Genomic DNA, 72,089 nt, shown 5'->3' on the forward strand with positions numbered 1-72,089 from the left:
TGCCCAGAGGCTATACTCTCGGGATTTCTCCAGTGTCTGTAAGGTCAGCAAGTCTGGACTCTCTTTTTGAGTTAGAATTTTGTTCTACATTTTTCTCCAGCTCTGTCTGGGACCCTCTATTGTGATCCCTGTCAGAGCAGTCAGTGGTGGTAGCTGGGCACCCTCTAGTTAGACTAGACTCAGTCTGGTGAAGGCTGTGGTAGTTGTGGTCCATTAGTCCTTTGGACTAATCTTTCCCTTTCATCTTCAGTTTTCTTCATTCTCCATTGCTCCCGACAGGGTGAGACCAGTGGAGTATCTTAGGTGGCCGATCACAGACTTTTAAGACCCCAGATGCTACTCACCAAAGTAGAATGTAGAACATTTTCTTTAAAAACTATGTTATGCCAATTGAGCTAGATGTTCCCCATAACCATGGAAAATGACCCTAATTCTTCACCCCATGATGTATCCATGCCCTTTGCAATGTTACTTTGCAGCTCCTCCCTTTGAGTGGTAAAGTTTATAGCCCACCTCTTGAATCTGGGCTGGCCTTTGACCAAAAGAGTACAACTGAAGTAATCATATGCCAGTTTCATGCCTAGGCCTCAAGGGGCCTTGCATGCTTCTACTCTCTTTCTTTCTTTCTTTTGAGCAGACATTTTATTTCCAAAAGAAGAAATTATTCGCAGGGAAAATGGGAAGTGGCAAAAGGTGAATGGATTAGTTCTTAAGTCTAGTGGCTTTCCTGGGGTGTATAAAGTGTGCCGAGTCACTGGGCCCCCACCTCTTTGCTTCTGCTCTCTTTCTTTGACGTCTGCTACCACCATAAGGATAAGACAGGACTTGCCTACTAGAGGATGAGAGACCATGTGGAGAAGAGCTGAGTCATGCCAGATGAGGATATGCTAGACTAGCCAGCCCCCAACTAACTTGCACACTGTCATCAAAGACAAACAAGCAAGTCCAATGGAGAGCAGATGACCCTAGCCCAAATCAGTAGAGCTGCTGAGCTGACTCATAAACTCATGGGAAGGAATAAACGATTGTTGTTAGAAGATGTTAAATTTTGGAACGATTTGTTATGCAGCAGTAACTTACTAATACAGAAGACCTGGAGATATAAGAGAGCAGGGTATATTCAATAAACTGTAAGTGATTTAAGATGAGTGGAGAATGGAGTATGAATGGAGAAAGAATGAAAGGTAAGGATGGAGAGCTAAGCAAGCACTGGATCCTTCAGGGCTTTATAAGCTTTAGACAGATTACTGTTTATGGATGTTAACGGCTAGAAGGAACATAGTGCTGGAAGCAGAGAGGCCAGTAAAATCACTTTTGTAGTGATCCAGGCCAGACTTGATATTATTCTGAACTAGAATAGTGATGGTGAGGTTGGGTAGAAATGAAAAGATTAGAAACCTATTTGGGAGGCTGAATGAGTAGGACTTGGTGCTTTATTAGAAGTGAGAGATAAAGGAGAGGAAACATCTAGGGCTAATATCTGATGTCTGTTTTTGGCAAATGAAAGGTTGGGAGAATCATTTTCTGAAACAAAAACTCAGGAGAAGAATGAGGTTTGGATGGGGTGGAGAAGATGCTAAGCACAGTTTTGAATTTCTTAATTTTGAGACTTTAATGAGATACCTAGTGAGTGATGCCCAGAAAGAGCTGGTTATATAGATCTGAAGGTTGGGAGAATAACATGAGCTGTAAATAGAGTTCTAGCAATTGTCAGCCTACAGTTGATACTTAAAGTCACTTAAACATTTATTGAGTACCTGAGAGGTGCCGAGTACTATATGCCAGAGATATGGAGGGAGCAATACAGACTAGGCTGTATAATAGAGTGGAGAAGATACAGCATTGATCAACTAAACACACAAATATAAACATATCATCTTAAGTACTGTGAAAGAAAAATTAATAAACCCTAAGACCACATAACAAAGAGAGTTTATCTAGTCTGGGACACAAGGAAGAATTTCCTGGAAAAGGGGTGCTTAAGTAGAGATCTGGTGGCACAGTAGTTCAGAGCCTGGCTGCTAACCAAAAGGTCGGCAGTTCAAATCCACCAGCCACTCCTTGGAAACCCTGTGGGGCAGTTCTAATCTGTCCTATAAAGTCGCTATGAGTCGGAATCGACTCCACGGCATTGGGTTTGGGTATTTTTGGGTTTTGGTAAGCTGAGATCAGAATTATGAGGGGGTTTCCAGGGCAATAGGGAGTTATTGGAGGAGGAAAAGAGAAAGTTCCGGGAAGAGGAACAGGAGCAGTATGCTTAGTTTAGTGATCTTTAAAGTCAGAATAAGGAGCCCTGGTGGCAGAGTGGTTAAGGGGTCAACTCTAACAAAAAGGTTGGTGGTTTGAACCCACCAGACACTCCTCAGGAGAAAGATGTGGCAGTCTGCTAGGAAACCCTATGGGGGCAGTTCTACTCTGTCCTATAGAGCCACTAGGAGCCTGAATTGACTCGACGGCAACGGGAAGTCAGAATGGTGGGATCACAGGGAGGGAAGGAAAACTGGTACAAGACATTTATAGGGTAGTGTTGGTGGATATGGAGAGAAATGAACAGATTTGGAAGATATTTGGGAAACAAAATTGAAAAGACAACAGGCTGGATTAGGGAAAGGGCAATGGAGGAGAAATTAGTGAGAATAATTTTGGATTATTTTTTGTTTGTGTTACTGAATAGATTACGGTGACATTCACTGAAATGAGCAACACTGGAGGGCTATATTTAGAGAGAAAAATGCAAGAGATCAGTTTTGGAAATGCTGATTTGGAGAGGCCTTTAAAATATACAACTGGTAAAGTTGAGGGGGAAATTGGATATACAGGTTTGATGCTTAGAAGAGAGACCTGACTGGATATTTAATAAACTTGTGAATCAACAGGATATAAATGGTAGTTGAAGTAGGGAGCCAAAACCAAACCCACTGCCATTAAGTCAATTCTGATCCATAGAGACCCCCATAGGGCAGAGTAGAACTGCCCCATAGGGGTTCCAAGGCTGTAAATCTTTACAAAAGCAGACTGCCACATCTTTCTCCCACGGAGTGGCTGGTGGGTTCCAACCACTGACCTTTTGGTTAGCAGCCAGGCACTAGGGCTACTCAGAGTAGAGAAAGTTTGAGAGAAAAAAAAAAAGAATGCTTAGAACCAAGCCTCTAACAATCTCATATTAAAAGGGCAAATATTGAAAGACAAGCCCACAAAGTAGCAGAGATGGAGCAGTCAGAGAGGTAGGAGGGAAAGTATGTCCAAGAACCCAAGGCTATTTCAAGAGGAACAAGGACTCCATAGGCTTTTAAAAAAAGCTTTACGCCACAGAAAAATCAGTAGAAAATGACATATGGGAAAAGAGAGAGAACCTGAGAAAGTGGATGAGATCACCTAAGAAAATATATAAAAGGAGACGAGAAGAAGACCTAGGAGACAATGTTTGGGAATATTGTCATGTAAGGGATCAGAGAGGATGAATGCACCGAGAAGGATCTGGACAGTGATAGGAGAAAGGGAAGAACGTGGTTCCATGGAAGCCATGGAAAGAGAGTGTTTAAATAAGGAAAGGGAAATCCATTGGCTCAAATGTACTGAGAGTCATAGAGGATAAGGATTGAGAAATGCCCATTGGCTTGAGCCAATGGTCATGATGGCCTGGGATATCACTGGTTCCCTGGAGCAGTGGGATGGAATTACAGTGAGGTAAAGTATTTTTTTTTTTAAGTAAGAGTGGCAGGTAAGAACACGGAGGCAGTGTAGACAGCAGTTTCACAAAGAGCTTTGGTGAAGGGGCTAGTGATACAGCGATATCTGGATAAAGACAGAGGCCAAGTAGAGCCTTGAGGGTTTTGCTTTCATGTTTGTAAGTAAGTTGAAAAAGACTTGAACACAATTAAATGCTGATGAGAAGGAAGAGACTGAATACATGGAGAGTATAAAAAAAGAGTGAGGTCTCTGATAATGGAGAAGAGAGGGAGAAAATGGTGGGAGTAGCCTAAGGAGGGACAACACATGGCTCTTCTGTGACAACAGAAAACAGGAGGAAATGGTGATAGAAGCAGGGATGTTTGTATGTTGATGGCAGAACTTTGAGGGAATTACAATATGGTGGACTTTTACTGTCTTTGTTATATGGGAAGCAAGGTTGCCTTCTAAGAGAGAAAGGTGAATCAGGGATAGATAAACAGGAAGATTCAACTGTCATAGTAATATTTTATTTCCTAAGTGGGTAGTAAATATGCTGGTGAATTTGATTCTTTATGCCTTTTCGTACATCTGAAATATTTTACAAAAAAGCAAAATGATGGGAAATATGGTAGAATCAGAAATGTGGGAATCATTGAGAAGATTTGTAATGACTGATGTAAGAGAATGTGCTGATGTGGGTAACATATGTTATAGAGCAGGTGGCATTCCTGTTGAATTTAGAGACCGTGAATTTACAATGGATGGCTAGTTGTTCACCAAATCACTTCCCTTTTCTTCTTTGGGAGGCAGCTCAGCTACATTTTCCAGCCTATGGTGCAACTGAATGATTTAGGCTGGACCAAAAGAATGTGGCCAGAAGGGATATAAGATCTTGTCATGACCTTGCCTCCATAATCCTCAAGGATGTGGCCTTTCCTCGTCTTTCTGCATTAGATGGTTGAATAGGGAGGGCTCCAAAGACTTAGAGAAAGATGGAGCCACAACATGGCAGGAACCTGGGTTCCTGAGTCAACAGTTGGAGAGGAGGCACCCAAGAGAGCCATCTGACTGAGAATATCCATGTTGCTCTCTCATGTGAGTGAGACATTAATTTTTATTATGTTAAGCTGCTAAAATTTGAGAGTGGTTTGTCACAACAGTTACTCTATCCTCACACTCATCTTCTCAATTGTGTGATTTTTTTTCTAATAGTGTTGAACATTCATGTGCAGATGTTGAGACAGTTAAATTACATCCTCTTACTAGATAGTTGAATAGGATGGCCCAAAGGGCCTAAGAATTAAAGGAGCAATGAATAAATGATTACATTTGTGAACAATTACATTCATTGAATAATGAGTACATAACTAATTAGGATTCCCATTTGTAGGCAGAGGACCTGAGAGACTTCACAAGCATGGTTGGTATTTCACGAACATAAAACTGATTTCTGTGCTCAGGAAGGCATTAAGGAAAGTGCCTACCGCCTGTCTCAACCAGATTCACAGAAGAAAATCTTGGAGCTCATCCTACCACAATCCCTGAGGAACCTGAACCTACACAACCATAAAATCTGCCTGCAGAGAATTCGGAAGGAAAGGGCCCCCTCCTCCAGCTGTGCCTACGGCACTTTGTGTGGGAAAGCTGTCCTTCTACCTGCTGGAAGGAGCAGCTGGTCCACACTCAAAGCACTTGAGTTTACTGGTCTTGGACTCACCTCAACAGACAAAGCACTCTCAGCTATTGGTTGCCATGAACACACAGAATGAGGGTGAGAGAACAAATGGCAAAGAAAACCTGATGTGTAGAAGAGGTCTGCAACTGTACACCCCCTCCTGTGCCAGGACTTGCCCTCCCCAGTAAAATCCTCTTTGTAGGCCATGAGATGCCTAGTCCCCAGGCCCTCACACTCCAGGACTCCAACAGTCACGTAAGGAAGGTGAGCTTCCCCTGCTCTTGACAGGGTGTGGTCACACTCAGGGCCTGAAATGAGGCGTTCACAAATTGATGGAAGCAATACAAACACCTAAGACCTACCTAGCTCCCTGCTGCAGCAGCCTTCCTTTCTTACCCTCCTTATTCTTGCCCAATGGGCCTTCATTTGAGCTTCAGAAGCCATCTGGTAAAGGATAGGTAATATGGAGAAAGAGGCTGTGATTGGAGGAAACTGAAAAGTTCATAAAATGGTGGACATAGTCCAAGCCTTGGAGCTCAACAGACTTGAGTTCAAACCCCTATTTCACCACTTACTAGTTACGTAGTCTCGGGCAGGCCACACGATTTATCTAAAATGGGGACAAAAATGCCCACCTCCTAGCATCATTTCCTAGCATCATTTTAAGCATACTCAATGACTTATGTGAAAGCCCCTTAAGCATACCCCATTACCCGTTGCTGTCAAGTTGATTCCGACTTATAGTGACCCTATAGGACAGAGTAGAACTGCCCTATAGAGTTTCCAAGGAGCATCTGGTGGATTCAAACTGCCAAGTCTTTGGTTAGCAGCCGTAACATTTAACCACTACTAATAAATGGTGATTTTTTTTTTTAAGTCTCTTGGATTAGCTTCTGGTAGCATACTTATGTTTTCTGAATGGGAAAGGAGGAGGATATGATTGCGATTCAAGGTTGTCCTAAGGGAATTCCCACCTGTGCTAGCCTGAAAGGGGTGTAGCTCCCACAAAGTTCCATCCATCCTCCATCTCACCACCATCCCCCATCCCTCAGGGTCTTTTCACATGCTTTCCTTCTGCTTGAGAAAATTCTCCAAGACTAGTGCATGGCTCATTCTTGCATTTCATAGAGGCCTTTGATTCCAACCGGTCTCTCTACAATAGCATTCTCCAGCTGCTACCCTTTATCCTCTGACCCTGCTTTAATTTGCCTTATGGAAATTGTCACAGCCTGAATAAGAGATCCATCAGGGCAGAGAGCTCTTGTTTGTTCCCCCACAGTATCCCCAGGCACACCGTAGATGCACAAAAAATATTTGTTAAATGAATGAATGGAAATTAAAAATATGCCTTACTAACTTTTTTTTTTTTATTAACCTGGATCAAAGGAGAATGAAGAACACCGAGGTCAAACGATAACTATGAGCCCAAAAGACAGAAAGGGCCACATGAACCAGAGACTTATATCATCCTGAGACCAGAAGAACTAGATGGTGCCCGGCCACAACCGATGACTGCCCTGACAGGGAGCACAGCAGAGAACCCCTGAGGGAGCGGGAGATCAGTGGGATGCAGACCCCAAATTCTCATAAAAAGACCAGACTTAATGGTCTGACTGAGACTAGAGGAATCCCGGCGGTCATGGTCCCCAAACCTTCTGTTGGCCCAGGACAGGAACCATTCCCGAAGACAACTCATCAGACATGGAAGGGACTGGACAATGGGTAGGAGAGAGATGCTGATGAAGAGTGAGCTACTTGTATCAGGTGGACACTTGAGACTGTGTTGGCATCTCCTGTCTGGAGAGGAGATAGAAGGGTAGAGAGGGTTAGAAACTGGCAAAATTGTCACGAAAGGAGAGACTGGAAGGGCTGACTCATTAGGGGGAGAGTGGGTGGGAGTGTGGAGTAAGGTGTATATAAGCTTATATGTGACAGACTGACTTGATTTGTAAACGTTCACTTAAAGCTCAATACAAATTTTAAAAAAAGAAGAAGAAGAAAAAAAAAAGGTATACCTTACTAAGCAAGGGAAACCCTGGTGGTGTAGTGATTAAGAGCTATGGCTGCTAACCAAAAGGTCAGCAGTTTGAATATACCAGGCGCTCTTTGGAAACCCTATGGGGCAGTTCTACTCTGTCCTATAGGGTCACTATGAGTTAGAATTGACTTGATGGCAACAGGTTTGGTTTTCGGTTTTTTTATGAAGCAAATCATTTTTTTCATCCACTCTATTCATCTATTAAAAGCATCAAAAAAGCATCTATTATCAATATAATTTTCTCAAAGTAGAGGACTTGCATAAAAGTTATGCATAATTTTTCTCATAGTAGGCCATAATCAAGCCTTCCACTCACAAAAATGTTTTGATCTTCTGTAACAGAGGTTCCTCGCTGGATTATATTTCAGCCCTTGATACACAGGAGTGTGGGATTAGAATGTGCCCCCCGCCACACACACAGTTATTTGCTTATATCTGCTGCATATTTGCACACACACACACAGTTATTTGCTTATATCTGCTGCGTATTTACTTGGGGACTGGGAAGTGTCTTTGATGGATGGAGATATATTTAACCTTACTCACAACTTGAGTTCAGATAGCCATAGACAAGTTCAATACACCAGAAAGGCCCACAGAAAAAGGCTAGATTTCAGGGAGGACCAACCAGGCCCTGGGGTGTGAATTTATGATGACGGAGATGAACTCTGGAACAATCAGCCAGACTCAGCAGCATGGCCCAAGGGTGGGAGAAGAGTGTCTTAGTTCCCTAGTGCCGCTGTAATAAAAATACGGCAAGTAGGTGGCTTTTGTAAACAGAAATTTATTTTCTCACACTTCAGGATTAGACATCCGAATTCAGGACACCAGTTCTAGAGGAAGCCTCTCTCTGACCGCTGTGGGGGAAAATCCTTTCTTCTCGGTGTTCTTTGGAGATTGTCGTGTAGTATCTATCTTACTCCCATTCGTGCTTGCTTGCTTTGTGCCTAATCTGTTCTTTTTATATCTCAGAAATGATTGGTTTATGACACACTTCACACTAATATGGTCTCATTAACATAACAAAGAAAACCCTATTCCCAAATGGGATTACATCCACATACACGCAGGTTTTGGGGGGACACAATTCAATCCATCACAGAGAGAATAGTTTTTTTTAGCTGTTTTGGGAAACATCCACTCTTGCGGCATAATGAACACAGAAAGGCAGAAGGGCGTCAGTGTGGGTGGGAGCTGTTGGTTCTCACTTTCGTTTCCCAACAGTCTTGCTGTGGGATAGCCCCAAACTGAGCATTCTCCTTTTCACCCAGAAGGAGTCTGTTTAGATGCTGACATCAAGTGATCCAAGCAGTTGCAACTCTGTCACATAGGAGCAGCAATGACACACCTATCAGGGCCAGAATCAGTCATGGAAAGTTCCAGAGGGGTAGCAAATCTTCAATTCAGCAACACTGAGCAGCCTTCCTCAGAGACTTAGGGCCCACACCTTTGGAAACCCACTTGGCTGACAGTCACAGCAAGCCACAACCAAGCCTGATAAACAGGCACCTGCAAGGTCACTCTGAGGACCCCAAAATGCCTGGGGAGGGGAAATTTGCAAGGCACCACCATTCTGGTATGCGCAGATGGAAGCCGGGGGCTAAGACGACTCTAGTATTAATAGTAATATTAATAGAACCATATTTGTACTCAAGGAGCCCTGGTGGCACAATGGTTAAGTGCTGGGCTGCTAACTGAAAGGTTGGCAGTTCAAACCCACCTAACGCCTCCCCAAGAGAAAGACCTAGGGATCTGCTCCCATAAAGATCACAGCCTAGAAAACCCTATAGGGCAGTTCTACTCTGTCACACAGGTCACCATGAATCAGAATTGACTCAATGACACCTAACAGCACCAAAAACAACATATTTGTACTCAACCTTAATAAAGCCATTTTTGCACTCACAAGCTGGTAGAGATAGGAATGGTCAGGGGTACTCACAGCCACAAACAAGGCTAAACTCTTCTGATCTTCAGAAAGGAGCGCATGATTTCCACCTCCTCTTGCACCCACAGCAATGATCCAGGAGGTTCAAATTTCATTTGGAAGAGGTCTTACAGCATGTATGCCTCTCGCTGACTTTAAGAAAAAAAAATTCCAGCACCTTCTAATGAGTGTCTAGAAGAGAGAGGCGGCTTGGACTTCTGAGGCAAACACAGACATTTAATTCTCTATTAAATGCAGTTCAGTCTTACTAAATTGAATACAATTTGAAGGAAAGCTCAATAAAATGAGAATCTTATTTAAGTTAATGAATAACACTTATTACTCATTGCCAGCTATACGGCTCTCAGATGATGAGCTGTTTTGTAGATTAGACACATTTAACGAGGCTGTGCTGCGGCAAAATTAGAAAAAGCATGAGATGCAGTCTATTATTATAATGCAATAAATATATTGTTATAAGATCTATTTTATTAAGGAAAAGCATTGGCAGGAGAGAAACTCTATTGCATCCCTACTACAAAAGCAGAGCAAAGTAACTGGAGTTCTAAGTCAGGAGCTGGCAAACTTCTGCTGTAAAGGGACGGATAGTATTCTAGAATTTGCAGGCTATGTAATCTCTGTCACAACTACTCCACTGTCAATACAGCGTGAAAGCAGCCGTATGTATGTAATATATAAATGACTGAGCCTGGTTGTGTTCCAAGAAAACATTATTCATGGATACTAAAATCTGAGTTATATAATTTTCATGTGTTACAAAATATTATTGTTCTTTTTTTTCCCCCAACCACTTAAAAATATAAAACCCATTCTTAGCTTGTGGACTGTACAAAGACGGGACGAGCCGGATTTCCCCTGTGGACCATAGTTTGCAGGCCTGTTCTAAGTGGTTGACTTTTAAGGGCCTTTGTGGGTGACCTCTAAGGAAGATTTGCCGGCTCTTTTGCAGCCACCCACTGTTGGTGGCACTCTCTCTTTTTCTTTTTTTGGTGAAAACATATACGACAACACTTTCACCAATTCAACAATTTCTCCATGTATAATTCAGTGACGTTGTTTACTCTCTTTGTGTTGTGCATCCCTTCTCACCATCCCTTTCCAAATTAGTCCACCACCATTGACATGAACTCACTGCCCCATAAGCAAAAAATTCCCATTCCCCCTCCCTCCACCAGCAACCATTAATAATCTTTGATTTCTATATATTTGCTTATTTCATGTAAGTGAACTCATATCATATTTGTCCTTTTGCTGGTGCTCTATTCTTATCAGTCTATCTGCCCTCTGGTAACGCTAGTTCCAAGGTCTGGTATGAAAAGAACAGAAGGATCCCTGTTTGCCTTCTAAACTTCCTCTCCTCTGTCTTTCACCTTCTACCCTCAAAGCTCTTGGCTTTACTTTACTTACAGACCTGATCACACCTTCCTACAACCCTGTTACTTCCCCAACGTCTTTATCAGATTCTTTCTATTGTGCATTAAGGTCAAATCAATGGTATTGCCTGACAAAGCCATTTTGAGCTAGAGTGAGAGAAATTACACTTTGCTTTGGGAGAGCCAATCAATTCACAGTGAGGAAGTTTATCTGAGAAGAACACCATTTCTAGTTCTTTGTTTCCCATCACTCTGTGCTTTGGGCTCTTCTTGTGTAAGCCAATATGGATTAGGCAGCTTACTCGTGCCTTATCGGGCAAAGAGGACTTTCATGTTCATTTTCCGAGAGAAACTTAGATGTGAAATCTCCAAGATGAATTGCTTTTCCTAAATACTCCAATGGCCTTGCCTTGCAAGAAGGAAGGTGTGTGTGTATTTGTATGTTTGTCTGTATAGGGTGTGTATGTGTGTGACACAGTATCCAACCAAGAAAAGACTCTCTGCTGTGGCATTCATGAAAGCCTTGAGCTTCTCCTCAGGCTGAACTCTGAGCTTGACCTCCCTGGTTTCCTAATTGCTTGTTTATAATTCCTGGGAATATGTCTTCCTGATTTATTCTTCACACTAAACGGATTGAGTGTCTACTATGTGACAGGCCCAGTTCTGAGAACTTGGTGTCCCTCAGTGAACAAAACAAAAATCTCTGCCCTCAGGGTGCTTACATTCTAGCGGAGGAAGACAAACAGTAAATGATAAATATAGTAAGTAAGTCAATTATGTATAAAATCAAAACAAACAAACCTGCTGCCATCAAGTCAATTCTGACTCATAGCGACCCTATAGGACAGAGTAGAACTATCCCATAGAGTTTCCAAGAAGCACCTGGTAGATTTGAACTGCTGACCTTTATGGTTAGCAGCCATAACTCTTAACCACTACGCCACCAGGGTTCCCAATTATATACGTGCTGTGGAAAAAATAAAGCAAGGTAGTTTTTTTAGTTTTTAGGGTGATCAGGAGTTCTGGGATTGAGGTTTCTAAGTTTAAATAGAGTAGTTAGGTGGGGCTCATTGAGAAATTGACATTTGAGCAAAAACCTGAAGAAGGTAAAGGAGTTTGCCACGTCAACATCTTAGTGAAGATCATTCAGGCAGAGGGAACAGCCAGTGCAAAGGCCCTGAGGTAGCAATATGCATGGAGTTACCGTTTGTGAACCATTCCTGGATTAGAAAAGTTTAACATAGAGAATTTATCCTTTATGAAATAACTAGCACCTCTAGACCCTCCAACAAATAAAATAACCCAAGTGTTTCTATGGCTCCCCTCTTCTAACTCACTCTGTAATGTGATATCACCATAGAAAGTGTTTCTTGTTCTAAACTTACTTGGCTCTCCAAGGTCCCCCCCCCCCCTTATTCTGGGATGAGAGGCAGTATAAGGAAGAAGTTAAGATCTAAAATTGGACAATTCAAAGTTTAAATCCCAGTTTCACCTTAAAAGGCATGAAACTTTGAGCTATCTGTAGAGTTCAGCTGCCTCAGCTGTAAAATGGGGATAATAATAATACCTACATCACAGGAATTGTTATAAAGATTATATAGGATAATACATTTAAAGCACTTGGCACAGTACCAGACACATAAAGATTTACTATTGTTACTAGGTATTATCTTTGCACTTTCTACTTTGAAAAATCATTTTGATGTTTTATGAAGAACTTAATAAAAGGAATTCCATTGTTCTTGCCCAAAGAAACTTATCTCAAGTGGATAAAATATTTATACAGTCTAGATAGGGCCACTTACCCACTTATGGACTATAAAGGAATATACCCGTGGGAGTGATACTATTATCCTTAGCTTCTTTGATGGATCTTGTACATAAAACTATTTTTTTCTCGAATGCAAAAGCTTATTATTTACATCAACATAAACTCAAGGGAAAAGAAAAATGAAACCAGCTTCTTGGTTTAAAAAAAAAAATCCTTTATAATAATAATTTCCTCCCTTTTCATTTTATAGAATTTTAAAATCATATGATCCAAATTGCTTCCAGAGAAAATTGCCCAAGATAAGAATCTTGCCATCTAGCGAGAGAAGATGAGTCCTGCAAATGCCATACAAGTAATTGCCACAAAGTCTAATGCGGATCTGTTCCAATACAGTGAAAATCAAAGAACAAGAAATATCTACTGTGGTGGCAGCAGCAATAAGAGGGAGAAAACCTACGCTGTTTTATAAATAAATGTGAGAATTTGAACTAATGGGCATAAGAAGGGGGAGGTGGATAATTACAATTCCATGCCTCGGAGAATGTTATTTAATTAAGCAAAATGATAACAAACCTCCAGTCAGGACATGGTCTCCCATTCTTAGCAATTTGCACTGAGAGGGAAGGAAGGAGCCAAAGTAATAACTAGACTGAGATAAATTAGTGTTTTCATTTCTGGTGAGCTTCCCCACGCACATTAGTGTCAGCATTGGTAGACTTGGTTCTCTGTGTGCTTTTAAAAATGGATAGGCTGAGCAGAGAAAAACATTTTATTCTCATCTCACATTCAACAGGCTAATTGCATTACAAGAACAGAAACAAATAACCTTCCTCCAAAGACTTTCAAATTGTTTCAAACAAAAGCTGTGTTCCAGAATGCAGACAGCAGAGATTTAAAGCTACTTCTTCCAGCAGCTGGGTCGTTGCCACCATACTGGGAAGGAGGAGGGAAGGAGCAAGGTCATGGGAGGTGAAAAGGCTAGGCCTCCAGGCTTGGCCACTTGGCAGCTGTGTGCTCACAATCATGGACAATTTATTTAAACTTCTGTGTCACTTTTTCCTCATCTTGAAAAAGGTCAAGAATGTTGCTGTCTTACAGTGGCCACCTCCCAAAGGTGGCTTGTGAAGAGCTCTCCATAATTTCCATCAACCCCTTACTTCCAAAGCTTCCACAGGTAAAGATCACCACCAGTTTCTGGTCAGTCGAGCCGGACTCGTGGCAACCCTGACTCATGGCAACCCTGTGTGTGTCAGAGTAGAACTGCACTTCATAGGGTTTTCAATGGCTGGTTTTTTTGAAGTAGCTTCCCGGGCATTTCTTCCAAGGTGTCTCTGGGTGGACTGGAACCTCCAACCTTTTGGTTAGCAATTGAGCATGCTAATGGTTTTCACCATCCAGGGACCCCACAGGTAAAGACAATCTAAGTAAAAGTAGTGTGACTGCCCTACAAACAAAGCTTCAACCTAAGTCCTTAAACTCCCCCTCCTCCTTCTCATTTCCTTCATCCAGCCCATGTGGAACTAGATCACTGCTTCCAAAACCCTCCTATGTAACGAGTCTTAGTTAAGACATTGGTTGCAAGTTACAGAAGCAAATTCAAGCCAACTAAATTATCAGAAGAATCTTAGTGCAGCTCTTGGAGCCCATGGGAGAATAAAATCAGGAACTGGAAAACTATAAATGAATAATTTATTTTATAAGGATCAGCACAAAGCTGGTTCCTATGAGGCAGAGATTAAAGATTTCTCAAATGTCCAACTTTTCCAAAATGCTGTACTACTCCAGTCTCTAACATCAACCACTCCTCTTCCCCTCAGTACTCTCCCACCCCCCCCCATCTTTGGGTTCTGTAATTCACTGCAACGTCTCACAGAACTAATGAGCCATCAAGGAAATGGATCACATAGTTGTGGAGGCTGTAGAGGCAAGTCCCAAATCCGTGGGTCAAGCGTCAGACTGGAGGCTTCTGACTCACGTAGTTGCAGGGGCTGACAAACCCAAATCGGCAGGTCAGACGACAGGCTGCTGGCTCACAAGGCTGCGGAAGCTGGTGAATCAGGTCAGATGATAGGCTGCTGGCTCAAGTTCCAAGAACCAGAGGTCAGATGATGACAAACTGTATGCAGTATCCAGAACAAGAGAGAGAACTTTGCCAGAACATTTATATATATTAGATGCAGATCATACCCTCAAGGAAACTCCCCTGTCTTGAGCAAGGCGGTGCAAGGGTGTGACTTGAATAAAGGTGGTAAGGGTAGTGTCCTGGTCGTGTAGTGGTTAAAAGCTTGGCTGCTAACCAAAATGTCGGCAGTTCGAATCCACTAGCTGCTCCTTGGAAACTCTATGGGGCAGATCTACTCCGTCCTATAGAGTCGTTATGAGTCGGAATCAGCTCAATGGCACTGGGTTTATTTTTTTGGTTCTATGTAGAGTGATACTCTGTTTAGCAAGGCTAGTGGGATGCCATCCCACAGCAAACTTGTTTTTTTCTCCCATTGTTTACTTTAAATTCCTTCAGGGAGTTAGCTTTTCTCCCTCCCCTGGATTAAAACTACAATTACCTTTCTGTTTATTCTTAGATAATACAGAGTCTTATGGTCCTGTTGACCTCTGCTGGGTGGTTGGTGCTGGTTAACGCATTCAGCTGCTGACCAAAAGGTTGGAAGTTTGAGTCCACCCAGAGGCACATTGGAAGAAAGCCCTGGCAATCTACTTCTGAAAAAATCAGCTGTCGTAAACCCTGTGGAGCACATTTCTACTCTGACACACACGGGGTCGCCATGAGTTGGCTTGGAATTGACAGCAACTAGTTACGGTCACATTAAATCTCAGAACACAGTCTCCAATCAGAGTGTTCAGTTCCATATACTAATGAAGACTTTGATCTTTGTTTGAAGGTTCTTGCTCCCCTCACCTGGCTCTGGCCACTACATGAGAAAATAGAAGACATTGCCCACCAGGCCCTCTTCTGCAGGTGAAGTCGATTTGCCCCAATCCCTTGAAGAGCCTGAGAGGCTTAAGAGTTGTCTACTCTCCAAGTTCTGTGGGATGGTCTGCCTCATAACCTGGTTAGAAATTTGATCCCATAGCAGATGTCACTGGTGCCCTGCATAGATCCCCATGGACCCTTGACCAGCTGCTGTGAAGGCTGCTGCTCACTCACCTCCAACCCTCTCCATCTCTGTAAGATTGTACTGGGAAACTGGAGTGGTCTTCCTAGGAGGTGCCTGGGAGTTTCGCTCCCCCACCCAGGGTGCCACAGAGCCAAGGACTGACTGGTGTGAAGGAAAAAAAAAGCCCTGCTTCCTTGCCTTGTAATGGAACCGACTGTATGCAGTTCTTGCTCCAGAGCTCCCCAAAGGTTCAAGCCAAGACTAGACCTCACCTGAAACCACACTCTTACTTAGCTTCTCCCCTTCCCTATCCTGCTTTCTTCACCCTTTTACAGGCCTTTCCTGAAAAAAAAATTTTTTTTTTCCTGAAAGCACTCTCTTAATCAATTACTTGCATATAATCCCTGCTTCAGGCTCTGCTTCGAGGGAAACTGAACAAAGACTGCTATGACTTGCACCATAGTACCTGGGTCAAAACTTTTAGTTAACGTCTTGTTACATCAGAAGTTGATTATCATATATTATCCTAGTCTTCTTTCACCAGAAAAATAATGAAGTTCCTCTGAACACTTTTTTGAATGCTTCATTCCTCACCAACTTCACATAATTCGTTGTTGTTCATTGCAGTCGAGTCGATTCAGACTCCTGGTGACCCCATGTGTGTCAGAGTAGAACTGTGCTCCATAAGGTTTTCAAGGCTGTGACCTTTTGGAAACAGATCATCAGGCCTGTCTTCCAAGGTGCCTCTGGGTGGGTTCAAATTACCTGAACACTTTTTAATAGTCAATAAAGTATTGCTTTGGCTCAAAGGGGAAGCTTACAATTCTAGATCCTCTCTATTTCTATTGTTTCTGGCCCACACCCCCACCCCCGAACACTTTTTAATAGTCAATAAAGTATTGCTTTGGCTCAAAGGGGAACCTTACAATTCTAGATCCTCTCTATTTCTTTTGTTTCTGGCCCACACCCCCACCCCCCAAAAAAAAAGGGAGTGAGAGAAAGATCAATGTGGTTTTTATTTTTTTTTCTCTCTTTTTAAATGATGTATTTGGCTGTCTAATACCTAACTCTGAATACCAATATTTTCCAGTAAATCAGAAAGGAGGATTATCTGTCGACCCCAAAAGGAAAATCAAACCAATGCACGAGCAGGAAAAAAAAAATCAGTTTTCTCCAGGTTGTTCACCTACATCATTCCTGCAGAATAGAAACAAAGCAAAAGAATTGCTTTGTTCTTCCAGACAACCCGGCCCAAAAGGAAGCAGAGGGGAAAAGATGAACCCAGAGTTGTCTGTACTTAAATAAAGCTTTCCTGCAAGTAAATAATGGACATTAAAAGGTCACTCTTGGTTCTTTTCACTCAGTCCTGACACAGAACAATGTCTGATGGCTGAGAAGAGCATTTCGTCTTCGTGTGAGCCCTAGCCCACAGAACAGCAATATTTATCCAAATGGCCTTGGGGAGCAAAAGCAGCTTTCAATGTCTTCCCCACCAACCCAGACCAAAGGGGAAAGGAGGTAAGAAAGAAGTCGTCAATAGTACTCTAGGCCAAGGGAGCTGCAATCTTCTTCTGTAAAGCGCTGGATAGTAAATATTTTCAGCTCTGTGGGCCATAAGTTCTCTGTTGCAACTACGCAACTCTGCCTTTGTAGTGCAGAAAGCAACCATAGACAATACAATGATTAGGTGTGGCTGTGTTCAAATATAACTTTTTTTATGGACTTGGAAATTTGAATTTCATATAATTTTCAAGTATCACAAAATATTCTTCTGTTGTTTTTTTCAACCATTAAAAAAGAAAACCATGCTTAGCTCACATGTTATACAAAAACAAATGGTGGACTGGATCTGGCCCACAGGCAGTGGGCACCAGTCGTCACATTTTGTAGAAGAAAGGTAGAGTGTCAGCTAATCCAGCAGTCAGATAAGTGGACTATCCTGTTTTCTAACCAAGCTTCTTGCAGTGCTTGAACTAGATATGGGGACGGAAGAAAGGATAATGATTTTGCATCTTTTTATTGAAAGAAATTAATTAATAGAATTTTTAATTAAAGGAGTTAATTAACAGAACAGTGTTTAAAGTGAGAGCACACTTAGTTTCCTCAAAAGAAATGCGGTTGTCATTTTCTTCCTCAACAAAGATGAAAGAGCATTCAAATGAGTTAGGCTGTGATCTAGGAAGTACATATTGAATCTTCCCAGGAGAAACTAGTGCTAGGAATACCAGTGGGACAGAGCTTTATTGATGGAAATTAGTACAGCTGTTGAAGGAATGTCAAGCTGATTAGGGCATAATCATCATGAAGACATAGGCAAGATACAATGGAATGAACCAAAAGGGAATTAGGGAAGACAAGATCCCAAGAGAAGAATTGCCACATTTCCAAAATGAACGTGTCATCTCTTTAGCAATTAAATGCTGATGTTTTTCTCTGCTCCGATAAGCACACTATTGGTGAAAAACTACTTCATGTATTTCAATTTGGTTCATCTATTTGAATTTTTGGTGCATATCTTCCTAGATCTCTCCAACAGAGTATGAACTTCCTCTGTAATTAATAGTCATTTATTCTATTCCTATGAAATAAAAGAAGTGGCTTTTAGTCTCTATTTCAGTACAAGTAATACATTCCTGCTAAGGCCAAACGGCTCTCTGATAGATGCTATGTCCATTCTTACCTGAGGGACCAGCCTATTTCCACTGATAACCGGAGCTAACTGGAATAACAATTGCTTTTCTTATCAGGACAAACACCTGAACACCCAAGCTTCTAATGGGGGCCTCAATTCTGATCTGATCTTTTAGAAAATTCTTTTGATTTTTAATTTGAGCTTTGGCCTACAGTCAATCTTTAGGTAAATGTATATTATAGTACCCAAGGGCAATCCAATAAACAACATCATGATAAACGGAGAAAAGATTGAAGTCGTCAAGGATTTCATTTTATTTGGATCCACAATCAATGCCCATGGAAACAGCAGTCAAGAAATCAAAGGACATATTGCATTGGGTAAATCTGTAGCAAAGGACCTCTTTAAAGCGTTAAAAAGGAAAATGTCATTTTAAGGACTAAGATGAGTGTGACTCAAGCCGTGGTGTTTTCAATCGCCTCATATGCACAAAAAAGCTGGACAATGAATAAGGAGGACCGATGAAGAACTGACACCTTTGAATTGCAGTGTTGGTGAAGAATAGCAAATATACCATGGACTGCCAGAAGAATGAGCAAATCTGTCTCGGAAGAAGTACAGCCAGAATGCTCCTTAGAAGCAAGGATGGCAAGACTTCATCTCACATACTTTGGGCATGTTATCAGGAGGGACCAGTCCCTGGTGAAGGACATCATGCTTGGTAAAGTAGAGGATTCGCAAAAAAGAGGAAGACCCTCAACGAAATGGACTGACACAGTGGCTGCAACAATGGGCTCAAGCATAACAATTATGAGGCTGGCCCAGAACCTGGCAGTGTTTCGTTCTGTTGTACATAGGGTTGCTATGAGTCAAAACTGACTCGATGGCACCTAACAACAACAACATGAGCTACACTGGAACCTATGACCCTTGTAGAAACAGAACATTTATCCGATATCACCGGAATTGTCAAACTTTTTCTGCAAAGGGCCAGATAGTAAATATTTTAGGCTTTGTGGGTCATATGGTCTCTGTCACAACTACTCCACTCCGCTGTTGTAGTGTGGAAGCAGCCATGGTCAATATGTAAATAAATGGGTATGTTTCAATAAAGCTTTATTTCTAAAAGAAAGTAGTGGACTGGATTTGACCTGTGAGCCACAGTGTGCCTACCCCTGCTCTACATAATTTCCTTTTTCTCTATTTATTTTTTATCACACAAGTAACGTATGTCCATTACTAAAGACTATATATATAAAAAAAAAAAAAAAACAGGAATAAAAGAATTTTAATCATACGTGGATCAGTTAGCTGTTACTGCATAACAAATACTCCAAAATTTGTGGCTTAAAATGATGGTCATTTATTATTTCTTATGAGTCGATGGGACAACCGAGCAGCTCTGATGATCCAGATTAAGTTTGACTGTGTTTGGGCTTGTTCATGAGTTCATCAGCTGGCAGGTTGGCTGGGGAAGGGTGGACTAGGATGGCCTCCTTTGGGGCAACTTAGTGCTCCTATCTTTGTCTCTCACCCTCTAACCAGCTCTTCTAGGCTTGGACTCATGGAGGTGGCAGGGTTCTAAGAGAGAGGTGGGTGAGGAATAGTCTCCACTGTTGATGGGAGGAGCTGCAGTCACTATACACATGGAGTTGCCGTGAGTCAGAATCGACTCAATGGCAACTGGTTTGTTTTTATGGTTTTATACCACAATGTGTAATCAATATATTGAATAAGCATGAGTCCTGACATAATCAAAATGCAGCTTTGTTTTTATCTCTCCCCATAAGTTTCAGCTATTACTAATAATGGTATTTCTCTCCTTCCCTAGATGAAAACTCATCTAAGCCCATTTCTCTTAGGTCATAAAAAGTCACTTTATGTCTCCAACACCGGTACTTTTGAAATTAGAATATCAAGTCTCATGTAATAATTCCAACTGTGGTCTTGAATTAGTAAAAAATCTCCCATCCTCCCACCAAGAACTGCTTCAGACTTGAAGCCTGAAGTAGAGAAGAGGAGTGTGGGCCTCGCTCTCTGTTTTACTCTCTAGTATTTCTTCTTCTCTTCTAACTTCCAAGCCCTCTGGAGCTAGCTGTGGTCAGAAGGAAGGGGAGAAGAAAAGAATTCTCTTATTTGATGTTCAACACCTTAAGCTATCACTATGCTCTGTACGCTTCGAAGATTTGAAAGCTATCTCCTAGAACGTGTGAAGTCCTCGTCAGTCTTTCCCTACTGCTCTACTCTGTCCTGAGTTGTCTTGACTAGGTCATGTATCTTATGTCTCCCTTAGACACTGGGCATCTCTGGTATACCTCCAATCTCTTTCTGCATGGGTCTCCTGAGCTGCCATATTGGACAGGCCCTAGAACACCCCCAAAGTGGCGTGCTGTCTCTCTCTCATGTAGCCCAAATCTGTCCACAGAAAATGCTCCAACTTTCTGTCTTAGTTTCCTACTTCTGCTGTAACAGAAATACTACAAGTGAGTGGCTTTTAAAGAATAGACTTATTTTTTGCAGTTTAGGAGGCATAACATCCAAATTCAGAGCACTGGCTCCAGAAAAAAGTCTCTCTCTCTCTCTCTCTCTGTCAGCTCTAGGGGGAAAAGATCCTTGTCTCTTTCAGCTTCTGAAGTCCCAGTGATCTTCAGTTCCTTGGCAATTTTCACGTGGCACCTATCTTCCTCCGTTTGTGCTTTCTTCTGTGTCTGATCTGCTCTTTTTATAATTTAGAAGTGATTAGATTTAGGACATACCCTGCACTGAACTGATATGGCCTCATTAACACAACAAAGAAACTCCTATTTCCAAATAGGGCTCCATTCACAGTTATAGGGGTTAGGATTCCAATGCGTATTTTGGAGGGGACACAATTCTATGCTTAACACCATCAAAATGCAGCAGCCTTCTCTTGGTTCTGGAAACAAAGCAGTTTGTCAGCCCTTCCTTCACCTAATTTGTCATTTCTTAGGCAGGCTTCTGACTCCAGTCCTCAGTCCACCATAGCTTTCTCAGGCAAGAGTCAGACACCTGTCCCCTAGATCTCCCAGTGGCAGAGAACACATTTCAAACTCTGCAACTGCTTCCCTCCATGGCCCCTGACTAGGATGGGATTAGAAAGTAGCCCCTTTCCCACCCCTCCCCTAAATTGGGTGGGGACCAACAGCTCTGCAGAAGGTCTCTCCAAATTAATGTCTTTGTCAATCTTCTTTACAATGTTCTCTCTCTGACACCTTCTTATAACCTTGACATGGCTGAAGGGTGCAGAAGTCCTCAAACAAAATCTTGGAATCATTTACTTTCAAATCACTTAATGGTGATTTAGGTGACTCATTTGGACTTTTATATCTAGCCTAATTTCTTGTCTGGCCTTAAATTTCAATTTTAACATAGTTATGCATGCAAAGTTCCATCACTCAGAGACAATCACTGAAAACATTTGGGTGTATATCCTTTTCTACTTTTAAAGTATATTTATCTTGACAAAAATGGGATTATTTTATAACTTGAATTTTTTAAAAAAGCAACAATATGTTCTGAACATCTTCCCATGTCAATAAATGTCTACATCAACATTATTAACAGTTAAAACCTATTCCGTTGCATTGAACCTGCAATTATTTTTTCAATTCTTTCTTGATACAGGTGTAGGTTGTTTCTTCTTTCTATTATGGTAAGTGGCCCTTTGAAAGACATCTTTATTTACATACTTTAATTCATTCAATTATTTAATTGATAGTTATTGAGCATCTATTATAAAAGAATACCAAGATTTCCTTGGGATAAATTTCTAGATGTGGAATAGTAGAGTTAAAATGTGTGTATATTTTAAGGCATTTGATATATATTTCCAAATTTCCCTGCAGATATATATGTGGTTGTGTGTGTGAGAGAGAGAAAGAGAAAAGGAGAGAATGCATTTAGTTCCCAGAGAAGACAACTGTTGGGAAATATGATCTTCTTTTTAGAAACTTCTGAGCTATTTAATTAATGTAGTATAATTAACATGAGTCATAAAATGTATTTATATGACTCTAACAAGCTATTAGATATGCCTTCTTTTATTCTAAACTATTTTAGACATACAGAAAAATTGCAAAATAGTACAGAGTGCCCTTAAATCCCCCTCCCTCTTCCCCTAATGTTTACATCTTACCTAACCATAGCACATTATCAAGAACAGGAAATTAACATTGGAACAACAGTATTAGCTAAACTACAGAACTCAGTTTTGCCAATTTTCCCCTTAATGTCCTTTTTCTGTTCCAGGAGCTTATCCAATATCCTTCTTTGTATTTAGTTGTTATTCTCTGTGATCTCCTACAGTCTGTAACAGTTATTCAGTTTGTCCTTCACGACCTTGAAATTTCTGAAGAGCATGGATTGGTTATTTTGTAGTACATTCCTCATTTGGGATTTGTCTGGTATTTCTAAGATTGAAGTGAAGTTATGCATTTGGGCAAGAATGTATCATATCAAAGAGTCCATGCTGTTGACATTGTCTTATTACTGGTGATGTTGACCTTGGTCACTTGGAAACGCCATTTTAATGGTACAGAAAAAGAGTCCAAATAGCATTTGTTGGGCAGCAACTATATACTAGGCCTTTGTTCTTTCTGTAATCCTCCTAAAGCCTCTGTAAAGGAATTCTCATATCCCCATTTTAGTGCATCTCACAGAGTTTATGGGTTGTTGTTGCTATACGCTATTGAGTCGATTTTGACTCATAGTGACCCCATATGACAAAGTAGAACTGCCCCATAGGGCTTTCTTGGCTGAAATCTTTACAAGACCAGTTCATCAGGTCTTTCTGCCATGGAGCTACTTGGTGCGTTTGAACAGCCAACATTTTGGTTAGCAGCCAAGCGCTTAACCATTGCTCTACCAGGGTCACTTACAGAGTTTATGCAGCTCACTCAAAGTCATAAAAGATTTGTCTGACTCCAAAGCCAGTGCTTTCTCCAGCACAGCATAGGCATTTCTTCAACATGGGAAGCTATTAATAGCAAATTCAAGAGTGTGTGAGTGTGAGTGTGAGTTGCTACACTTCTAGGTCTTTTGTCTCAATTTTGTTTTCCTCGAGGTAGAGGTGTGTAGAGCTGTATTTTAGGAAATAATCTAATGGATTAACAAAGTCAGATATTTCATGATCAAAATTTATGAAAAATTCTTCTATCTTCCACAAAATCACAGTGCCTTTGACCTTGCCACCTCAAGATTTGTGTTGTTATTTTCTTTTAGATTATTGTAATAGAAAAGACAAAAAGCAAGTACAAAATAATGTCCTAAATTCAACACTGTGAGATGTATGTTTTTTCTCAGTCACATGTAGACAATACTTGCATCAAGCTGAATAATTGGAAGTCAATGATTTATTTCTCTCTTTGAATAGTTCGTTTGCCAGGAGAGGAGAACACACAAAGCATAATGCCTGCATAGCACTTACCATAATTAATGCCCATGCCCTATGAATGTCCCTGAGGTACCACTTAAATGGTAAACACTTCAACCCAATCTGCTATGATGATTGAATATCAAAGAATAAAATAAAAAGTTGAGCCTTGGAAGAAAAACCAAAATGAGATAATGCATGAAAAGTACTTAGCATAGTGCCTGGTACATAGTAAGCACTCCATCAATTTTAGCTCTTCTTGCTGCTGCTGAAACTGTCCAAGATGTCACTGTGGTTTAACCTGGGAGGGGGGGGAGGGGCTGGCTCATCCCTTGCTCCATGAAGCAGAAGATTAGACTGCTATAAATTTAGAAAGGTAGATGGCTGGTCTCAGGCCATTTGGCCGTTGTTTATCTTCTGTGAACTTTCCTGCGCTTTTCTATTGCAATATAATCTAAAACACCGTTATGACCCCATTTGGGTGCAAGGCTAGGAGCTAAATCAAGGTGATAGGGCAAGGAGTCAGTTAACCCAGCTCAGCCACTTTTGCAGTTACTTTCCATCTGAGGAAGTGGCTTTAACACACAGGTAATCATAGTGGCCCTGGCTATCGGGCAGGGTTTCTCAACCTCAGCACTATTGATATGTGGGGCCTGATATATTTTGTTGTTGTTGTGGGGGTAGTCCTTTGCACTGTGAAATATTCAACACCATCCTTGTTCTCTACTCACTAAATGTCATCAGCACCCCCACCCTAGTTGTGATAACCAAAAATGTCTCCAGACATTGGCAAGTGTCTCCTGGGGAGTAAAAATCATCCCCCACTGAGAACCACAGCTAAAAGGTAATGAGTAATTCCATACTCAATGTCAGTGACCATTGATACAAACTGGAAATGTTTAGGGGATGGGAAAGAATATTTATTGAGCAGCAAGTGCTTTGACAGATATATTACCTTATGTATTTCATGTGGTTTTCACAACAGCTCTAGGAGATGGCTATTATTCCCCATTCATGGAAGGAAAAATATAGGTTCATAGGAATTAGTTGATTCGCCCAATCTCCACCTAAGTGCTCAGTGGCAGTAGGGATGGAGATTTGACAACAAAACCCATGCCCCTTCAGTTATGCCCTAATGACTCTCGGTCCAAATGGAGCAGGCAGGAGAGTTTTCTAGCTTCATGCATTTTCTTCTGCTCAGGAAGAGGAAAATTACATTTACCAAGTACAAATGATTATTAAGCCATTACCTCTCAGCATTGAATCTAACAGTCTTTGTTCGGCTTTGTGAATATGTGGTTGAGACTCTGTTAAACTACATTTCAGCTAGTTAGTTTCCTATTTGGTTTTGCCATTAGGGGAAACTAGAGGGAGATTGGCAAGCAGGAGGAGTGGAGAGGGTCTTTCTTCTTCCTGTTTGCTAGTAGTTTCTGTCACCAAGTATGATCCCCAAACTGCCACTGCTGAGTACCTAAACTACTAACAGCAGGAAAAACAAAAAACAAAATGGCCATTGAGCTGATTCCAACTCATGGCAACCTCATGTGTTACAGACTAGAACTGCTCCATAGGGTTTTCTCGACTGTAATCTTTATGGAAACAGATCACCAGACCTTTCTTCCATGGTACTGCTGGGTGGGTTTGAACCACCAACCTTCAGGTTAGGAGTTAAGTGCAAACCATTTGTGCCACCAGCAGAAACCAACACTAAGTCCCCAATATGGCAGCATCCTTCCAGCGATCCAGCCAGCGGCAGGATCAACCTTGTGGCAGGCTGATTACACTGTACCCCTTATATCCCCAGTGGAGTAGTGATCTGTCTTCACTGGCTTAAACACATTTTCTGGGTATGGGTTTGCCTTCCCTGCTTGTAATGCTTCTGCCAACACCACCATCTGTGCATTCATGGAATGGTTTATTTGCCATCATTATGTCCCATAAATCATTGTCTCTGACCAAAAAACTCAGTTTGCAGCAATAATAATAATAATAAATATAGCAATGAATACATGCCCATGGAATTCACTGATCTTACCAACATATCCCAACAACCAGAGGTAGCTGGCCTAATAGAAGGAAGAAATGTCAAACTAAAGCTTTTTTTTTTTTTTTTTTTAGTTTGGAAACAAACAAGACAAAAAAGATTGGATTCTACCTCACAGGAGGTAGAATATGCTTTGAGTCAGCAACCAATACCTATTTCTGGCTCCTATAGGCAGAAATTATGGCCTAGGAATCAAGGGGTAGAAGTAGGAGTGGCTCCTTTCACTATTGCACCCAATATCTCACTCACACACTGCTTGCTTTTAAACTCATTATTGGGGTCTGCTGGTTTGGAAGGCTTAGTTCCAAGCAGGAGACACAACAATGGTTCCATTGAATTGGAGGTTGAGATTGCCACTGGGCATTTGGTACTCCTGATGCCTCTGAATCCAAAGGCAAATAAGCGTAAAGTCCTGTCCTGGTTGAGAGCACTGATATTGATTACCAAGGGGAAGTTGAGTTGCTGCTACTCAGCGGAGTTAGGGCGGATTGTATCTGAAATCCAAGGGATTCTCTAAGGAGTCTTCTAGGACTTCTATATAAAATAGTAAAAGTTAATGGAAAACTTCAGCAACATCAACAAAAAAGGATGTATAATCACCCAACCAGGTAAACACACAGCAACCAGCTGGCTCAGGGAAAAAAAGGATATGAACTGGGTATTGGAAGAAGAAAGTTATAAGTATCTAATGACTAGCTATAGGTCTTTAGTTACGGAAATGAAGCCTTCAGTTATATTTTCTTTCTTACCTGTAGTGTGCATACTTATGTATGTATATGTGTGTGTGTGCATGTGTGTGTGTGTGTGTGTGTATTCAACTAATTCTCTCTCTTCTTCCCTTTCACCTTATTTTTTATGTAAGTATTGTTGGTGATAGTTAACTTCACAATTTAGGGAGTTTTGGTTTTTTTTTTTTAGCTTGAAATAATTTTAGACTCAAGTTGCAAAAATAGTCATAATTTAGTCTTTAGGTTACAGAATATTCAGGTGTGATTGTGACTAAGCTCAAGGAGGAATAAATATTCTCCAGAAAGAGAAACAGTGACTGCCAACCAGAAAGGACTACTATGATGGTTGAGGCTTTATCTCTCTTCTACTTGAAGAGAAGATGAGAGCTTCTTGGTTTATACAAATGTAGTTATATCTTTAGGTGGAATGATAGATTTGTTACTTTTGTTGAACAGAAATTCAAATTTCTGTGTGCTTGGGTCCTGAAGTGCTATGGGTCTGAACTCTGTCAGTTATTACGTCATTAATAAATCACACCCACTCTTCTACGCCCTGCTTTGGGACTGGAAGACAGGAATTTACATTTCTCCTTTGCTATCTGGCTTCCTGTGAATTTCTGGTGGTAAGGGGAGCTAAACAGAGATAGGAAGGCTGGAGGAGAGGAAAAGACATTTCTTTCCTCCTGTTGGCTTGCTGTTACTTTGACTGTCATCCCAACAGCAGTGGACCTTTATCCCAAGTGTGCAGTTGGTTTCAGCCTCAAGCCTTATCAGAATATACTTCCCATACATGAAATTCACCCATTTAAACTGTACAATTCTGTGGTTTTTTAGCATATTCAGAGTTGTGCAACCATCAACACAAACTAATTTTAGAAAATTTTTACCATCCCAAAAAGAAACCCTCTACCCATTAGTAGTCACTTCTCATTTTCCACCCTGCCCTTACCCCTAAGGATTGGCCTATTCTAGACATTTCATATAAATGAAACTATATAATTTGTTACCTTTTTGACTGGCTTCCTTCACTTGGCATGTTTTCAATATCCACCCATGTTGTAACATAGAACAAGTACTTCATTACTTTTTTACGGCTGAGTAGGATTCCATTGTGTGGATATACCACATTTTTTAAATCTATTCATCAGTTGATGGACATTTGGGTTTTTTCCACTTTTTGGATTCCATTGTACTTGGATCCACAATCAACAGCCATGGAAACAGCAGTCAAGAAATCAAAAGACGCATTGCTTTGGGCAAATCTGCTGCAAAAGACCTCTTTAAAGTGTTGAAAAGCAAGGATGCCACCTTGAAGATTAAGGTGCACCTGACCCAAGCCATGGTATTTTCAGTCACATCATATGCATGTGAAAGCTGGACAATGAATAAGAAAGACTGAAGAAGAATTGGTGCCTTTGAATTGTGGTGTTGGTGAAGAATATTGAATATGCCATGAACTGCCAAAAGAACGAACACATCTGTCTTGGAAGAAGTACAACCAGAATGCTCCTTAGAAACAAGGTTGGTGAGACTGCTTCTTACATACTTTGGACATGTCATCAGGAGGGATCAGCCCCTGGAGAAGGCCATCATGCTTGGTAAAGTACAGGGTCAGCGGAAAAAAGGAAGACCCTCAATGAGATGGTTTGACACAGTGGCTGCAACAATGAGCTCAAGCATAACAACGATTGTAAGGATGGCACAGGACCAGGCAGTGTTTCGTTCTGTGGTACATAGGGTCGCTATGAGTCGGAACCGACTCGACAGCACCTAACAACAATAACAATGTCTCTCTCACATTACGAATCAACACAGACAGTTGGGGAAGCTCTTCTTCACACTTCATTCATGAACGCATGCTATGGAGACCACGCCATCTTGTAGCTTTAGCATCTGGAGCACATACTCTCTAAGGGTAAGGCACCAGGAGAAGAGAAGACTGGATAACTGAACACTGAGCTGAATGAGTTTAAGGACTTGACTTGCAAATGGTTTCAGTCACTTCCTCCAACACTTCACTGGTCAGAACTCTGTTATGGTCTCAACTGAGCTACAGAAGAGCCAGAGAAATGAGTCTCTTTGTCTGCCCAGAGGAGTCTCTGGTGGTGCAAACAGTTAACATGTTTGGCTGCTAACCGAAGAGTTGGAAGTTCCAGTCCACTGAGAGTCATCTTCAAAGAAAGTCCTGGTGATCTGCTTCCAAAAAACCAGTCATTGAAAACCCTATGCAGCACAGTTCTACTCGGACACCCATGGGATACCCGTGGGTCAGCATTGACCTGACAGCATTCAGTTTGCAGTCTGCCCAGAAAGAACAACAAAACAGAGCTTGGTAAACATACAGCCTGTCTCTGCTACAAGAATGCAGAATAAGGAACAGAAAGATGTCAATATAATACATCTCTACGTAAGATTTTCTGATTGCTTTACAGCTGAGCCTTGTATGCCTTTCCAGTGAATTCCCTTCCTTCTTTCTAAAGAACTTGATGAAAACTCTTATTTTCAAATCATGTGCCTTGAAGAGACTTAGGAAGAATTCTGACATCATTTACAAATACTTGAGTTACTTGAGCAAAAGTAATTTTCTATATAAAATACGTATGCTTATGTAAATGATTTATGGCTTTTCATATCTTCTGACACAATCAGACACGGCCCAGGAAACTGCAGCATAATGCGATAGGCTGAGAAAGGCAGATGCCTGGAACTGGACCTGCCTTCTGGAGTGCAAAAGGTGCTGGGAAGGCAGGGCAGGACTGAGAAGCAGAATGTGACAGCCTGTGTGGTGATAATAGGCGAAAATGATAGATGTCACCCAGGCAAGCCTGCGGCACTTGGTGGTCCAGGATGGAGCATATTTTGACAGAGAAGCCCAGCAAAGACTCCACAAAAACCAAACCAGTGCCGTCGAGTCAATTCTGACTCATAGTGACCCTATAAAGACTCCACAAGCAGCCTAAACTCAAACTGTAGGCAGACAGTGTAAAGGTTGACAAGCAAGCAAGAGACCTCAACCACAAGACGGCTCAGATAGGTCTCTGATCTTCAGACAAGGCAATATCCCAGTCCTAGAATGAATTTTGAAATGGAGAAAAAAGCAAATGGGTTGGATTAGAAAGCCAGATTATCTGAACAGTAAATAAAGTAAAGGTCCTCAACCTTGGCTACATAATAGAATTGCCTGGGGAGCTTATCAGAGGAACCCAAGACCTATTAAATCATCTGGAGATGTGACCTAGCCTCAAGAGACAGTTCAAGTTCCCCAAGTGCTTCCATTGTTTAACCAAAGCTGAGACCCAGCAAGCAGATGAGCACCTGGGGTGAAAATTGTACATCGATTTTTTCCTAATTAAAGTCAGGACTGGTTTAGAGGCTGAGGGTCTGGATATAAAAGTCTCTAGGAGCCCTGGTGGCACAACAGTTAAGTACTCGGCTGCTAACCAAAAGGTTGGCAGTTCAAAACCACCCAGTGGCTCCACAGGAGAAAGACATGGAAATCTGCTCCCATAAAGATTACAGCTAAGAAAACCCTATGGGGCAGTTCTACTCTGTCACATGGGGTTGCTATGAGTAGGAATTGACTCAACGGCTCCTAATAACAACAATATCAGGTACTGGTAATCCTTACTTAGCTGTGCAACTGTACACTTGTGTAAAATATACAATATTCACAGAAACTGGCATGTTATTTGGCAGCTGTTTGTGGTCTGATAATACCTATAAAAAACCCATTGCCATCGAGTTGATTTCAACTCACTACAGAATCCTATTAATGAGAAAAACACAATAAGAAGTTAAAATGGTTTCTTTCCACTCTTGGCTTCAATTTTAAAATATTTAACTATTTCAAAATATTTTAGACTCATTATTCAAAGGATTAACAAGAACAAAATAGCTAAGTGTTTCAAAAATAGAGGAGCTCCTTAGTAATTAAAACATTCATTATAATGTAATAGGAGGCCTCGGCTGATAGAGCTTTGGCAGTGCTGGCTTCTGGGTAATGAAATCCAGGTGTAATACCTACTGCAGTCACAGCTGCTGTTCCCCATTTTACCCAAGCCCTCAGTCTCAATGCCTGGAGCAGTCCAATAAGACAAAGAGAAACAACATTACTTTCTTGAGTATTTATGCCTTCCCCTTTTCCCTTTCAGATAACACCAGCAATATCATAAACATAGTTGCCATGGAAACAATAGCAACAACATACAAAACACAGTTGGGTTTTTGAGGACTTTACAGCTGTGACCGCAAATAAGAATAGTGAGTATTTTCCAAGTGTGGCCTAAATGAAGTGGTCATTGGATCCTGCCCTGACTAAAAGGTGTCATATAACTTGCTTTCACCTGTATCCTGAAAGAAATTAATCCATGTACAGGGATAAAGACTATCATATTCATGACAGATTATCCATGGTGACCTGATCGTAGTAGTCAATTAAGCCTTGGCATAGTCTCAATTGTATGATGAGTAAGATGTCTACGGCGATCCCTTCCTTTCTTCATTCACTTGTTGATTTATTCCTCCAAAGAATATTTGTTGACCATCACTGCATGCCAAACCTATACTAGATGCTGGCCACACAAAGATGAATAAGACACCAATGTCTTGCCTAGGTCCCTGGGTGGCACAAACGGTTTGCACTTGACTACTAACCTAAAGGTTTTGGTCTTGTTATAGAACATATTACTCCACGCTAAGAAATGCATGATGACCTTATTTGTGCATGTATATCTGTGTCCTACTTAAAAAAAAAAATTGATATATGAAAACCTAAACTTCTGAGAGATAAATGAGGAAATAATTTTTCTGGTCTCCAGAAAAAACCTTCATGAAGTAATTCACCTCTGGCTTGTTTCAAATAGCAAATTCAGTCAGGGCATTTAAGAATGATCAATCATTGATCACTTGACTAAGGAATTGGAGGGAGTCTAAAGCAGTGGTTCTCAACTCTGGTTGCACATTTGAGGTACACACCAGACCCATTGCCATTGAGTCAATTCCAACTCATAATGACCCTGTAGGACAGAGTAGAACTGCCCTATAGCGTTTCCACAGCTGTAATCTTTACAGAAACAGACTGCCACGTGTTTCTCCCATGGAATGGCTGGTGGGTTCGAACTGCCAACCTTTCGGTTAGCAGCTGAGCACTTAACCACGATGCCACCAGGGCTCCTTTACTAATGCCCAGACCTCATTTAATTGAATAACAATCTCTAGAAGTTGGAGTTGGGCATCAGTACTTTTAAAGCTTTCCAGGATTAATCTCAATGCGCATCCAGAGTTGAGAATCCCTTCTCTACAGCAGAGGTTGGAAAACTATGGTCTATGGGCTAAATCTGGATCATTGCCTGATTGATTCTGTAAATAAAGCATTACTGGAAAGCAGCCACTTCCGTTCGTGTATGCATTGTCTATGGCCGCTTTTGCACGACAATCTCAGAGACGAGTAACTGCGACCACCACAGAGTTGAGTAGTTATAGCACAGCTGAGTAGTCGCAACAAAGACCATACGGGGCACAAAGATGAAAATATTTACTATCTGGCTTTTTATGGAAGAAGTTTGATGACCTCTGGTCTGAAGAAAGAAAAGACACTTAAAAATTTTTAAATGTCCAGTTAATTATCTGCAGCTTTTTTCAGAAATGTAAATAAAGTAGCCTTTAAAAGTATTCTGAAAGTCAATGAGAAAAGATGGATTCTATTTAATAAAATTACATTTTCATGCAATTTTCAAAAGCAAGCATGGCAGTTATTAAGCTCTTGACTCTCAGTTTCAAAGCCACCCTTCCATACTCGGCTCTGTGATACTGGGGACAATAGTCTGCTTTGCCAGCTGCTCTTTGGTTTTGTTGTTGTTAAGTGCCACAGAGTCAGTTCCGAGTCATAGCGACCCTATGTACAACAGAAGGAGACACTGCCCAGTCCTGTGCTATCCTCACTATTGTTATTCTTGAGAGCATTGTTGCAGCCACTATGTCAGTCCATCTCATTGAGGGTCTTCCCCTTTTTCGCTGATCTTCTACCTTACCAAGCATTATGTCCTCCAGGGACTGATTCCTCCTGATAACATGTCTAAATTCAGGTGGAATATACTCAAGGTTGTACTTTGGTTCTGGTGGGCTTGTTCTAATTTTCTTCAGTTCTTTGGTAGATTCTGTCAATCGGGGAAACTAGAGGAAAGTTGCAAGTGTGGCGGAAGAAGAAGAGATGTTCCTTCCTGTTTGCTTTTGTTTCTGTCAACATCATCCCAGCAACACTTCTTCACTCGGGCAGTGACAATTTATTCCAGCAGCAACAGTTGATTCCAGTTTACAATTCTCCTAACACTCTCAAGAACAGTTGCATAGTGCACCCACAGAAACACTGCTCCTTTTCTTAAAGGTCTGGGTCCCCAACCTATGGGCTCCTTCTCCAAACTCAGAGACACCAGTGCCAGCCAAGCAGGGCCACCTCCTCCAAAGACCTGAGTCCCACCTCTGTGGGCCCCCTCCTTCAAGCTTCTAAGTTTTAATAATGCCAACTTCTCTTTTTTTGCCCAGCCCTAGAGGTGATAAAGTTTCCTACAGCTGCTACTTCCATGATACCTTAATGATTCCTTTTTGCCTTTTTAGTTTCCAAAGCTAGGAATATTTTTTATATTCAGTTCTCTCTGTTAATGTTACTGGTATGGATTCTATCTCCTGTGTGTTTGAAAGTTTTTGCCTACTAAAGGTCTAAGAAATCATAAGTTATTATTGTACCCTGTACTGTATCCCATAGTGATTGATGGATTCAAAATGTTGTGTGGGAAACGGAATGCTAAATTTGAAGACATTATGCTCTGTCTAATATAAGCTACCTACTTTTTTGTTAATAATGTCTTATTTATGCACTACATAAAAGAATGGGCTTTGCCACTGTGCATAATATGGATCACGACTTCAGAGGAAATGCCTCTTTTACTCTCTCCTGTTGGGAATTAATGAATAAGAATACACGGCATGTTTATAACAGTACATGCAAATATGCAACTTGGGGACTCTGGGGAACATCTCACCCATCCTGGTCATCCCCAAAAGATGCAGGTCACACAGAACATAAGTGAGTCAGATAACTTCTACCTACTCACTGAACCCAAAATATAACAGATTATTTCCTCCTTGCAAATAAGCTGAAAACTAGAGTTTATTACAACAAAGTTGTTGTTGTTGTTGTTAGGTACCATCGAGTCAATTCCAACTCATAGCGACCCTATGCACAACAGAATGAAACACTGCCCAGTCCTGCACCATCCTTACAATCGTTGTTATGCTTGAGCCCATTGTTGCAGCCACTGTGTCAATCCATACATTCCAGGTTCCGATTATTAATGAATGTTTGCAGCTGTTTCTTCTCTTTTTGAATTGTGCCACATCAGCAAATGAAGGTCCCGAAAGCTTAACTCCATCCACATCATTAAGGTTGACTCTACTTTGAGGAGGCAGCTCCTCCCCAGTCGTCTTTTGAGTGCCTTCCAACCTGAGGGGCTCATCTTCCAGCGCTATATCAGACAGTGTTCTGCTGCTATTCATAAGGTTTTCACAGGCTAATTCTTTTCAAAAGTAGATTGCCAGGTCCTTCTTCCTAGTCGATAGAACCAAAAAAAAAAAAAAAAAGACAAGTGAGCTAAAGACAAACCCATCAGTGGCTTTTGTTCTTTTGTTTGATCTATGATTTGGTTTCTAACGTTCATGTTCTAAACTGATTTATGTATACATGTTTGTTTTCATTTCTTAGTTAAGTTTCCTTTTAGAAAATGGCTGAATTGAATACAAAGTAGCAAGCAAAAATCAACCAGTTGCTGTCAAGTCGATTTCAACTCATGGCGACCCCATGTGTGTTGGAGTAGAACTGTACTACATAGGGTTTTCAGTGGCTAATTTTTCCAGAAGTAGATCATCAGGCCGTTCCTCAGAGGGGCCTCTGAGTGGATTCAAACTGCCAAGCTTTCGGTTAGCACTTGAGCACTTAACTGTTTGCAGCACTCAGGGACTCGATGAATATAAAGTAAAAGGATGCAATTGAACACTGGTTTTGTAGTACAGAGCGGGGGTAAGCAAATGATAGCCCAAGGACCACATCCAGCCTGCCACCTGTTTCTGTAAATAACGTTTTATTGCAACAGAGCCACGCCCATTTGTTTACATATTGTCTATGGCCGTGTTCCCTGCAATAACAAAACTTGCGACTGACTTTCTGGCCCTTTACAGGAGACGTTTGCTGATTCCTAACATGGAGATGAGATGCAGGCATCTGCAGAAACACAGTGGGGTGCAACCCATTACTGTGCAGGCCACAGAGCCCAGGGGGAGCTCTGGTTCTCGAACTTTCCCATGGCAGCTGTGTGCTCATGTTAGAATGCCCTGCCAGCTCCTCTGCACCTATCAATCCCCTACTCAGCTTTGAAGACCCTGTGTACATTCCTCTGTATCACTCAAAGTCTCCTGACTAGCTGGTGGGAGTCATGTCTCACCCTTCCACCACCCGTTTGTCTCCAACTGAATCTTAGGCCCTTTTAGAACTAGGATGGAGTGTTGTTCATTCATCCCTTGCACAGAGCAGCTAATTAGTGATTATGGGTTGATCAATTGCCCTGATCCAGAGGGACCTATAAGAGCTATCCCAGGGCCGAGGTATTTGTTTACTTTAGAAAAAGGCATCTGAGCTATTATCACCTGCTGTTGTGCATCCCATACTTCATGAACTGCCTTCAAATCACTGCCACCAAAATAGAGCTGGTAATCACTGGATAAAAGACTGGACTGTTCAGAAGTGAAGAATAGGGAAGGAGGTTCTTCGTCTTTGTAGCCCTCGTATTCCTACATATGCCTTGTGCTAAAATGAACAAACTAGATCCATGAATAAGTAGGCAGAGAGAGAAGATAGATACACAGACAGACAGCTAGACAGATAGATACATAGATAAAATTGTCAAGGTTCTAAAGCATCCTAAAGACAGTTTTACCTGTCCCAAATGACTTCTGTTTTATTGAGAATTTTCTCCTTAATAATGCAATATAATCCATCTTAAGTGCTATAATTTCAGATAGCATTAATACTGAGAGTTAAAACCAAATACGACATAAATACAATATATTTTGTAACACTTAATCTTCTTCAAAGATTAAGAAAAACAGGGGAGAAAGAAGAAAAAGAATACAATTTATGCAATTTTGTCAAGTAGAGAGAGTCTTGAAGCACCAAGGAATAGTCCCACTAAACGATAATCATGAGCGGGCTCTTTCAAGTATTAATCCAGAACTCTGAGCAGCAGCCAGCCCTCGATGCCCCATGCCACTGCATTGAGGCTCTGCCTGTTGTCACTTGTTTTTCACCCTTCTGTAACCTCTTAGGATTTGTTTCTCCAAAATCTTATCAACCATCTCTTGAGTTCAATTGCCTGTGGTGTGCCCGTCGCCAGAGGTTCAATGCCTAAAGGCTCCTGTGAAAAAAGTACAGGCAGGGGCCTCTGTGATTCTTCTTCCTATTAAAAAAAAAAATGCCATTGCCATAGTGTTGATTCCAACTCCTAACGACCCTATAGGACAGAGTAGAACTGCCCCGTAAAGTTTCCAATGCTGTAATCTGCAGAAGCCAACTACCGCATCTTTCTCCTGCGGAGAGGCTGGTGGGTTCAAACTGCTGATCATTCAGTTAGCAGGTGAGTGCTTAACTACTGCACCACCAGGGCTCCTCTTCTTCCTATAAACCCATTGCCATCAAGTTGATTCCAACTCATACCAGACTGTTGGAAAAACAAGGAAATGAACAGGGAAGCTATTGGTAGTAGTTTTTTTTTTTTTAATACAAAGTTCCTAGTCTAAAAGTAAGTTTGCCATGGCTGTTCAGGTAGTGCCTAGTTTTAAACAAGCCTTCAGTAAGTATTTAGCCTACAAATAAAATAATATTCAAACATGCCTGTGGGTGTGCATACACATAAATTGTTGTTAGTTGTTTTTGTTAGGTGCCATCGAGTCGCTTCTGACTCATAGCGACTTTATGTACCCATACACCTATTGCCATCAAGTTGATTCCAATTCATAATGCCCCTATAGGATGGAGTAGAACTGCCGCATAGTGTTTCCAAAGAGTGGCTGGTGGATTCAAACTGCCAACCTTTTGGTTAGCAGCCGAGCACCAGCAGGGCTCTGCCTTATGTAAAACAGAACAAAATACTGCCTGGTCCTGCTCCATCTTCACAATCGTTGTTGTATCTGAGCCCATTGCTGCAGCCACTGTGTTGATCCATCTCCTTGAGGGTCTTCATCTTTTTCGCTGACCCTCTTCTTTGCCAGGCATGATGTCCTTCTCCGGGGACTGGTCCCTCCTGATAACATGCGCGAAGTATGTAAGACGAAGTCTTGCCATCCTAGATTCTAAGGAGCATTCTAGCTGTACTTCTTCCAAGACAGATTTGTTCATTCTTCTGGAAATTCATGCTATATTCAATATTCTCCACCAACACCATAGTTCAAATGCATCTGTTCTTCTTCAGTCTTCTTATTTGTTGTCCAGCTTTTGCATGCATATGAGACGGTTGAAAATGCCATGACTTGGGTCAGGTACGCTTTGGTCCTCAAAGTGACATCTTCACTTTTTAACACTTTAAAGAGGTCTTTTGCAGCAGATTTGCCCAATGCAATATGTTCTTTGATTTCTTGACTGCTGTTTCCACGGGTGTTGATTGTGGATCCAAGTAAGATGAAATCCTTGACAACCTCAGTATTTTCTCTATCATGATGTTGCTTATTGGTCCAGTTGTGAGGATTTTTGCTTTCTCTATGTTGAAGTGTAATCCATACTGAAGGCTGTGGTCTTTGGTCTTCATCAGTAAGTGCTTCAAGTCCTCTTCACTTTCAACAACCACCGTTGAAAGACGAGCATGCCTATGCCATTTTATCTTTAGAGGCACTGGCTTTGGCACAGAATGCAAGCATGAGTTCTTGGCTTCTGGTTCTCACCTTGGCTACACATTGGAATCACCTGGGCCCAAGCTTCTGCTGTAATTGGTCTGGAGTGTGGCCTGAGCATCAGGATTTTTCAAAGTTCCTCAGGTGACTCTATTGTACAATCAAGCAGGGTGACCAAACATCCTGGTGTGCTCAGGACTGAGGGGGTTCCTGGAACTGAGGAGGACCTGGGATATCAGACTTTCGGTGCTAAAACATGGAAAGTCCCAGGAAAACAGGGACTAGTTGGTCACCCTAACCGCTGCTCTAAGGGATGTGTGTTTGATGTGGGGAAGGGGAATGTGAGTAGCACGTGTGTTTCAGCAATGGTAATGTTGGCAACAGAGCCAGTTACGTACTACAGAATCACAGAAGGCGTCTAAAATAGATTTATGTCAGATGGCATGTTCCAAATTGTAGCGTGTGCAATTTCTTGCAAGGGCCAATATTTTTCCTATTTCCTTCTTCTTCTGACTTTTGCAAGTATGATCTTGTTCCTGAATGTATACTCTCTTTACTTAATTTTAAAAAAAAGTCTGTACCAACTAAATTGACTCCCATTCACCTGTGTTTTGGAATGATGAGTCCTTTCCTTTCCGTTGGTCAATGGTAGTTGACAGTTGCCGATATTTCAGTCAAGGAGATTGCACCATATCCTTCAGGAGTCTGTCTCATCCAGGTTTAGACAAACTTCAATGGCAATTGGCTCTTGGCAGTGACCCCTCATCTAGCTCACTTTCTCTGGAGGAGTCACCAAGTAAGCGGTGCATGGTCCTTCTCTTCGTGAATCTCCTAGGAAAGACTGGGAGAGAAGGGTCAGTGAAGAAAACACAAATATCATCAGAAAAATACCTCTCTTTTGTGTCTAAATGATGATTCTTTCAAAAGACCTACAAAAGCAAGAGATTGATTCCAACTCAACCCCAATATGGTAAAACTATGGGGGCTGCAGAAGGTTGAGGACAGGAGGAACTGTCAGGCCAGACCTCTTCTGACCATTGGCAGAGAAATAAGCTTGCTGGCAAACAGGGTCCTTCTTCCCCAGCCGTAAAATGTATACACTCTTAGAAGAGATCTCCATTGCAGGAACACTCAATCCTTCAATATCATTCAAACAGCTTTCCTTTTAGTCTTGTGGAGTGAGAAAAACAAGCCCTCGCATATTGTTATAAGGTTGCTCTTTTCCAAGCTTGAATCTACATTTCTATGAGTATTCTTTCTAGGACTCATTTTGTAATCTCTTCATCTTGGTGCCTCTCCTGCAAGCCTGCTTATGGGCTTTTAGGCCCTAAAATAGTAAAATGAGACAAGAGATGAAGCACATCTTCCGGAATGAACAGTGCTGAGGTAGTGGCAAGGGTTAGCTGCCATGTCCTATGTGCTATTTCTGGTTGACGATGCTGTAGCTTTATATAGAGATAGATAGATACTCAATCCATGCTCCCCAGCTCATCAACAACACTATTTGACTTTATATAAAACTGCTAAAGTTTGTCTAAAGTTACTAAGTATGATGTTGAACCTGAGTTAGCTTCCTGGGCTTCTTACATCAGCGAGTTGCGTCACTTTGCATAGCAATCAAAGAAAAGGATCTTGCTCGTGGGTAGGATAAAGAAGAATGAAAATTAAAAAGTCTCAAGGTTTTAGATTAGTTTACCTTCAGGTCTGTAACTTCAGGAAATGGCTGACAAGGAGTAGAGGAAGCAGGGAGTCTTTAAGCTGTGCCCAGCATCTGCACAGGGTGAATTGTGTCATACCTGAGCAGAGGAAACTTTCTGGATCTTGATTCAGAGCAGGGGGCTGGTGTAAGCCAGGCTCCAGGGGAGAGAAGCAGCATCAGCCTGGCAGCTTGTCAGTACCACTGAGCATCACCGCCTGCATCAGCGTGGAAGAGCCCCCAGGACAGCAGGAAGACGAGGAAAATCCAAAGAAAGCAGCACAAATAAGAAATAAACAGAGGAGCGAATCTAATTAAAATAGAGTAACTCAATTGCATTGAGGATATTTTTAGAAGCAACATGCTAGCATTTCATCCCCCCAAACACCCACTGCTATCACCAATATATTACAAATCTCTAGGTGCCTTCTCAAGATTGGACTTGGGCCAAATCTCGCCTGCTCTTCTTAGAATAGGAACAGAATGTGCTGTGTCTGCTATTTGAAATCTTGTTTTTTTTTTTTCTTCTTCTTCTTCTTTTCCGTAGAGCTGAAGTCAGGGCGTATGATGTCACAGCTGTGGGCCAGGTAGGCTTCCATTTTGTTGTTACTTTTTCCACCTCCATTTATTCTCATTTTTTATTTCTGGGCCACCAAAAACACAGAATTCAGCACATTGATACAATGAAATATATATGTGTATGTTGGCTGGGAAGAATCTGAATCTGATTTTGCTAGTTCTTCCTGGAGACCATTTTATGAAGGAATAGAAGCTGTAATTAAATGTTCTTCCCACTTACCGCAATTTAATTAAAAATACTAAAGTTATCGATTTTTAAAACCATTAAAAGGCGCCTTTGCTGCTGGTTCCAGGCAGTTGCTGGCAGACCATTCGCTCAGAGTATAATTTTCCATTTCTGCCAGTACAATGAAACCCTGTATTAAATACTTTCTCACTGTGGGCAGATTGGTTTACAGTTGAAGCAAGCAGGGATTTATAATCCCTTGCTGCTATTTGCTTGCCCTTCAATTCCGATTCTGCCAACACCACACAGATTTATCTCCTTGGCTTTGAAGGGATTTTTGGATTTGGGGTTGTTTCATTTCACAGGCTGAAGTGGGCTCAACACAAGAGACCGCACCAACCAAGTGGAGTATGGAAGGACTGAACACCCTCAGTTTGCTCAGGATCGTACGTAAGTCAAGACAGGTGAGGACGGAAGAAATGTTACCATCAGGCTGCTTGAGCGTCCTTATGGCATGGCAGCTGGCATCCCCTAGGGTGAGTGACCCAGTAGGGAAGTTGAGGAGGAAGCCACAGTGCCTTGTGTAACCTAGTCTCAGAAAGCACACACCATCACATCTGCCACATACCTTTCGTTAGATGTGAGTCACTAGATCCAGCCCACACATAAGGACAGGCAAAGTAAGTTCCATCTTTTGAAGGGAGAATGTCAGAGAATTTGTGTACGTATTTTAAAACCACCAAATTGTTGTTGGTGGTGGTGCCATCGAGTTGATTTTCAACTCATAGTGATCCCACGTGACAGAGTAGAACTAGGCTGTAATCTTTAGGCAGAAAGCCAGGTCTTTCTTCTGTGGAGCTGCTGGGTGGATTCAAACTGCCAACCTTTTGGTTAGCAGCCGAGTGCTTAACTGTTGCACCACCAGGGCTCTGAAAACCACCATACACTTGCTTTTTCCTCTATCTAGCTTCTTCCTTCTATAAAAGTTCAAATATCTCACCCCTCTCCTTTAGCAGGCCTTGACTCAAATGTCACTTCAATAAAGAGATCTTTCCTGACCCCTTCCATCTAAAATACTGTCCAAGTGCCTCTCTACATTATTACTCCACTTTACTTTTCTTCAAAGTACTATCATCACCTGACATTATATTCTACATCCATCTGTCTCTTTGTAGTCTGTCTCTCCCACTAGAATGGAAGCTCTGCAAAGGCAAAGGATTTTGTCCCTTGTTCACCACTGTATCTCCAGTGTCTGGAACACAGTGATTTTTCAACTATTCATTATTGACTGGATAAAGTCCTTCATTGCCTCATTTAGTAAACATTTATTGAAGACCCATTATTGGCAAAAAGGCAACAGGCCATGGGGAAAGGAGTTTGCAGTGGGAGAGAGGATGGGAAAATTACTAAAACAGGAGTATTAATAGGTGCTGCTTGAAGAAAGTGTTCTAGAGTTAATGAGAAACATTGGTTTAAACAAAATTGAACATGTTTTACCATCCCACAGCTTCTCAAATCTTTTACTATGCTAATGGGCCATGTAAATCCCCAAACAGAGAAATATAATAGGCTGGACTAGCACAATTTATTTGATTATGGACTTTCTTTTTCATTGAACCCAGACAGAAGAATTAGCCTGGAAGAGAAGAGTCCTTGAGACAGAAGGGGTAGACGGACTATAAATATAAATTTGGAGCAGTGAGAAGGATGTAATGATCAGGAGGAGGGAGAATTAGGGAGTTCAGGTGTGTGTTCTGGATATTCTACAGAACGTAAGAGACAAGGTCAATTGCTCAGAGTGAGGGAGACAGGAGTGCTACTGAGACCCCGAGAAGTTGGAAAAATGCCTGCAAAAGCAACAAAGGAAATATAAATAAACTAACGGCAGAGCTACTGCATGGGCTGAGCAGTGACCACAGAGGATAAGTGTGGAGCAGTCCCAGCCAATCCAGTTTCATGACTTTCTCCACCCCAATGGCCAGTGGCATGTGAGTGGAGAAAGCAAGTAAAAACAGTAACCCAAGGGCTTGAATTGACCTGACATAATTCCCATAAGTTCGAACAGAAAAGAAATTCTAAAACTCGAGAAGGAAGCGCTGAAAGAATACATCCAGAGTGGAAGTGGGGAAAAGGACAAGCAAGGTCCAAATCAGCCATGAAGAAGGCAGAAGGGGAAGAGACCACATGCCAGCTCAAAGGTGGGGAGTAGGTGAGAGGAAGTTAGAGATATGGCTGATGAAGACATCAGGCTCCAAGAAGGCAAGGTGTGGATTCAAGGTCATGCACACTGAGCTGTTCTGGTCCATGGTGAGATCCAGTTTGGGAATACACTCAAGGATGGCTGCAGTGGAGGGAAAGTGAAGGTGCTAAAAGGAACTGCTTGCAAATTTCCCTGGTTCCTCATACATCTATTATCTTCTGATGTCCATGAAGTGCAGGGACCTGTTCTCTTCATCTTTGAGTCTTTGGCTTGGAGCTCTTCTCCTGGCATATAGTGGGACCGTCAGAATTTGTATGGCTGGATGGACAAAAGCCTGCATGAATAAATAGGTAGCCACACAGGTATGAAAATTGCCAAGGGTGTTGGCAAGACAGTGATGGCAAATGTGCAAATGTGACTGATGAAGTACAACCAGCCTGCCCATGTCATGATGTCTTCATTTACGGAGCCATGTTGAAAAACTGAGTCATTTTCATATCACTGCTTTCTGAATGCTGATGTCTTGACTTAAAGGACTGAATTCCTAACCACAGTTCCTAGCCCATTTTTTCATGTCTTTCTCAATTTCTGTTCTCCTTCTTGTGGAAACCTCCTTGACTTAGGATGAACCTATAGCTTTCAGAACTGCTTTGGTCTCTTAGTGCCTGCCCTGACTGGCTAATTCTCCATCCTGGGAAATCAGGGAAAGGTTCGTGCTTAATACTAGGGATTTAGAATAATGAGTGAGCTGTGGATTGGGGGATCCCACACAGTGCATAGCAAGCCTCACGCGCCCAGTATTGCTCACCATAGGTACAAATTTATGCCATTAGGAACCCAAACAGGCCCTCGTCGTACTTTAGAGGCTATAAGAACTACCTGAATACCCCACCCTTGAATTCCAGTTCAGCAGGACTTGGAGGAACCTGCTAATCTATGTTTTAACAAGCACTCCCAGTGATTGACACCCAGGCAGTCTCAGATAATGACGAAATGCCACCCTAAGTTTTTTGCCAATGCCTTTCAGTGTTGAAAACACTTAGGGACAACAATCTGACCAAGAAGGGATAAGGGTCTTGTCTTAAAATTGAGTCAGCACAGCATGCACACTGGCTTTTTTTCTGGGAGAATATGGTTTTTGGAGGGGGCTTGGGACGATTAGAGGAGTCCCTGGGTGGTGCAAAGGGTTAAGCGCTCAACTACTAACCAAAAATTTGGCAGTTCAAACCTACCCAGAGGCACCTCAGAAGAAAGGCCTGGGGATCTGCTTCCAAAAGTTCACAGCCTTGAAAACCCTATAGAGCCCAGTTCTACTTTGCACATATGGGGTCATCATGAGTCAGAATTGACTTGATGGCAAATGGTTTGGCTTTTTGGTTTGGGGGTGATAAGACAGAGGAGGCAGATACAGGACCCCAGGCACACCTCAAAAGGTCTCTGCCTTGAGCTGCCTGCAGCACAATGACTTACCCTCAGATTATAGCTAGTAACACTGCAGAGAGGCTCTTTGAGGAGGGGCCAGGGAAGTTTTTTCCAATGATGCTAGAGGGCAGGTGAAGAGCAGATTTATATTCTTCAGGATATAACTGTGCTCCATAAAAGCAGCTCCTGGCACTCACAAAGTGTGCTTAAGCATCAGACAAAATGAACTATGTAAATGCAAAGTAATATTAATTGAGAGTGTTTTATTGTGAACACCATGTAAAAATTACCCAAAGTGTTATTGACATAAAATGCTGCTTAAAAAGCAGAATTCTTCAGCCCTTTCCCAAGGAATCTGCTTTGCTGTTCTCTGGCCTCCCGCTGAGCAGGAGGACAGAAAGTGCCTCTGGGCACATCCGCCAGCTGGTAGGAATCCACACCAGGGCCCCACCCAGCAGTTAGGCTTCTTTTTCCCAGAAGCTCACAAAATACCTCAGCTGACCCTTCTCCACCACCTCCTAAAAAGACAAAAATGCTTTCACCAGCTTCGCCATTAGCAGGGATATAATCAATCCTTGAATTTTCTTTAGAGCTGGTTTATAGATGTAGGGGAAAGAAATCAGCACCCACGTCACACGCAAACCTCATTCTCTTACAATCTGTCTAACCCTGAGCAAACCCTTCCAGGTCCCTGTGCCCATTCACAAAATCAGCGAGTGTCCAGCATCCTTCAAGTTTGCCCCAATTCTCCTCCAGCCAGCATCTTGGAGATGCTTGTTGTTATTGTTGAGTACCATCCAGTCAGTTCCAACTCATAGCGATCCCACGTACAACAGAACAATGCACTGCCTGGTCCTACACCATCCTCGTGACCCTTGCTATGTTGGAGCCCATTGTTGTAGCCACTGTGTCAATCCATCTCACTGAGGGTCTTCCTCTTTTTCACTGACTCTCTATCTTACCAAGTATGTTTTCTTTCTCCAGGGACTGGTCCCTCCTGATAACATGTTCAAAGTACATGAGATGAAGTCTCACCATCCTCACTTCCAAGGATCATTCTGGCTGTACTTCTTCCAAGACAGATTTGTTTGTTCTTCTGGCAGTCCATGATATATTCAATATTCTTCGCCAATACCACAATTCGAATACATCAAATCTTCTTCGGTCTTCCTTATTCACTGTCCAGCTTTCACTTGCATATGAGGCGATTGAAAATACCATGGCTTCGGTCAGGCATACCTTACACCTCAAAGTGACATCTTCGCTGTTTAACACTTCAAAGAGTTCTTTTACAGCAGATTTGCCCAGCGCAGTACATCATTTGATTTCTTGACTGCTGCTTCTATGGGTGTTGATTGTGGATCCAAGAAAAATGAAATTCTTGACAACCTCAATCTTTTCTCCACTTATCATGTTGTTGCTCATTGGTCCATTTGTGAGGGTTTTTGTTTTCTTTATGTTGAGGTGCAATCCATACTGAAGGCTGTGGTCTTTGATCTTCATCAGCAAATGCTTCAAGTCCTCTTCATTTTCAGCAAGCAAGGTTGTGTCATCTGCATATCACAGGTTGTTAATGAGGCTTGCTCCAATCCTGATGCCACTTTCTTCTGCATATAGTCCAGCTTCTCTGATTATTTGCTCGGCATACAAATTGAATAAGTATGGTGAAAGGATACAACCCTTACGCACACCTTTCCTGACTTTAAACCATGCAGTATTCCTTCATTCTGTTGGAAGGACTGCCTCTTGGTCTATGTACAGGTTCCTCATGAGCACAATTAAGTGTTCTGGAATTCCCATTCTTTGCAACTTTTTCCGTAGTTTGTTATGATCACGCAATCGAATGCCTTTGCATAGTCAAGAAAACACAGGTAAACATCATTCTGGTATTCTCTGCCATCTGCCAAGATCCATCTGACATCAACAATGATATCCCTCATTCCACATCCTCTTCTGACTCCTGCTTGAATTTCTGGCAGTTCCCTGTTGATGTACTGCTGCAACCATTTTATAATTATCTTCAGCAAAATTTTATTTGCAGATGATATTAATGATATTGTTTGATAGTTTCTGCATTCTGTTGGATCACCTTTCTTTGGAATGGGCATAAATATGGATCTCTTCCAATCAGTTGGCCAGGTAGCTCTCTTCCAAATTTCTTGGCATAGAGCACTTTCAGTGTTACATCCATTTGTTGAAACATCTCTGTTGGTATTCTGTCAATTTCTGCAGACTTTTTTTTTTTGGCAATGCCTTCAGTGCAGCTTGGAGTTCTTCTTTCAATACCGTCAGTTCTTGGTCATATGCTATCTCCTAGAATGGTTGAACATCGACCAATTCTTTTTGGTACAGTGACTCTGTGTATTCCTTCTATCTTCCTTTGATGCTTTCCGCATCATTCAATATTTTGCCCATAGAACCCTTCAGTATTGCAACTTGAGGCTTGAATTTTTTCTTCAGTTCTTTCAGCTTGGGAAATGCTGAGTGCGTTCTGCCCTTTTAGTTTTCTAATTCTGGGTCTTTGCACATGTCATTGTAATACTTTACTTTGTCTTCTCAAGCTGCCCTTTGAAATCTGTTCAGCTCTTTTACTTCATTTCTTCCTTTCGCTTTAGCTACTCTACATTCAAGAGCAAGTTTCAGAGTCTCTTCTGACACTCATTTTGATCTTTTCTTTCTTTCCTGTCTTGTTAACGACCTTTTGGTTTCTTTATGTATCACGTCCTTGATGTCATCCCACAACTCGCCTGGTCTTCAGTCATTAGTGCTCAATGCATCAAATCTATTCTTGAGATGGTCTCCAAATTCAGGTGGGATATACTCAAGGTTGTACATTAGCTCTCATGCACTTCTTTTAATTTTCTTCATCTTCATCTTGAACTTGCGAGTGAGCAATTGATGGTCTGTTCTGCAGTCAGCCCCTGGCCTTGTTCTGACTGATGATGTTGAGCTTCTCCATTGTCTCTTTCCACAGATGTAGTCATTTGATTCCTATGTATTCCATCTGGTGAGGGCCACGTGTATATTGCTGAAGAAAGGTATTTGCAGTGAATAAGTCTTTGGTCTTAGAAAATTCTATCATGCGATACCCGGTAATGTTTCTATCACCAAGTCCATGTTTTCCAACTAACAATCCCTCTTTGTTTCCAGCTTTTGCATTCTAATTGCCAGTAATTATCAGTGCATCTTGATTGCATGTTTGATCAATTCTGGACTGCAGGAGTTGGTAAAAATCTTCAGTTTCTTCACCTTTGGCATTAGTGGTTGATGTGTAAATTTGAAGAATAGTCATACGGTCTACTTTGCCAGGAATGACAAATTGAAGAGGAATGGCATTGCATTCATCATCCAAAAGAACATTTCAAGATCTATCCTGAAGTACAACACTGTCAGTGATAGGATAATGTCCATATACCTGCAAAGAAGACCAGTTAATATGACTATTATTCAAATATTGACTGACCTTCTTTGCAGGTATATTTTTGTCATTTTGTCATTCCTGGTAAAGTAGACTGTACGGTTGTCTGATTCAAAATGGCCAATACCAGTCCACTTCAACTCACTAATGACTAGGATATTGATCTTTATACAGCCCACTTCATTCTTGACGGCTTCCAATTTTCCTCACTTCATACTTTGTACATTCCAAGCTCTGATTATTAATGGATATTTGCAGCTGTTTCTTCTCATTTTGAGTTGTGCCACATCAACAAATGAAAGTCCCGAAAGCTCGACTCCATCCATGTCATTAAAGTCGACTCTACTTTGAGGAGACAACTCTTCCCCAGTTGTTTTTTGAGTGCCTTCCAACCTGAGGGGCTCATCTTCCGGCACTGTATCAGACAATGTTCTGCTGCTATTCATAAGGTTTTTACTGGCCAATGTTTTTTGGAAATAGACAGCCAGGTCCTTCTTCCTAGTCTGTCTCACTCTGGAAGCTCTGCTGAAACCTGTCTACCATGGGTGACCCTGCTGGTATTTGAAATACTAGTGGCATAGCTTCCAGCATCACAGCAGCACGCAAGCCAGCACATTAAGACAAACTGACAGACCAGTGGTAGTTGGAGACACTAACGGGCCTTTTTTGACAGGAGCTATATTCTTTGTGCACACCAAGCATAAGAAAGCAGGGAAGCCCTCATCTGTGGAGAACATCTTAAAGTTGCATCAGATCTGCTCCTCCTCTCAGACACAAAAGCTCAGAACTAGCGATGGCCTCCTCCTTAGTCTGAGGCAGGCAGTAATTGATTTGACCTGCTTTATGAGGACAGCCTCCCAGGCATGACTGAGTGCTAATTGCTGCTAATGAGGCAGCCTCTTCAACTAGCTGTGGTCTTGAGCTTCTTGTTCTCTTTCCTCCTGGCGGCTTTCCTGCTGCTGGGTTCTATGTGAAGCTTCTGGGGAGCCCTCTCACCCATAGCCAGCTCCACGTCCCCAGCTGCTGAGGGCTGTGTTAAATAAGTAAGGGCAACTTCCATCGCTTTTCAAAAGGGCGACCAGGCAGCGGCTAAAGATGCACTGAGGCAAGGCAGCTCTTGAGGAAATGAACACTAATATGTTACAAGATCTTTGGAAAGGACTTCCAGGATGCCTTTCACTGGTTCAGCTCACTTCCCAACATTCATCTCTCTCACCCAAGGGAAAACTCTCACATCCCAATCCATGAAAGAGTGTTTTCTTGCTAACAGTTACTTTGGGGCTCTTAAGTTTTGCTTCAGTGACCTTATGTCTCCGAATTAATGAATGGTATCATTTTTAAAATTATGACCACTTGTTGAATTAATTTTAGTTCTCTAAAAGCAGAATACCAGCCACCTTGATCTTCTGCCATATAAAAGATATCTTAGATAATACAGCAACCTGGAACAGGGCTCGGCAAACATTTTCTGTAAAGGGTCAGAGAATAAATATTTTAGTCTCTGTGACCCCCGTGGTCTCTGTTGGGAGTATTCACATCTGCTGTTGTAGTGTGAAAGCAGCTGTAGAAAATACGTATGGGTGTGGCTGTGTTCCAATAAAACTCTATTTACAAAAACAAGTGGCAGGTCGGATTTTGCCCATGGGCCATCATTTGCCAACCCTTGATCCAGAATAAGCATTCAAAATACATCCAGTCTGAGCATATACAAAATTATCATAACCACAACATGGTCTAAGAGAACCACATTTTATGTTTGTTAGCCTCAGTTTCCTCACTTGTGGAGTAAGGGTTTGGACTCTACTTTTCTTAGATTCCCTTCCAGGTCTAGCATGTATAACTCCCTGCAATTCTATAAGGTTCTCAAAATTCTGATCATGAATGTTAATCTTGTAAAACTATTTCAGATTTGACCACACAGATGCTTCCCCTTCCCAGTTCTTTTTTTTTATTATTTTCATATCAACCACAAGTAACACTGACAGCATCTTTAATGGACCAGGCCTACTGTAGATAAATGCAAACATAAGACCATGGCCTCTACTGCCCAGGAGCTCACAAAGCGTCCCCAACTCCAAACTAGGAATTCATTCCTACCTACTCTCTGCCAACATACATATTCTCGTCTCCTGGTTTCTCTCCTCCATAAATCCCTTCCAAGATTAACTGTATTTCCAACTGCCTTACCTTCTTCTCTAGGTAATGACCAAGCACTTCTTTTTTTCTTTTTTTTTTGCATAGTTACCTACAACCAGAGTTGTTCTTGAATGTGTTGCCTTTCTATCTTGTGCTTGTGGCAAAACAATTAAAAACCCTTTCTTTAAATTGCTGTGCATGTGAACATATTACATGTGCAACCTAGTTGGACGGAGACAGAGGAACTAAAGTATAATTGAGATGCAGGTGTGCAATTGTTTTATGTGACTATAGAACAAGAAGAAATAATAGCTTGGAAATGAGTGCCTCAGGTAATGCTCCTGTCAAGTATAGTAAAGGAAATCTGTGATGTAGTTAAGATTGTGTGCTTTGGGTTGTTTTTAATTTCTGGTTTAATTTTGCTGTTTTGGCTCTTTGGACTTACAAATTCCTGGGATTAGAGTATAGTAACTTTTTTTTTCTTACTATTATTGCTACCACAGATTACAGTAGCACTCAGCTACTAACCAAAATGTCAGCAGTTTGAATCCACCCAGAGGCAACAGGTTTTTTTGTTTTGTATATCTGCCATGTGTGAGGCAAGGGGAAATGCCTGTTGTGGAAGATTGGGAGCCTTCCTTGGTATTGTTAGTATAAATGGGGAAGAGGGTGTGGTGGGATTTATGGGGAAAAAAGAGAGACCACTTTTTCTTTGAAACATTGATGATTTAAAAACAATAGGGGAGCCCAAGAAACTAGAAAATAAACAACAAAGTAAACCAAAGAAAATAACAAAGACATCACAGGAGTCCAGAAAGTAGAAAACAAAGAAGTACTAGAAAGACTCAGTAAAACAAAAGCTTTTTTAATGAAAGAAACTAACAAAATAAACAAGTCTCTTTAGCTAGACTGAAGCTCCCCGGGTGGCATAAACGATTTGTTATCAGCTGCTAACCTAAAAAGGTTGGTGGCTGGAGCCTACTCAGTGGCACCACAGAAGAAAGGCCTGGCAATCTGCTTCCATAAAGATTACAGCCAAGAATACCTATGGAGCCCAATTCTACTCTGTAACACATGGGCCTGCCATGAGCCAGAATTGACACGAAGGCAATGGGTTGGATTTTGGAGCAAGACTGATAAAGAGAATGAGAACATGCCAGTAAACACTATAATAAAACATAACAAAAGATATAATAAAGATTTATAAATATCATAAAGAATAAAATGAACTTTATGCCAATAAAATGTAAGTGAAAAGGAAAATTTCTAGAGCAATATAAATTACTGTGGCACAGACTGCTAGTGCTCACCATAATCTGTGTTCTCCTCTTCTTCCTGGGCACATAACTGGACTGCATTTCCCAGACTCCTCTGCAGTTAGATGTGGTCATGTTATGCAGTTCTGGCCAATGAACTGTCCCATAAAAAACTTCCAGACGTAATTCTCACGCTCTTAATATTCATGGCTGAATATACAGGACTCCAAGAGCCTGGAAAAGGGTGAAACTACAATACACAAGGAGCCTCAGTTCCTGAGTGAACCATTGGATTTGGAGGCATCCTTCACTCCATTGCCACCACTGACCCACATTGGCCACTTACTGCAACATGCATGGGGATTATTTGGCACAACAGTTAGCCTACTTTGACTAATACAGTAAATAAAATTGACTCAAGAAGAAAACAGAAAACCTAAAAAAACAATGACCATAAAAGAAATCAAATAAGTATTCAAAAATCTTTCCTCTTGCCCCAAAGGATATTAGGCAAAATGATTGCTATAGGCAAAATTCACAAAGCTTTCAAGGAATGGATTTTTTCTATCCTATATGTATACTGTTTCAGATATTAGTAAGAGATTTCTATCCTATATGTATACTGTTTCAGATATTAGTAAGAGAAAACTATTTTAGTAAAGTTTGTTTACACTCAGAAATGCAAAATTGATAAAGCATCAGAAAAACATGAGAAAAGCTATTTGGCTATTTCAACAGAAACAAACAGAGAAACACTTGATAAATTCAACACCCATTCAAGATAAAATTCGTAGTAAACTTGAAAGGGGACCTTCCTTAGCTTCCAAAGAATATCTTTTTTTACAAAGACATTCCATACACCTGTATCACACATCATATTTAATAGTAGAATCTTAAGAATGACCCAGTAAAGTTAGGGAAAAGACTAGAAATAGCATGAGCTTTGGTTAAAGCCCTGAGTTAAAATTCTAGGAAGAGCCACTTAGCTTCTCTGAGGTACAGTTTACTCATATGTACTACTTGCTAAGTACTAAGGGTTGAAATATACGTGTATCTATATGCATGCATCCTAGCACAGAGTCTGACGACAGAGTGAACCCTTACACATGATTAATAATATTGTTGCTTTACTATTGTTATTTTTGTCCTCAACCTGACCATCTACATGCCACAATGTTTTATTTATTTATTTTCTTCTCAGCCCCAAACAAAGTGAGTCTGGAAAGAATTCTCGAAAATGCCACTGGCTATCCATCTAAATAATCAACAAATATCCCTATGCTAAGCATTGCAAAAATACAAAATAAATGCAAGACATGGTCTTCCTTGTCTAGTAGGAAGGATGAAACAATTGTCCAATGACTCATAAAAAGTGAGAAGGTGTTGGATGCCATGAGAGCAATAAACAATTTCGTGGAGGTTTGCAGAAAGGAGGGATGGAATCTGGTTGGAAAGGTGAGATCAGGAAAGAAGGTCACTCCATGCAGAAATAGTAGAATGGGTAAAGGTTGGGTGTCAGAAAAGAAAAAGGCATACTCAGGAAACAAGGAGTTTGATTAGTGTATGGTAGAGACTGGAGTCATGGGAAGGACAGCTGGAAAGAAAGACTATGAAGCCAGGGAAAGGTGTCTGGGCTTGATTCAGGAGGCAACAGCAGATTTTAGGTAGACACTTGAAGAAGATAAACCTGACAAAAGTAAGCGGGATGGAGGAACCAGGAGCAAAGAGGCCAGAGGGGTGTTCAAGTGTAAAGAGCAAAGGGCCTTGTTAGTAGACTTAGGGTTTTATCACACTTCTGAGTATAAAGAACTTTCTCTGAGGTCACGCCAGTACCACGAACACATGAAAGAGGATGTGAAAAGAGCTTAGTTGGAAGAGTCAACCCTAGGCACACTCAGCTGGTTGCAGGTCTTGCACAGTAGGAGGTTGCCATAGAAAGAAGGCATATTAGGAAAGGCTTTCACTGGCAGAGCTGACTAGACATGGCCACTGAGGTGAAGGAGAAAAGTCAAGTATGACTCAGAAGTTGTACGGGGCCATGAACAGAAGCCAGAAAATCAGGCAGGCTCAGCTTGTTTGGGTAGAGTCTAATGAGGTTGTTGTGACCATATTGAGGTTTAGGTGGAGATGTTCTTGCAGGCAGTTGGAGACTCAGGACTTGTATGCTAGAGAGAAGAGTTTGGTGTCATTCAAAACTGAAGCTTGAATGGTCTTACGTCATGGAAATTAAAAATTCCAAGTCATCCACGGAAGTGGGAAAAGAGGAAGTGAAACTTTAATAGGGCTGTAGCAATTTATAGCACGAAAATGAAAATGGCATATATATCTGTGAGTTGTCTAGGAAAAACACATTGGTGATCGGCAATGAGAAAAATTTTTCTGGGAATCTGTCCAAGAGCACAAGGCCTTCCTGCTTGTTGCTTCAGGCTCTAAATCTCCTTCCTAATCTTGGGGCAGCTCCCAGTTCCTGCCTAGCTTCTCACTCTAGCCCTGGCTTTGAAGTCTGGCTCAATTTTCCAAATTCTCCCCTTCATGGAGTGTCAAAAAGAAGCTCACATTCTCCTTCTTTAGTAGCTTAAGTATTCCTATTGCAGGCACAGAAAAAAAAATGGTAACAAATGGCGACTAAGTTGTAGACTTAATGAGACACCTTTAAAATGCTGATATTCATTAGCCCTGATCTTCCTGTAAATATCAGGCAGTGGTGTGCTGCAGTCACCTTGTACTGGCTCACAAGAGCCAGCTGTTCAATTTTCAGAAATTTTGTAAGCCGGTGGTTAAATACAGCCATTATTTAAAAAAATAAATTATATAAACTTACAATCAAATAAATTATTGAAAATCAAAGGTAGTGCTCAAATGCATCACTTCCTGTTTATTTTACTATTATTTATGTGCTTGAGGTTATTTGCATCTAATGTGTCTGTATAGTGGAAATGCTATATAATGGCGAGTTGCTGTACGTCACTTCCCAACTCTGTGTTCAACGACATCATGTTGGTAGCTTGAAATCAGAGCTTTTATATTTTCCCTTGGAGACCCAGCTGTTAAACATCGACCAGTGCAGCGCTACCATTAGGCACGTGTAATGCCACAGAAAAAGCTAAATATCATGGGTTGAAGCACTTGGTTGGAGTCCCAGTTCCGTTCCTTACAGAACAACCTTGGATAAATCACTGAGCCTCTCTTGTGTCCCTAGGATGAGGGAGAAACAGCTGCCATGGAGTCAATTCCAACTCCTGCTGATCCCGTGTGTGTGTCAGAGTAGAGGCTTTGCTCCATAGTGTTTTCAGTGGCTGGTTTTTCAGAATAGATCACCAGGTCTTTCTTCCCAGGTGCCTTTGGGTGGTGGACTTGAACCTCTAACCTTTCAGTTAACAGCCAAGCCATTAACCATTTGTGTCACCCAGGAACTCCTGTCTCCGTGAAAGGATATGTTAGTACCCTTCTCCCAGGATGATGTGTGTCAAAAACTCTACTCACATAACCCCATGGGACTCCACCACCATCTCTTCTCTTGGGCATTAGCCTGCCCAATTTTATCTACGTGGAACAGTCGATCGCTATGCCTGATGCCTTCCCTGGTACATTTTGGTTGGTAAAATGCTTGATTCCTCTGAAGTCAGTGCCTAACCTTCTCCCTGGTAGCATATAGGAATAGTCAGGAATGTTATTATACCCTAATTTCACGGGAGGATGATGGCCTAGATCACACCAGTAATGTTAGGGTGTATACAACTAAATACTCTCTTATTTCCTTTCTCACCCCAGGAGACAGCTCCCTAAAACCTACCATTACAACACTACGATATCAAAAAAACCCTCTAAAATATAATTTCAATAATACACCTACTTTCTAACAAGGGAAAGGTGTCTGTGTACATATGTGTTTTGCAGGTACTCTCATGGAATAAACACAATGGACATCTTATAAGTCTTGTTAGGAGAGTTATAAGCTAAAAGACATTTTACGATGGGGTTTAAAAACCAAAAAACAAGTATGTATTGAAAAAGTGCAGAAAATGATTTGCATCCTACATGGTGACATTTTGTCAAACCATCTGTAAAATTTATTTTGATGGGTTTCAGAACCCATGCTTTGAGCCTGAAAAGTACATTCAAGTGATTTGTGTCAACTTGTATGATTGGATGGTTGGCCTAGTTAATTCTACCACCTGTCTCAGTCATCAGTTCTTATTAGCTCTCATTTGATGAGGGAAAAAAAAACCTCTGGGATTCTATCTTCCATTGCAATTACCAAGGAATGTATCATTTTTATTTATATATCAGTATATCTTTTTTGTTTCTTGATTACTCCTGTAATAAATTCAGATTCTCCATGATTTGTCATTTCATATAATCCATTACTATTTGTAAAAAATAAGAAAAAATAAATAAGTAAATCAGAACTTTTTCATATCAAAGAGAAAGAACAGTCAAACATGAAAGTTGGATGACTCCTACAACTTCCAAACATTCAAGGAACCTCTGCGAATGCAGATTTTGGGTTAGCATATCACTAATTTTAGATTCCTAAAATTTTATAGGTTGTAACATTGAATGCCTGATTCCACTATTACAGGAAGGGGAGTAATAAGTGGGTGACAGTTGAAGCGAATGGCGTAATTGAATCAATTGCAATGCCACAAAGAAATTGAAAACTAAAGGGTCAATTTATTGCATGTGTTAAAGAATAGTGAGGGCAGTGGTGCTTCAGGGGTAGAATTCTCACTTTCACGTGGAAGACCCACGTTGGATTCCCGACCAACGCACCTCACACACAACCACCACCCATCGGTCAGTGAAGGCTTTGTGCAGGGACAGATTACCCAGTAAGCAAGGAAGCACGTGCTTAGGGCATCAACAATACAGGGACATCAGTTGTCCAAAGCAAAGAGCCATAGATGCCGAGCAGACAGGAAACAAGGAAAAGCGAGCGCTGCAGTGGAAGGGGAGTGGCAGGGCACTAACTGAAACTGACATCATTTTATAAATTTTGTATACTAACAGTTATATTTTCCTTTTCATTTTGGATTGATCAGGTATAACCTCTCATTCAGTTCTCTCCCGTCAACCACAGAAGGCTGCGCCACCGGCTCTGTAATCACGTGACTCCTGATGTATCCGGTCCTGCACAAAGCAAACCAAAAGGAGTCTTCAGATTGAACACACCCTTGTATTTGTATCATGGTCTTTGAGATTGCTCTCGCCACCATCAGGCGTCAGCAGTAGTCCAAGGAGCTATGGAAAGGCATTAAAGAACGGAAAGCGAGTGTATAAGTTTGTAAGTATTATTTCAAGACAAAAAGCCCTCGTGGAGATCTGCGAAGGGCCCACCAACAAACATATGTCAAAGAAATGAAATTATTCTTGACTGCTTTGTAAGTACTATTTCTTTTGACTGTCTCAGACCTAAAGAACAGAATTACATGCTCCAAATCAATTTTTTTATTTAGAAATTTTCAAATATAAATTTCTGTGTTACTGTCAAAATTCAAATGTAAATTTTATTTTATAAATTTTCCTTGTTTGATAAATTTATTTATTTTCAATTATGCAAATTTATTCGCTACGGTAGAAACAAATTTAAAAAGTGACATAATTTTATATCCAGGTAAAATGAAATGGCAACAACGAAGTTGAGTGCAAAAGCGAAAGCTCGCAGAAGATAAAAAGAAAAGGATTGTGACTCCCTAAAGATAATTCCAAAATTAACTTCTTTTTAAAAATGGAATGAATCAGAATCACTTCTTCCATTGAACACTCAAGTTTAATGGGTGCGAATCATTGTGCTGGTATCATTAGTGCTGAAATTGCTAATGGCAACACAAATACAACAGAATTTGTTCCAAATTCTGCATCCACTCCTTGCTGTAGTGTAAAAAAAAAAAAAATTAACAATGGCGTAGAAAGTGAAACTACTTTAGAATCTGAAATTGTCGTATCTGCAGACCCTGTAAATAACAGAAATATAGATCCTGTTGTGTGGAATAATTTTTCTTCTAATGATGTAAATTATTGGCTCAAGAGAGGGCCCAGTGATTGTAAACATCAAGTGGACCATTTGAAAATTCGTGTCTTAATCCTGCCCCTTTTTGTGTGTTGCTAGGATGCTGAACACATTTCAGCAGAGCTTCCAGACTAAGATGGACTAGGAAGAAAATCAGCCAGTGCAAACCCTATGGATCACAATTCCAATCCACAACCGATCATGGGGATGGTGCATGACCAGGCAGCGTTTCATTTCGTTGTATATGGGGTCAGTGCCTAACCTTCTGCCGTGAGTCAGGGGCTAACTTGGGGGCAAGTAACAACTTCTTAACTGGGCCAGCAGCACTGAGAATGAGGAAAGTCACAGAAATGTGTTTCTCCACTCAGGGGGTCCAAATTTCTCTTGGTAGAAAAGCAACTGAAGGATCATGGAGATGGTGCACGACTGGGCAGCATTTCATTTCATTGACTTGATGGCAGGTAACAACCACAACGTTAAAAGAATAATCCCAGATGCCGGGTACGCCGAAATCCAAGATGAATTGTGACCACCTAAAGCAAAGCTAAGGGATCCTGAAAACAAATATATCTACAAGAGATTCCAGAGAGAGTTTCAAAGTGCATATACGCATAATGAAAGCTGAGACTGCAAAATCATTGCATTAGAGAGACTGCAGATAACCACAGTTACGGAATGTATCTCAGAGTCATGATACTTCAGACAATGGGCAATAATTAAAACCGGAAACCTAACATTAAATTTAGCACCTAGCTCAAGCAGATGGTCTAGACTCCTGGCCACACACTTGGGTTCTCTGGGCAATCGACATGCATGTAAGTGCCAGGAGTTTACGTGTGAATATGTGGGAGGTCCTTACAACTAGCCTTTGATTTCTCCTTACAGCACCTATCTGTTCACTGATATTGTCGAAAGACATTTTATTGACGACCGTGTATGTGTGAAGCACAAGAGATAATGCGATGAAAAAGACTAAGGGCTCTCCCATAGGGAATTTCATTTTCTCCAGGAGGAAAGATATTGAACCTAATAATTGTGATGTAAGGTAAAAATTGAGATAGACAAGAAGTCCTGTGAGACTATCTAAAACCAGTCACCTTCAGCTCACGGAGACCCCGTGTGTGTCAGAGCAGAACTCTGTGCCACAATGTTTTCAGTGGCTCATTTTTGGGAAGTAGATCACCAGGCCTTTCTTCCGAGGTACCTCTGGGTGTACTTGAACCTCCAACCTTTCAGTTAGCAGCCAAGAACATTAACTGTTTGCACCACCCAGAGAGTTTCTATCTATCTTTAAATTCTAATCTAAGGGTTGAGTGCATTTTTTCCTCAACATTCAGATTTTTTTTTTTTAAGGTTTGAAATTTAAGTTGCCTTTTCAAACTGTTTTGAGACTTTCAAAACTAAAAATGCTATGAATCACAGAAATGGAAGGAAATAAGGAGAAAGGCATCTGGATAGACAGATGGGACCTGAGAGGGGAAAGACCAGGCTGTGGGGTCTTTAGAGCCAACTCTTCTCCCTACCAAGCTCTCGTTTCCCTCTTTAAGCGGCAGATCAACTGGTTTGGGGCTTCATGCCAGCAAAAGCAAAGTTAGTAAGTTTTTTGACAGAGTTATGCATGTTCATCCGCAGAGGCTGGCGCTGGCAAGTCACTTTAGAGCTTTCATTTTGCTCGGCATCTGGATTGAATCAATCAATCATCAAACACAGACTCACTTTACATGATGATCGTTAGTTAATAATAATCTTTGTAAGAGTTCTTGAAAAGTTAGTCCACTTTTTTTTTTTTTTATAATAACTTTTATTAAGCTTCAAGTGAACGTTTACAAATCCAATCAGTCTGTCACATATAAGTTTACATACATCTCACTCCCTACTCCCACTTACTCTCCCCGTCTTGAGTCAGCCCTTTCAGTCTCTCCTTTCTTGACAATTTTGCCGGCTTCCCTCTCTCTCTATCCTCCCATCCCCCCTCCAGACAAGAGTTGCCAACACAATCTCAAGTGTACACCTGATATAATTAGCTCACTCTTCATCAGCGTCTCTCTCCCACCCGCTGACCAGTCCCTTTCATGTCTGATGAGTTGTCTTCAGGGATGGTTCCTGTCCTGTGTCAACAGAAGGTCTGGAGAGCATGACCGCCGGGATTCCTCCAGTCTCAGTCAGACCATTAAGTTTGGTCTTCTTATGAGAATTTGGGGTCTGCATCCCACTGCTCTCCTGCTCCCTCAGGGGTCCTCTGCTGAGCTCCCTGTCAGGGCAGTCATCGATTGTGGCCGGGCACCAACTAGTTCTTCTGGTCTCAGGATGATGTAGGTCTCTGGTTCATGTGGCCCTTTCTGTCTCTTGGGCTCTTAGTTATCATGTGGGCTTGGTGTTCTTCATTTTCCTTTGCTCCAGGTGGGTTGAGACCAATTGCTGCATCTTAGATGGCTGCTTGTTAGCATTTAAGACCCCAGACGCCACATTTCAAAGTGGGATGCAGAATGATTTCATAATAGAATTATTTTGCCAATTGACTTAGAAGTCCCCGCAAACCATGTTCCCCAGACCCCCGCGCTTGCTCCGCTGAGCTTTGAAGCATTCATTTTATCCCGGAAACTTCTTTGCTTTTGGTCCAGTCCAATTGAGCTGACCTTCCATGTATTGAGTGTTGTCTTTCCCTTCACCTAAAGCAGTTCTTATCTACTGATTAATCAATAAAAAAACCCTCTCCCACCCTCCCTCCCTCCCCCCCTCGTAACCACAAAAGTATGTGTTCTTCTCAGGTTTACTATTTCTCAAGATCTTATAATAGTGGTCTTATACAGTATTTGTCCTTTTGCCTCTGACTCATTTCACTCAGCATAATGCCTTCCAGGTTCCTCCATGTTATGAAATGTTTCAGAGATTCGTCACTGTTCTTTATCGATGCGTAGTATTCCATTGTGTGAATATACCACAATTTATTTACCCATTCATCCGTTGATGGACACCTTGGTTGCTTCCAACTTTTTGCTATTGTAAACAGAGCTGCAATAAACATGGGTGTGCATATATCTGTTTGTATGAAGGCTCTTGTATCTCTAGGGTATATTCCGAGGAGTGGGATTTCTGGGTTGTATGGTAGTTCTATTTCTAACTGTTTAAGATAACGCCAGATAGATTTCCAAAGTGGTTGTACCATTTTACATTCCCACCAGCAGTGTATGAGAGTTCCAATCTCTCCGCAGCCTCTCCACCATTTATTATTTTGTGTTTTTTGGATTAATGCCAGCCTTGCTGGTGTGAGATGGAATCTCATCGTAGTTTTAATTTGCATTTCTCTAATGGCTAATGATCGAGAGCATTTTCTCATGTATCTGTTGGCTGCCTGAATATCTTCTTTAGAGAAATGTGTGTTCATATCCTTTGCCCACTTCTTGATTGGGTTGTTTGTCTTTTTGTGGTTGAGTTTTGACAGAATCATGTAGATTTTAGAGATCAGGCGCTGGTCGGAGATGTCATAGCTGAAAATTCTTTCCCAATCTGTAGGTGGTCTTTTTACTCTTTTGGTGAAGTCTTTAGATGAGCATAGGTGTTTGATTTTTAGGAGCTCCCAGTTATCGGGTTTCTCTTCATCATTTTTGGTAATGTTTTGTATTCTGTTTATACCTTGTATTAGGGCTCCTAGGGTTGTCCCAATTTTTTCTTCCATGATCTTTATCGTTTTAGTCTTTATGTTTAGGTCTTTGATCCACTTGGAGTTAGTTTTTGTGCATGGTGTGAGGTATGGGTCCTGTTTCATTTTTTTGCAAATGGATATCCAGTTATGCCAGCACCATTTGTTAAAAAGGCTGTCTTTTCCCCAGTTAATTGACACTGGTCCTTTGTCAAATATCAGCTGCTCATACGTGGATGGATCTATGTCTGGGTTCTCAATTCTGTTCCATTGGTCTATGTGTCTGTTGTTGTACCAATACCAGGCTGTTTTGACTACTGTGGCTGTATAATAGGTTCTGAAGTCAGGTAAGGTGAGGCCTCCCACTTTCTTCTTCTTTTTCAGTAGTGCTTTGCTTATCCGGGGCTTTTTTCCCTTCCATATGAAATTGGTGATTTGTTTCTCTATCCCCTTAAAATATGACATTGGAATTTGGATCGGAAGTGCGTTAAATGTATAGATGGCTTTTGGTAGAATAGACATTTTTACTATGTTAAGTCTTCCTATCCATGAGCAAGGTATGTTTTTCCACTTAAGTATGTCCTTTTGAATTTCTTGTCGTAGAGCTTTGTAGTTTTCTTTGTATAGGTCTTTTACATCCTTGGTAAGATTTATTCCTAAGTATCTTATCTTCTTGGGGGCTACCGTGAATGGTATTGATTTGGTTATTTCCTCTTCGGTGTTCTTTTTGTTGATGTAGAGGAATCCAAGTGATTTTTGTATGTTTATTTTATAACCTGAGACTCTGCCAAACTCTTCTATTAGTTTCAGTAGTTTTCTGGAGGATTCCTTAGGGTTTTCTGTGTATATAATCATGTCATCTGCAAATAGTGATAACTTTACTTCTTCCTTGCCAATCCGGATACCTTTTATTTCTTTGTCTAGCCTGATTGCCCTGGCTAAGACTTCCAACACGATGTTGAATAAGAGCGGTGATAAAGGGCATCCTTGTCTGGTTCCCGTTCTCAAGGGAAATGCTTTCAGGTTCTCTCCATTTAGAGTGATATTGGCTGTTGGCTTTGCATAGATGCCCTTTATTATGTTGAGGAATTTTCCTTCAATTCCTATTTTGGTAAGAGTTTTTATCATAAATGGGTGTTGGACTTTGTCAAATGCCTTTTCTGCATCAATTGATAAGATCATGTGGTTTTTGTCTTTTGTTTTATTTATGTGGTGGATTACATTAATGGTTTTTCTGATATTAAACCAGCCTTGCATACCTGGTATAAATCCCACTTGATCAGGGTGAATTATTTTTTTGATGTGTTGTTGGATTCTATTGGCTAGAATTTTGTTGAGGATTTTTGCATCAATGTTCATGAGGGATATAGGTCTAAAATTTTCTTTTTTTGTAATGTCTTTACCTGGTTTTGGTATCAGGGAGATGGTGGCTTCATAGAATGAGTTGGGTAGTATTCCGTCATTTTCTATGCTTTGGAATACCTTTAGTAGTAGTGGTGTTAACTCTTCTCTGAAAATTTGGTAGAACTCTGCAGTGAAGCCGTCCGGGCCAGGACTTTTTTTTGTTGGGAGTTTTTTGATTACCGTTTCAATCTCTTTTTTTGTTATGGGTCTATTTAGTTGTTCTGCTTCTGAATGTGTTAGTTTAGGTAGGTAGTGTTTTTCAAGGAATTCATCCATTTCTTCTAGGTTTTCAAATTTGTTAGAGTACAATTTTTCATAATAATCTGAAATGATTCTTTTAATTTCATTTGGTTCTGTTGTGATGTGGTCCTTCTCATTTCTTATTCGGGTTATTTGTTTCCTTTCCTGTATTTCTTTAGTCAGTCTAGCCAATGGTTTATCAATTTTGTTAATTTTTTCAAAGAACCAGCTTTTGGCTTTGTTAATTCTTTCAATTGTTTTTCTGTTCTCTAATTCATTTAGTTCAGCTCTAATTTTTATTATTTGTTTTCTTCTGGTGCCTGATGGATTCTTTTGTTGCTCACTTTCTATTTGTTCAAGTTGTAGGGACAGTTCTCTGATTTTGGCTCTTTCTTCTTTTTGTATGTGTGCATTTATTGATATAAATTGACCTCTGAGCACTGCTTTTGCTGTGTCCCAGAGGTTTTGATAGGAAGTATTTTCATTCTCGTTGCTGTCTATGAATTTCCTTATTCCCTCCTTGATGTCTTCTATAACCCAGTCTTTTTTCAGGAGGGTATTGTTCATTTTCCAAGTATTTGATTTCTTTTCCCTCGTTCTTCTGTTATTGATCTCTAGTTTTATTGCCTTGTGGTCTGAGAAGATGCTTTGTAATATTTCGATGTTTTGGACTCTGCAAAGGTTTGTTTTATGACCTAATATGTGGTCTATTCTAGAGAATGTTCCATGTGCGCTAGAAAAAAAAGTATATTTTGCAGCAGTTGGGTGGAGAGTTCTGTATAAGTCAATGAGGTCAAGTTGGTTGATTGTTGTAATTAGATCTTCCGTGTCTCTGTTGAGCTTCTTACTGGATGTCCTGTCCTTCTCCGAAAGGGGTGTGTTGAAGTCTCCTACTATAATTGTGGAGGTATCTATCTCGCTTTTCAGTTCTGTTAAAATTTGATTTATATATCTTGCAGCCCTGTCATTGGGTGCGTAAATATTTAATATGGTTATGTCTTCCTGGTCAATTGTCCCTTTTATCATTATATAGTGTCCTTCTTTATCCTTTGTGGTGGATTTAAGTCTAAAGTCTATTTTGTCAGAAATTAATATTGCTACTCCTCTTCTTTTTTGCTTATTGTTTGCTTGATATACTTTTTTCCATCCTTTGAGTTTTAGTTTGTTTGTGTCTCTAAGTCTAAGGTGTGTCTCTTGTAGGCAGCATATAGATGGATCGTGTTTCTTTATCCAGTCTGTGACTCTCTGTCTCTTTATTGGTGCATTTAGTCCATTTACATTCAGGGTAATTATAGATAAATAAGTTTTTAGTGCTGTCATTTTGATGCCTTTTTATGTGTGTTGTTGACAATTTCATTTTTCCACATACTTTTTTGTGCTGAGGCGTTTTTCTTAGTAAATTGTGAGATCCTCACTTTCATAGTGTTTGACTTTATGTTAGTTGAGTCGTTACGTTTTTCTTGGTTTTTGTCTTGAGTTATAGAGTTGTTATACCTTTTTGTGGTTACCTCATTATATACCCCTATTTTTCTAAGTAAAAACCTAACTTGTATTGTTCTATATCGCCTTGTATCACTCTCCATATGGCAGTTCAATGCCTCCTGTATTTAGTCCCTCTTTTTGATTATTGTGATCTTTTACCTATTGACTTCCATGATTCCCTGTTATGTGTATTTTTTTTTAATTAATCTTAATTTGTTTGTTTTTGTGATTTCCCTATTTGAGTTGATATCAGGACGTTCTGTTTTGTGACCTTGTGTTGTGCTGATATCTGATATTATTGGTTCTCTGACCAAACAATATCCTTTAGTATTTCTTGTAGCTTTGGTTTGGTTTTTGCAAATTCTCTAAACTTGTGTTTGTCTGTAAATATCTTAATTTCGCCTTCATATTTCAGAGAGAGTTTTGCTGGATATATGATCCTTGGTTGGCAGTTCTTCTCCTTCAGTGTTCTGTATATGTCGTCCCATTCCCTTCTTGCCTGCATGGTTTCTGCTGAGTAGTCAGAACATATTCTTATTGATTCTCCCTTGAAGGAAACCTTTCTTTTCTCCCTGGCTGCTTTTAAAATTTTCTGTTTATCTTTGGTTTTGGTGAGTTTGATGATAATATGTCTTGGTGTTTTTCTTTTTGGATCAATCTTAAATGGGGTTCGATGAGCATCTTGGATAGATATCCTTTCGTCTTTCATGATGTCAGGGAAGTTTTCTGTCAGGAGTTCTTCAACTATTTTCTCTGTGTTTTCTGTCCCCCCTCCCTGTTCTGGGACTCCAATCACCCGCAGGTTATCCTTGTTGATAGAGTCCCACATAATTCTTAGGGTTTCTTCATTTTTTTTAATTCTTTTATCTGATTTTTTTTCAGCTATGTTGGTGTTGATTCCCTGGTCCTCCAGATGTCCCAGTCTGCATTCTAATTGCTCGAGTCTGCTCCTCTGACTTCCTAGTGTGTTGTCTAATTCTGTTATTTTATTGTTAATCTTTTGGATTTCTACATGTTGTCTCTCTATGGATTCTTGCAACTTATTAATTTTTCCAGTATGTTCTTGAATAATCTTTTTGAGTTCTTCAACAGTTTTATCAGTGTGTTCCTTGGCTTTTTCTGCAGTTATCCTAATTTCATTTGTGATATCATTAAGCATTCTGTAAATTAGTTTTTTATATTCTGTATCTGATAATTCCAAAATTGTATCTTCATTTGGGAAAGATTTTGATTCTTTTGTTTGGGGAGTTGGAGAAGCTGTCACGGTCTGCTTCTTTAAGTGGTTTGATATGGATTGTTGTCTCCGAGCCATCACTGGGAAACTAGTTTTTCCAGAAAATCCGCTAAAAAAAAACTGCAGTCAGATCCCTATCAGAGTTCTCCCTCTGGCTCAGGCTATTCAGATGTTAATGAAGCCGCCTGGGGAGGGTGGGGGAGGGAACAGAGAGATAGGAGAGTAGCACCTCAGAATATAGCCAGAGTTGCTTGTCTTGCTTGGAAAGACTATTATATCTGAGATTCCCGCGGGCGCATCGCCTATGTGTGCTGTCTGTGTGGAGATTGCCCCCGGGGGGTCCGGCCCGCTGGAGTCACGGTCAGATCCTCCGCTTCCAGCCCCACGCCCAGCGTCAAGGCTCCCCTACTGGGACGGTGCACTCTCGACTCCAAAATCAGTCGCTGCCTCCCGGGGACTTCTCGTCCCTCCAGCCGCGTGGCCGTGCCGCCCCCGTGAACCAGGTGGGCCCCCTCCCGGGGTTAGTTCAGATGGGTGGAGTAGCTCCCCGTGCTTGTGCCGCGACCGAGTGTCCCGGCTGGAACGCTGTTCTCCCCGCTCCAATACCAGTCGCTGCCTCCCGGGGACTTCTCCTACCGGCTGCGTCCCACGCCGCCCGCGCGACCCGGATGGTCACCTTCCCGGGGTTAGTTCAGGGGGTGGAGCAACTCTCCGTGTTTATGGCGTACCTGCGTGCAGTCCAAATCCCTGTGGGACGGTTCCCCGGCTCGGGTGCTGCTCTTTCTGCTCCAAGATCAGTCACTGCCTCCCGGGGACTTCTCCTAACGGCTGCGTCCCACGCCGCCCGTGGAACCGGCTAGTCCCCCTCCCGGGGTTAGTTCAGGGGGGTGGAGCAGGTCTCTGTGCTTGTGCCGTACCTGACTGGTATGCTGGCTCCAGGCTCTGGAAACAATCGCTGCTTCCCCGTATTAGTTCGTTCTCCGTCTCTAAATCTGTGTTTGTTGTTCAGGGTTCGTAGATTGTTATGTATGTGATCGATTCACTTGTTTTTCCGTGTCTTTGTTGTAAGAGGGATCCGAGGTAGCGTCTGCCTAGTCCGCCATCTTGGCTCCGCCTCTCTAGTCCACTTTTTGAATGACTTTCTTTTGGGGGGGGCGGGGTATAACTACTTTTTCACCCCAAAGCACACCAATTAAATTCACTGTTGTTGTTGTTAGGTGCCATCGAGTCAGTTCCGACTCATAGCAATCCCCATGTACAGCAGAAGGAAACACTGCCTGGTCCTGCACCATCCTCACAATCGTTGCTATGTTTGACCCCTTTCTTGCTGCCACTGTGTCAATACTATTAAATGCACTATAAGCAATCATACATCAACATTACTATTTCAGAAAAAGACACATTCCACAATTTACTAAAAACAATCATTTCTAGTCAGAGAAAATCATCTGAAACATATTTAAATTGTGTCATGTTAGCATGAACCCAAATGCTTTGCTTTGGGTCCATAGCCCCAGTAAGAAAAATTATTTACAAATCTTCAGTCTGTTGTGTGAATGTGCCATGTCCACATTTCAAACTCCTCTCATAAAATTCACCTGCAGAGAAAACTGGGCAGAAAGAAAAATACACTTTATCAGGAATGACTCCCTCATTTTGCTTCTCAACCACCCCACTCACTCTCAAGACTTCTCTTCCTCTTTTGTCAAGTGTAATAATCTTTTCCCCTATGAGTCAGTCAGTTTGTCATACTGTGGGGGCTTGTGTGTTGCTGTGATGCTGGAAGCTATGCCACCGGTATACAAATACCAGCAAGATCACCCATGGCAGACAGCTTTCAGCTGGGCTTCCAGACTAAGACAGACTAGGAAGAAGGACCCAGTGGTCTACTCCAGAAAAGAAATAACCAGTGAAAACCTTGAGAATAGCAGCAGAGCATTGTCTGATTTAGTGCCGAAGATGGGCCCCTCAGGTTAGAAGGCACTCAAGATGTGACTGGAGAAGAGCTGCCTCCTCAAAGTAGAGTTGACCTTACTAACATAGGTGGAGTCAAGCTTTCGGGACCTTCATTTGCTGATGCGGCACAACTCAAAATAAGAAGAAACAGCTGCAAACATCCATTAATAATCAAAACCTGGAATGTATGAAACATGAATCTATGAAAATTGGAAATCACCAAAAATTAAATGGAACATGTAAACATTGATATTCTAGGCATTAGTGGCTGAAATTGACTGGTATTAGTCATTTCAAATCAGACAATCATATGGTCTACTATGCCAGAAATGACAACTTGAAGAGGAATGACGTTGCATTCATCTTCAAAAAGAACATTTCCAGATCTATCCTGAAGTATAATGCTGGCAGTGATAGGGTAATATCCATACTCCTACAAGGAAGACCAGTTAATACGACTATATCATTCAAATTTACACACCAACCACTAAGGCCAAAGATGAAGAAACTGAAGATTTTTACCAACTTCTGCAGTCTGAAATTGATGGAACATGCAATCAGGATGTATTGATAATTACTGGTGATTGGAATGCAAAAGCTGAAAACAAGGAAGAAGGGTCGGTAGTTGGGAAATATGGCCTGGGTGATAGAAATGATATGAGAGATCACATAATTGAATTTTGCAACACCAACGACTTCTTCATTGCAAATTACCTTTTTCCACCAACAGAAAAAGCAGCTATACACATGGATGTCTCCAGATGGAATACGCAAGAATCCACTCGACTACATCTATGGAAAGAGATGATGGAAAAGCTCGATATCATCAGTCAGAACATGGAAAAGCTCAATATCATCAGTCAGAACAAGGCCAGGGCTGACTGTGGATCAAACCATCAATCACTCATATGCAAGTTCAAATTAAAACTGAAGAAAATTAGGACAAGTCCACGAGAGCCAAAGTATGACCTAGAGTATATCCCACCTGAATTTAGAGACCATCTCAAGAATAGACTTGATGCATTGAACACTAATGACTGAAGACTGGACAAGTTGTGGAATGACGTCAAGATATCATACATGAAGAAAGCAAAAGGTCATTTAAAAAACAAGAGAGAAAGAAAAGACCTAAATGGATGTCAGAAGAGACTCTGAAACTTGCTCTTGAAAGTTGAGTAGCTAAAGCAAAAAGAAGAAAATGATGAAGTAAAAGAGCTGAACAGAAGATTTCAAAGGGCAGCTCGAGAAGACAAAGTATTATGATGACATGTGCAAAGACCTGGAGATAGAAAAACAAAAGGGAAGAACACACTCACCATTTCTTAAGCTGAAAGAACTGAACGAGAAATTTAAGCCTATAGTTGCAATATGGAAACCCTGGTGGTGTAGTGGTTAAGTGCTATGGCTGCTAACCAAAGGGTCAGCAATTTAATCTGCCAGGCGCTCCTTGGAAACTCTATGGGGCAGTTCTACTGTGTCCTATAGGGTCACTATGAGTCGGAATCTACTCGACGGCACTGGGTTTGGTTTTTTTGGTTTTTAGTTGCAATATTGAAGGATTCTAAGGGGACAATATTAAATGATGCAGGAAGCATCAAAAGAAGATGGAAGGAATACACAGAGTCATTATACCAAAAAGAATTGGTCAATGTTCAACCATTTCAGGAGGTAACATATGATCAGGAACTGATGGTACTGAAGGAAGAAGTCCAAGCTGCACTGAAGGCATTGCCGAAAAACAAGGCTCTGGGAATTGACAGAATACCAATTGAGATGTTTCAACAATTGGATGCAGTGGGGGAGGTGCTCACTTTCTATGCCAAAAAATTTGGAAGACAGCTACCTGGCCAACTGACTGGAAGAGATCCATATTTATGCCTATTCCCAAGAAAGGTGATCCAACCGAATGTGGAAATTATCAAACAGTATCACATGCAAATAAAATTTTGCTGAAGATCATTCAAAAGTGCCTGGAGCAGCGTATCGACAGAAATTCAAGCAGGATTTAGAAGAGGACGTGGAACCAGGGATATCATTGCTGATGTCAGATGGATCCTGGCTGAAAGCAGAGAATACCAGAAAGATGTCTACCTGTGTTTTATTGACTATGCTAAGGCATTCGACTGTGTGGACCATAATAAATTATGAATTACATTGGGGAGAGTGGGAATTTCAGAACACTTGATTGTGCTCATGAGGAATCTGAACATGGATCAAGAGGCAGTCATTTGAACAGAGCGAGGGGATACTGCATGGTTGAAAGTCAGGAAAGGTGTGTGTCAGGGTTGTATCTTTTCACCACACCTATTCAATCTATATGCTGAGCAAATAATCCAAAAAGCTGGACTTTATGAATGGGGCATCAGGGTTGGAGGAAAACTCATTAACAGCCTGCATTATGCAGATGACATAACCTTGCTTGCTGAAAGTGAAGATGACTTGAAGCACTTACTGAGGAAGATCAAAGACCACAGCCTTCAGTGTGGATTACACCTCAACATAAACAAAAATCTTCACAACTGGACCAATAAGCAACATCAAGATGAACGGAGAAAAGATTGAGATTGTCAAGGATTTCATTTTACTTGGATCCACAGTCAACACCCATGGAAGCAGCAGTCAAGAAATCAAAAGATGCATTGAATTGGGCAAATTGGCCACAAAAGACCTCTTTAAAATGTTGAAAAGCAAAGGTGTCACCTTGAGGACTAAGGTGCCCCTGACCTGAGCCATGGTATTTTCAATCACCTCATATGCATGTGAAAGCTGGACGATGAATAAGGAAGACCGAAGAAGAATTGGCACCTTTGAATTGTGGTGTTGACGAAGAATATTGAATATACCATGGATTGCCAAAAGAACGAACACATCCGTCTTGGAAAAAGTACAACCAGAATGCTCCTTAGAAACAAGGGTGGTGAGACTACGTCTCACATACTTTGGACATATTGTCAGGAGAGATTAGTCACTGGAAAAGGACATCATGCTTGGTAATGTAGAGGGTCAGCGAAAAAGAGGAAGACCCTTAACGAGATAGATTGACACAGTGGTTGCAACAATGGGCACAAGCATAGCAACAATTGTGAGGATGGCGCAGGACCAGGCAATGTTTTGTTCCATTGTGCACAGGGTCACTATGAGTCAGAATCGACTTGACTGCACCTAACAACAATATCAATAACCTTTTATTATATTTCATGTCAGACAATATTCATTTACTTTCAAGTTGTTATGTATAATTTATGAAAACTTATTTTCATTGTTCAGTTGAAATGTTTTTCTACTTATAAAAAATTTATTGGGTATCTTCAGTTGAGATGAGATGCAGCACAATTTTTCCCATTACTCTTGTGGAACTGGAGCCCTGGTGGCACAGTGGTTAAGTGTTTGGCTGCCAGCCAAAAGGTCAGCAGTTCGAATCCACCAGCCACGCCTTGGAATCCCTATGGGGTGGTTCTGCTCTGTCCTATAGGGTCGCTATGAGTCGGAATCAACTTGACAGCAACGGGATTGTGGAAATACTTTTTTCATTTATGAAGACTTTTGACTTTGTAGCCAGGTTTTCAGGTACAATTTAAAATCAACAAGTGAGGCTGTTGTTGTTGTTAAGTGTTGTCAGGTCAATTCCTTGACTCATGGTGACCTGATGTACAGCAAAAGGAAACACTGCCTCGTCCTGCACCATCCTCATAATCATTGCTATGCTTGAGCCCATTGTTGCAGCCATTGTGTCAATCCATCTCGTTGAGGGAAGTATAAGTTCATTTATTTCAGAAATCGTGCTAAGAACTTAGGGAAAGTTTGTGGGAAAGGTCAACGCGGTCCCAATCAAGCTGGGAAAATAGTTGAAACCATTTTTGGTTTTCCAGAGATATGGCTCTACCCACCTGGAGTTAGCTAAAACTTGCACTGTCTGAAAGCATTTGAGAACTAACCTAGTGAGTTCATAAAACCAGACTGAGGGTAAATTAGCACTCCAAGAGCCTGAACTCATTCAGGCTGTTAGAATCTGGCCCCACGGGCTTCTGAAATAGGTATTTATCTTAGAAACTTGAATTAATGAATTTTCTAAGACTGCCTAAAGGCATACCAGTAACCAGTTGCCATTCCGTTATTTCCAACTCATGGTGATGCCATGTGTGTCAGAGTAGGCCTGTGCTCCATGGGGTTTTCAATGGCTGATTTTGGGGAAGTAGATGACTAGGACTTTCTTCTGAGGCATCTCTGGGTGGACTCGAAAACTCTAAGCTTTCAGTTGGCAACCGAGTGCATTAACTGTTTGCACCACTCAAGAGTGTCCCTAAGGCATAGTTACCTCCTAAGAAAATCTTGCTTGATATTTAATAATCATAATAATTAACATTCATTCAGCACCTTTTATGGATCTATCGCCCTCAATCCTCCAAATGAGAGCTCTTGCTTCCAAGCTGCTGTTTGAATTTTAAAACTAGCAGCCCAGACTTATAGTCAGAGGGGTACGGCAAGAAGGAGAAAGGGCCATGTGCTCACTGGTGGGGAAGAGACGTGGAAGCAAAAGCCAATACCTGTCCTAACACTGGTGGGGGACAGACATGGAGATGAAGGTCAATACTTGCCCCAACACTGATGGGGGAGAGACATGGAAGTGAAGGTCAACACCTATCCCAGCACTGGTGGGGGACAGACTTGGAAGTGAAGGCCAACACCTGTCCCAGTCAGCTGAAACACAATGGAGAAACGTGCATCATCGTCTACACTGCTCTGGTATATATCTGGAAATCTATCAGCCACTGGGTGGGAATGAAATGAGATGTACATCTCAGACTGGGCCTCTGGCCCATTATTGCTTTCATAAAGCTGCCCTCCTGGGCAACTTTAGGCAAAGACAGGCAGCTTCTAACTCATAGCTCTTTCACATATTTTAAGTATCCTTGGCTGGTAAAACCACTTAATGTGTTTCCATTTTTGCCGTTCTGTTAATTCTCAAGGTTAAGAAAAGGAAGGTGTGGTCACTATGAGTCAATAGAATGAGCTAGGTTCAATGAGAATGCCAAAGCAACCTTGAGTTCTGTAGTTAAGGGATACTGGATGAGATCAGCAGGAGGCTACTGACTTCAAAAAGCTTCTTGGCAATCTTTTATAATATTTGTGGAAGAGATGGAAAATAATGGGCTAAACGGTGGTTCCAGTAAAACAATTCTACAACTGAACACATCGAGTGCTGATGAATAGACTGATATGATCCCAAACGAATGTCTTGGGTTATAATGTTCTGTTTCCCCTGCTCAAACTTTGGTCTATACCAGGGATCCTCAGTCTTTTTCTGTAAAGGGCTGAACAGTAAATATTTTAAGTTTTGTGGACCTTATGGTCTCTGTCACAACTGTTCAACTCTGCCATTGTTGCAATGAAAGCAGCAGTAGTCAATACGTGAATGAATGGGCATGGCTGTGTTCCAATAAAGTTTTATTTTCGAAAACAGGTGGATGCTGTATTGGCCTGTGGACTCTAGTTTGCTGGCACCTGGCCTATAATATTAACCAATTTGTAGCCCAATAATATACATGTGTTGACAGGAAGAGGGTCTTCCTAAAGGAGAGAAGGAAGAATTATTCCCAGAGAATATTATGCATAGGTGAAGGAAAAAGTCATTTTGGGGAGCAGAAAAAAATAAGAAAAATAATTTAAATTATGTTTTCAATCCTAGAAGGGACTCTGAGAGCTTCATTATTAACCTGCTTATTTTATGGTCGAAGAAGCTGCACTTCAGAGAAGGGGTGTGACTTGCCTAAAGTCACATGGCGGCTTACACCCAGAGCTGGGAATAAAATACATGCATCCTGATTCAGTTCTTTTTCCACTAACCAGGGTGTTCCCTACTCTTCCACGAACCATACAGGTCTCTGTACAGGTTTTCTTTGTACAACCTTCAGATATACTTTGTACAACCCTCAGC

Source organism: Elephas maximus, chromosome X (genome assembly GCF_024166365.1).
Source record: "Elephas maximus indicus isolate mEleMax1 chromosome X, mEleMax1 primary haplotype, whole genome shotgun sequence".
Taxonomy (NCBI): Eukaryota; Metazoa; Chordata; class Mammalia; order Proboscidea; family Elephantidae; genus Elephas; species Elephas maximus.